We start from the raw sequence: 72,089 nt of genomic DNA on the forward strand, positions 1-72,089 counted from the left end.
GTTCTCTTCGAGGGTTCTCGCATGTGATAATGGAAGTTGATTGCATGGAACACTCGCCACAATTCTCGTTTAATTCTGGCTCAGATCCTTTTACAAATAGGAGCGCTCGGTAATATTTCCTCTTTTTTTGTTATTCAGCATGTAAACAGGTCAGCAAACCTTGCGGCGCATCTTTGTGCGACCCGTGCTTGCTGCACTTTGAATGTGGCCGAGAGCTGGCTTGATGAAACACCTCGCTTCCTTCTTCTTTTTTTGCGGGGTACCTCGCTTCCTAGTGACCAGTCTCTTGGCTGATCGTCCTAAGAATGCTTATATATGAATAAAGCTCTCTCATTTACCCACAAAAAATATTAAGCCATATTAACCGAAAAGGAGAGAGTATGGACTAGCACTACTTTTTGGAGTGTCCCGTCAACTCGCAGAATGAGGAGAAGCTTGCAGGAAAAGGTGAAGCTCGCTTACGCCTTTTGACTAATGCAACCTACCCTCGCCCAGGCGGTGGACATGCAGTAGTTCATTCGGTGTCAGATTGCCACAGGCATACACTGTAGTACCCAACATGCGGAGTACCATCATTGTTCGACTTCACGAAGAGGCGACGAGCCAAGCGCAAGGTTTATAGTTGTACGAGTAGTACTACTACTAGAACCGCATGGTGGAGCGTCTGTACTCTTATTTTATTTTAATCTCTGATAAAGTACACATTTATTCGGGAGAAGGGCGGAAAACGGCAGCCCAATGGTAGTGTTAAAAAAACATCAAACATGTAATGATAATATCGATCAACCATGCTCGACTATATCTTGGCCTCCGTGTGAGCCCGTCTGTGTGTTATCGCTCCTCGTCTCTCTCAAGGAACGGCGGGTTGGCAATTTTGCCGTCAATTGAGATCGGTTTGCTCACACTCCGGTCCCACATGTCAGTGATATGCCAAGAGGAAGTGCGTTGACCGACTGGCCATACGCGTACTTGGTTTTGCACCTTCAGACCATGCTTGGAATGGTTGTATTTCAATATGGAGGCGTATAACTTACACCTGTAAGTTACTGGCCGCTGTGCAAATTCCAGTCGGAACTGAAATGATGGGCGCATGTGTTTATTTTTTACAAGTGTATTCAAAAGAGAAACGGTGATCCAAACAGGGCCTCATACTACTCCTCCCTCCATCATAGTTTACAGGGCACGCTTCATTCTGATGCATTTCTCTCCATGCATTTCCACCAGCAGAGAGACTTTAGAGCGTATTGATGGTTGCTTATTCCGAGCAACTTACAGTGGGAAAGGTGGGGCTTATGATTTGACTGCTCATTACTACTCACTATTAGTGCGGTGCAACAACCGGGCTGAGTCTCCCATGCGGTTGTGCACTACTCCCTTCGTTCTTAAATATACTATGGAGTATTTGTCTTTCTTGAGATTTCAACGAGTGACTACATATGAAGCAAACTGAGTGAATCTACACTCTAAAATATGTCCATTTGAAATTTGTAAAAAGAAAAATATTTAGGAACGGAGGAAGTATAATTTTGGGCATGGCACATGGACCCGGATGCTGAAGAGGCTTCTGGCAATGCTATCAAGATTGCAGCATTTGTTTACATAATTAACATACTATACAAATATTTTTCCACCGACATGAAATTGTACAATGCCCTGAGCTTTCGGCTTTTGTTTCGTGTGTCTTGCCATCGATGCTCTTCCGAAAACAATAAAAAACTAACTTCCTTGCTAATGCATCTCAATGATTAGCATATCAGAGCTAATATTTACATCACAACTGAAGACAAAGTTGTGAGAAGGTGTTAAATTAAAATTGATCCATGCTTTCATTGGCAGGAATGTCCCCCTAGCTCTGTCTAAATCAACTAGGCATGTCGGAAAAAAAAGTAGCTGTCTGGAGCATGCAACATTCCGATCATTTTGTGCAGTTCCACTAAAATAGAGCTGAGCGTCCCTGTTCCAAAGATATTAAGTGTGATTACGATAATAGAGGACTGCTGATGAAACAATAAACACACAAATAGAAGCCGTTCACCTTTGCAGTCTCTCTTAAGACTAACTAGTTGGAGAAGATTAAGCAAATAGTTGGAGAAGATTAGGCTCGGAGATGGATGAGGAGGATAGAGCAAAACCAATCACCCTTTGTGCAGTCACACTGAAATGTAGACGTTGCCCGTGTGACATTTTAGTACAACTGCACAAAACACTCTTAAGAAAAAAGTGATTTGTGCAGTTCAGCAAAAGGTCGCAATAGCAACGAGGTGAAATGGATAGCCCTGTTTGCAAAAAAGAGGTAGAACGGAAACACTTACTGGCCAATAACAGTTGATGACACATGCGATGACAAAAAAGAACCATATTCCATGTCCTAAGAGAAGATAACAACCCGGTTGTGTTTGTCTAAAATGGTGTGAGGACGAGATTGCAATATGGAAAGTACGCCGGACGAGCTACGTTTGGGCAAAGAACTATGTTAGATCCACATGCAGCGACGTGGGAAGACGGGCAGTGGAGCAAGGCCGGAGGGGATACCTGGGGGTCGTCGGGATGTAACTAGGTGAGCGGCGGCGGGCGGGATCTGCCCATACTGCGGCAGCGAGCAGGTGGCGTAGGCCCTACCGCGCTGGAGCTTGGTCACAGAGAACGGCGGGTATCGCAGATCGGGACGTGCTGCCTCGGCGCCGTCGAACGGAGAAATGATGCACATCCTCCCTTTCCGTCGGCGGACGGGATGCGGCCGGAAATGTAACCAACGGTGAGAGAGAGAGAGGCCACCGCCGCCTTGTGTGAGATACTCTGAAGAGAGACAAACCCAGGAAGGCACGCTCCATTGTATATAGTGGAGCGGACTACCTTTTTCTCCATAAAAATCGTTTTATATTCTGTGTACGTGCCATTGAGCGATATAACTTTATTTAAAAATAACGCGCCAATGCATCAAGTCGAACTTTGTTTCGTGCACGCGTGGTACATGACCTCCGTAGGTAAACAACCGCTACACGTGTTCAAATTAGCACGTGGGCTGCCATTTCATACAGAAATGAGCTCCACCGTGTACCCGCGCGGGTGTGGCTGGGCACGAAGCGTGAGTACGTGCACCTATTCTCTTCGTGTACGTACACCACCTACGTGGGGTTGTGTGAGAGAGATACAAACGTAGAGAGATATAGTGTGTGGGTTCGTGAGTGTTTTTTTTGGGGGGTGTCAATCAAAAAATGTAACATATGCAATGTGTGTGAAAATAGAGACCTGGATATATCGTATATATAGAGGGGGCGACACGAGAAGAGAGTGGAGGTATCATCGGCTTGAGGTATCCATAGAATCGAAGAGAGGGATGATGTGTGTGCGCGCGCGCTATCGATAAAGAGTGCCGTCGAATTTGTGTGTGCCCACGTCAAACATATAGGGTGGCTGGCCTACTGGAACATGAGAGGGGACATGTGCAGTTTGTCTCTGTGGCATGGATACCTACCTACAGCGCTCGACTATCGGTGTGTGGTGGTGGGGGGAGGCCTTATTAACTATAGAGGTACAATGGCTGGTATATGTGTGGAGGAGGAGAGAGGCCTACCTTATCTATTAAGGGAGATCAATTGGCATCCATGCAAAATGTGTGGGAGAGGAATAAGGTTGGGAGAGAGATAGAGCTAGATTGTTGGAGGGGGTGGTAGTGGAGTTGCTTCTAACAAATGGTGGGAGAGGCTTGCTAGACAAACGTTGGGCATGCCGGCAATATCAATAAGAGAGGGGATGGCTGCCTGTCTGTGCGCGTGCGTGTGAGAGACGGGTCAGGAGGCATGCACGAATGATGAGGGGGACGATATGGCTGTGGTAAGTAGACATAACTACATAGGAAGATCAATCGTCCTCTGTCAGAGAAAGGAGAGACATAACTTGTGAGGTACGTCGATCGATGGGTGGGGGTAAAATAGTTAAAGTCGACCTAGGTATATGTAGGGAGATCGATCGGTATACATGCATGTATGTGTTAGAAGAAAATAAGACTAGGGGGAAGGATAGAGAGAGAGAGGGATGCATCTAAGAGGTGGTGCGAGAGGCATACTATATCAAGGGGGAAGGAGTGTGCGAGTACGAGATCGATGAAAAGAGTGGTGGGAGTGAGGCATGGACGGTGAGAAGAGAAGAGGGGAAGCTTGTGTTTGTGGTAGGCACACCTGGCTAGAGAGGCATATCGATCAATGTGTGTCGTAAAGAAGGAGCTGGGGGGCCTACACACACCGTGGGTGAACGACCTAAAGTGAAAAGAAGAATTTGCCCGATGAAGCTAGAGAATGCTGAGGGAGGGTGACAGGGATGCGGGCGTGTGCATGCACGAGAGAAAGTTAGCGCTATCTACAAAGATAAGAGGATTGTGTGGGTGTAAAAGACGAATAGAGATCATAATTCATTATAAAAAGCGAATTCGGATATTTGAAGAATTTATCATAGTGTTTTAAACCGACGCATGCGTGAATATTTATAACGGTGATACACATGGTGTGGTTATGAACATGTTATACTACATATAATATATTTTATCTCTACTCTTATAAAAAAATAGAGTTGTTGATGACGGTGTGCCTGCCATCCTGCAATATAGGCCGTCCGATTTATATCTGACGGATAGGAAGGAAACTATGGCAATTTTGAAAAAAGATACCCACACCCCTCTCCATATTTGCAAATAAGGCCTCCCCTTGATCATGTTGATGTTCCGTGGAACGCATGGGCATCTTGCTAGTATTACATATAATATATAGAACATTGATTATAATTTGGGCTAATGTGTGGCTTTTGCAGCTCAGGGCTAAATACTTGTCATAATGTAGGGGGCGGGGCATTATACTTTGTGTCATAAACACAGTGTACGTATGGAACATGGTTTAGATTATGAATATATAGTTAGTACATCAAATGTACTATTATTTGGAATCAACATCAAGTGTATTCAAAAGATTGAATTCGAGTTCATATAGTACACATAGTTCATATCTATCTCTATAGTAATCATGTGGTGTGTTGTTAAGGTAATACACGAATGATGGTTGAAGTTGGCAACAATCATGATTGTAGATTCTTATTGAAATAGAGAAACAAATTCAAATTCAGTTCGAATTGCAGCGGTAGTATAAAATTTGGAATGCACTAAAATGTTGGTATGAGTAGGTTACATGCATTATACAGCCAGCGAAAAAATTTAATTGGACATAACATGGATTCATACTCTCTCTTTGTGTAGCTTTGAATAGCATTTGTATAGTAAAAAGGGACAAGACTCTCTCTTTGTGTGGTGTGAATAGTTTTTTTCCTTTTTTGTTGAGGGAAGTGCGAATTGATTTGGTACGTACAAGTACAATGTTACACGTTAGGCTTGTCCCTAAAATTCAACCCGTGCCTTATTATATCCCGAAAATTCTGATATCGTGCTCCTGAAACTGGCACCTTCACAACCCACGCCTTGCTATCCCGAAATTACAATGCGCGCGAAAACTCCCTCCAGCTGCCAAATCCCGACACGCGAAATCCCCCTTCTAACCCTGAGCCGAAAGGGCCGCTAGTTCAAATCGGCGGGGGTACTTTTTTACACACCGTACATTTTGGACAAGTGCGTCCCTAAGTCATGGTTCCCCCCTCCCATCACCTCCTTTTCTCCATTCGAAATATGGCCACCATAACCTCTCCGCTCCAGCCGCGAAACCCCACCCTCCTCCGTCCGCCACCTCACCGCTGCCCAGCCGGAGCCTCTTCCCCGACGACGTCGTCCACTGCAACAGCTCGACGTCCCTCATCCGTGCTACCTCTTGAGCACTGCGTTGGTTTTCCCTTGAAGAGGAAAGTGTGATGCAGTAAAGCAGCATAAGTATTTCCCTCAGTTTTTGAGAACCAAGGTATCAATCCAGTAGGAGGCCACGCACGAGTCCATCACACCTACACAAACGAATAAATCCTCGCAAGCAACGCAATAAAGGGGTTGTCAATCCCTTCACGGTCACTTACGAGAGTGAGATCTGATAGATATGATAAGATAATATTTTTGGTATTTTTATAATAAAGATGCAAAGTAAAATAAAAGGCAATAAAAATAGCTAAGTGTTGGAAGATTAATATGATGGAAAATAGACCCGGGGGCCATAGGTTTCACTAGTGGCTTCTCTCGAGAGCATAAGTATTACAGTGGGTGAACAAATTACTGTTGAGCAATTGACAGAATTGAGCATAGTTATGAGAATATCTAGGTATGATCATGTATATAGGCATCACGTCCGAGACAAGTAGACCGACTCCTGCCTGAATCTACTACTATTACTCCACACATTGACCGCTATCCAGCATGCATCTAGAGTATTAAGTTCAAAAGAACAAAGCAACGCTTTAAGTAAGATGACATGATGTAGAGGGATAAACTCATGCAATATGATATAAACCCCATCTTGTTATCCTCGATGGCAACAATACAATACGTGCCTTGCTGCCCCTACTGTCACTGGGAAAGGACACCGAAAGATTGAACCCAAAGCTAAGCACTTCTCCCATTGCAAGAAAGATCAATCTAGTAGGCCAAACCAAACTGATAATTCGAAGAGACTTGCAAAGATACCCAATCATACATAAAAGAATTCAGAGAAGATTCAAATATTGTTCATAGATAAACTTGATCATAAACCCACAATTCATCGGTCTCAACAAACACACCGCAAAAGAAGATTACATCGAATAGATCTCCACAAGAGAGGGGGAGAACATTGTATTGAGATCCAAAAAGAGAGAAGAAGCCATCTAGCTAATAACTATGGACCCGAAGGTCTGAGGTAAACTACTCACACATCATCGGAGAGGCTATGGTGTTGATGTAGAAGCCCTCCGTGATCGATGCCCCCTCCGGCGGAGCTCTGGAAAAGGCCCCAAGATGGGATCTCACGGGTACAGAAGGTTGCAGCGGTGGAATTAGGTTTTTGGCTCCGTATCTGGTAGTTTGGGGGTACGTAGGTATATATAGGAGGAAGAAGTACGTCGGTGGAGCAACGTGGGTCCCATGAGGGTGGAGGGCGCGCCCAGGGGGGTAGGCGCCCCCCTACCTCATGCCTTCTTGGTTGATGTCTTGACGTAGGGTCCAAGTCCTCTGGATCACGTTCGTTCCGAAAATCACGTTCCCGAAGGTTTCATTCCGTTTGGACTCCGTTTGATAATCTTTTTCTGTGAAACTCTGAAATAGGCAAAAACAACAATTCTGGGCTGGGCCTCCGGTTAATAGGTTAATCCCAAAAATAATATAAAAGTGTACAATAAAGCCCAATAATGTCCAAAACAGAATATAATATAGCATGGAACAATAAAAAATTATAGATACGTTGGAGACGTATCAAGCATCCCCAAGCTTAATTCCTGCTCGTCCTCGAGTAGGTAAATGTTAACATAATTTTTGATGTGGAATGCTACTTAGCATAATTTCAATGTAATTCTTCTTATTGTGGCACGAATGTTCAGTTTTAATATGATTCAAGATAAAAGTTTAATGTTGACATAAAAACAATAATACTTCAAGCATGCTAACCAAGAAATTATGTCTTATCAAAATAACATAGCCAAATCAAGTTATCCCTACAAAATCATATAGTCTGGCTATGCTCCATCTTCCCCACACAAAATATTCATATCATGTACAACCCCGGTTTTAGCCAAGCAATTGGTTCATACTTTTTAACGCGCTTCAGCCTTTTCAATTCTTACGCAATACATGAGCGCAAACCATGTATATAGCACTATGGTGGAATAAGGTATAATGGTAGGGGTTATGTGGGAAGACAAAAAAGGAGAAAGTCTCACATTAAGGAGGCTAATCAACGGGCTATGGAGATGCCCATCAATTGATGTTAATGTAAGGAGTAGGGATTGCCATGCAACAGATGCACTAGAGCTATAAGTGTATGAAAGCTCAAACAAAAGAAACTAAGTGGGTGTGCATCCAACTTGCTTGCTCACGAAGACCTCGGGCATTTTGAGGAAGCCCATCATTGGATGTCACGCCCAAGATGCGACCCTATCCTAAAGGAACACGAAGGTCCCACCGAGGATAGAAGCGCATCTTGAAGACGCTTTTGCAAGGTGGATATCATTACATCAACATTACATAATGTATGGGGATACATACAAGGCATACAAATGCCACAAAAATACAACAATACATCATACATAAGATCAACATCCGGCTACGGATGAATCATAAACCGAAACTCAAACGACAACCACCCTGCTAGCCCAGGCTGCCGACCTGGAACCTATCCCCTGATCGAAGAAGCAGAAGAAGAACTCCAAATCAAGAAACATCGCTCTCGCGTCATGATCATCGCAAAACCTGTACCTGCATCTGGTGTTGTAGTAATCTGTGAGCCACGAGGACTCAGCAATCCCATTACCATGGGTATCAAGACTAGCAAAGCTTAAAGGGGTATGGAAAGGATAAGTTGTGAGGTTGCAGCAGCGACTAAGCATGTATGGTCGTGAAACTAACAATGATCAAGAAGTGATCCTGAACTCCTACTTACGTCAAACATAACCCAGAAACCGTGTTCACTTCCCGGACTCCGCCGAGAAGAGACCATCACGGCTACACACGCGGTTGATGCGTTTTAATTAAGGTCAAGTGTCAAGTTCTCTACAACCGGATATTAACAAATTCCCATCTGCCACATAACCGCGGGCACGGCTTTCGAAAGATAATACCCTGCAGGGGTGTCCCAACTTAGCCCATTATAAGCTCTCACGGTCAACGAAGGATATTCCTTCTCCCGGGAAGACCCGATCAGTCTCGGAATCCCGGTTACAAGACATTTCGACAATGGTAAAACAAAACCAGCAAAGCCGCCCGAATGTGCCGACAAATCCCGATAGGAGCTGCACATATCTCGTTCTCGGGGCACACCGGATGAGCAGTGTGTACAACTAAAACCAGACCTCAAGTTTCCCCGAGGTGGCGCTGCAAAGGGCTCTAGTTTGGACCAACACTCAGAGGAGGTAAATAAAGATGACCCTCGAGAGCGCGACTCCCAAGGGAAAAAGGCTAGGTGAGGCAAATGTAAAACCAAGGTTGGGCCTTGCTGGAAGAGTTTTATTCAAAGCGAACTGTCAAGGGGGTCCCATAAATCACCCAACCGTGTGAGGGACGCAAAATCAAGGAACATAACACCGGTATGACGGAAACTAGGGCGGCAAGAGTGGAACAAAACACCAGGCATAAGGCCGAGCCTTCCACCCTTTACCAAGTATATAGATGCATTAATAATATAAGAGATATTGTGATATCCCAACATAAACATAATCCAACATGGAGCAATCTTCATCTTCACCTGCAACTAGCAGCGCTATGAGAGGGGCTGAGCAAAGCGGTAACATAGCCAAACAACGGTTTGCTAGGAAGGGTGACAAAGGTTAGAGGTTCATGGCAATTTGGGAGGCTGGAGGAGCAAGTGATAGGTAACGCAGCATAGCGATAGAACGAAGCAACTAACATAGCAATGATAGTAATGAGATCCAAGGTGACGGTCATCTTGCCTGAAATCCCGCTAGGAAGTAGAACGAGTCCGTGAAGAAGATGAAGCCACGAAGACGAACGAATCCTCACGATCGCAACGACACGGGAACTATCGAGAAGAAGCACACAACATGGTAAACACACCACACATGAACAAGGCATGATGCTCAACCAAGAATGATGCATGACAAGGCTATATGAAGCCACTCATGGCAAGAGATGATGCATACAAGAACAACACTTCAAAGCAAGTTTAAATGAGGCCGGAAACAACGTATAACAATTTCGGTAAGTCCTCATATGCAAATTTCGAAATTGGTCCAGAACTGAATAAACCTTATATTCAAGTTGTTAAACAGCAAGTTAAAGAGCACCATGATGATCTACACGAAATCCTAGTCAAGTTACATATAAAGTTCATTAGATTCGGAGCTACGGCCTAGAAGATATGAGTAAAACAAGTTAAACATGGCATTGATGCAAAATGCATACAAACATCAAGAAAACACCTCAAAACAAGGATGCAACATGATAATATGAGACTACATGCAAAGCTAAGCAAGTTTCATATAGAGCACACTCCAAACAGAGCAACGGTGCAACACATACACTCCAAACAAGAAATAACAACAATCTGTCCAAAACAGCAACTAGGCATCTAGAAATCATCAAAACAATATGCTACAGCAACTCAACATGAAAAAAGGCATGTACGTGATGTACAGGTAAAGCACAACAAAACATGAACACTGAGCTATCTCCATAAATCACTAGAACATGCTCAAAAGGACATGAAAAGATTGCAAATAATAACAGGTCACAGACTTCGCAGAAATTACTGGACATGGAAGAAATAACATCAGGTTGCAATGTTCAGAGCAATCAATCAACATGCTACAGGAACTTAACATAGCAAAACAAGGCATGGAATGAATCTACTAAATGCATATGACATAAGCCAAAAAAGACCAGAAAATATGATAGCAACCATGTAAACATAGCAAGTTTCGTTAACAGGTTTCAGACTTAGCAGAAAACAGAGCATGGCAGGAACAATAATATGAAGGCATATTTGTGAGCTTGATGCACTCATCACAAAGCAATGCATGACAAAAAAAGTATACCTACAGCAATATGGCATGTTTATGAATCTATCCATGGCAAGAGCAAATACATAGCATGTAAGGATCAACCACAAAAAGCTTGGCAAAATTGAATAACATGTAAACAATCTGCCAGGAACATTTTATAGCAAAAGTAGAGCAAGATTGAGTCATGCTATGGCCCTCCATAATTGCAAACAAGGGCATGAATGGATCAATTACAACAATATCTACAAAACATCCTTACTGAACATCTCCAAAACGAGCATAGATCTCTCTGTAACCTCATGGATACATGGTAACAAAATAACAGCAGACAGAGACAGTAAATTTACCAAGTCCCTGAAATCAGAAACATCACGAAGCCTAGTTTGCATGCTTGTGCTAGTCACCACAGAGATCACAAAAATACATGGCATACACCTCTCTAAAGATGGCATGTCATACAACAAAACATATGTAGAGCTCATGCCCATAAGATGCACAGATTAAAAGCAACAAAAATAACAAATCACCAAGTTCTGATAAGTAAAAGCAGATAACAGCAACTAGCACTCTTGCAACGATGATTTGGGCATCAATATGGACTCAAATAAACATGGCACAATGGAACAAAATGAAGAGCATCTCGAGGCGAACATTTCGATATATCATGCACGCAAAACGGAGCAGTACACATGGAGATATGATGCAATGAACAAGGCAACATAATGATGAATTTTCAGGACTTGGAGAAAATTGGGCCTCCAGATCTAGGGTTTGCAGGCGAAACGAGGTTGGCCGGTGCGAGCTCTTGCCGGAGCTGGAGGAGGGAGGTGGCCGGCGGGGTCGAGGGCGCCGGATCCGGCGACTGGGCGCGGAGCCCGGGGCGGCGGCGGCGGGAGCCCACCGGATCGGGCGCGGGGCGCGCCGGGCGACGCCGGAGCGGTGGCGGATGGCGGCGGGTCGGTGGAGGCGGCGGCCGGCGGCCGGCGGAGGCGCGTGCGGTCGGCGGCGGGTCGCGCGGAGGGAGGCGCGGGGCGCTCGGGCCGGGAGGGCCTCCCGCGGGCTTGGGCGGGCCGGCGGCGGCTGGCGGCGGGGGAGAGGCTGGGAGCTGCGGCGCGGGGACAGGCGGACATGTCCGGACGGTGGGGAGAGGTGTCCGGCGGCGCGGAGGGAAGAAGGTTAGGGTTTGGACTGCGCGAAATTCGGGGGGAGGCACAAATATATAGGCAGAGGGAGCTAGGAGAGTCGAAACGGGGTGCGGTTTTCGCCCACACAATCGTGATCGAACGACCGAGAGCATGGCAGTGACTTAGAGGGGTTTTGCTGGGTTAGCGGGCTGTGGTGAAGGGGTATTGGGCTGCACAAAAGAAGGGGTTTCGGGCTACGCGGTTAACCGTTGGGGCATCAAACGACCTCCGAATGGAACGAAATTTGACGGGCGGTCTGTCGGTGCTATACCAAGGCCACTCGGCAAATACCGACCCATTCCGAGAACGTTTAACACCCGCACACGAAAAGAGGCAAAAGGGGGCGCCGGGGAACATAGGAGTACCGGATTGCAAAACGGACAACGGGGAAAATACTCGGATGCATGAGACGAACACGTATGCAAATGCGATGCACATGATGACATGGTATGAAATGCAGATGATGACATGGAAAAGTACGACACGCAAGCAAATGACATGGCAACAACGACGAATAACTGGCAGACACCTGGCGCATCGAATCCGGGGCGTTACATTGGAATATACAAGCCAAGTTCTATAATGAAATTTCCCACTAGTATATGAAAGTGACAAAATGAGAGACTCTCTATCATGAAAATCACAGTGCTACTTTGAAGCACAAGTGTGGTAAAAGGATAGTAACATTGTCCCTTCTCTCTTTTTCTCTCATTTTTTATTTGGGCCTTTTCTCTTTTTTATGGCCTCTTTTTTTAGTCCGGAGTCTCATCCTGACTTGTGGGGGAATCATAGTCTCCATCATCCTTTCCTCACTTGGGACAATGCTCTAATAATGATGATCATCACACTTTTATTTACTTACAACTCATGAATTACAACTCAATACTTAGAACAAAATATGACTCTATGTGAATGCCTCCGGTGGTGTACCGGGATATGCAATGATCAAGAGCGACATGTATGAAAGAATTATGAATGGTGGCTTTGCCACAAATACAATGTCAACTACATGATCATGCAAGGCAATATGACAATGATGGAGCGTGTCATGATGAACGGAACGATGGAAAGTTGCATGGCAATATATCTCGGAATGGCTATGGAAATACCATAATAGGTAGGTATGGTGGCTGTTTTGAGGAGGATATAAGGAGGTTTATGTGTGATAGAGCGTATCATATCACGGGGTTTGGATGCACCGGCGAAGTTTGCACCAACTCTCAAGGTGAGAAAGGGCAATGCACGGTACCGAAGAGGCTAGAAAATTGCGGAAAGGTAAGTGTGCGTATAATCCATGGACTCACATTAGTCATAAAGAACTCATATACTTATTGCAAAAATTTACTAGCCCTCGAAGCAAAGTACTACTACGCATGCTCCTAGGGGAAGGGTTGGTAGGAGTTAACCATCGCGCGATCCCGACCGCCACACAAAGGATGACAATCAATAAATACCTCATGCTCCGACTTTGTTACATAACGGTTCACCATACGTGCATGCTACGGGAATCACAAACTCCAACACAAGTATTTTTCAATTCCACAATTACTCAACTAGCACAACTATGATATTACCACCTTTATATCTCAAAACAATTATCAAGCATCAAATTTCTCATGATATTATAATTAAAGAAAATTGCCATGCTATTTTAAGACTCTCAAAATAATATAAGTTAAGCATTAGAGATCAATAGTTTCTGTAAAACAAATCTACCGCCGTGCTCTAAAAGATATAAGTGAAGCACTAGAGCAAAACTATATAGCTCAAAAGATATAAGTGAAGCGCATAGAGTATTCTAATAAATTCCGAATCATGTGTGTCTCTCTCAAAAGGTGTGTACAGAAAAGATGATTGTGGTAAACTAAAAAGCAAAGACTCAAATCATACAAGACGCTCCAAGCAAAACACATATCATGTGGTGAATAAAAATATAGCTCCAAGTAAAGTTACCGATGGAAGTAGACGAAACAGGGGATGCCTTCCGGGGCATCCCCAAGCTTTGGCTTTTAGGTGTCCTTAGATTATCTTGGGGTGCCATGGGCATCCACAAGATTAGGCTCTTGCCACTCCTTGTTCCATAATCCATCAAATCTTTTACCCAAAACTTGAAAACTTCACAACACAAAACTCAGCAGAAAATCTCGTGAGCTCCGTTAGCGAAAGAAAACAAAATACTACTTCAAGGTACTGTAATGAACTCATTATTTATTTATATTGGTGTTAAACCTACTGTATTCCAACTTCTCTATGGTTTATAAACTATTTTACTAGCCATAGATTCATCAAAATAAGCAAACAACACACGAAAAACAGAATCTGTCAAAAACAGAACAGTCTGTAGTAATCTGTAACTAACGCAAACTTCTGGAACTCCAAAAATTCGTCCAAAATAGGAAGATCTAGACAATTTGTTTATTGATCAGCAGCAATTGGAATAAATATTTTATCACGTTCTGGTGATGTTTAACAATTATTTTCGTGAACAGAAAGTTTCTGGAATTTTCAGCAAGATCAAATAACTATCATCCAAGAAGATCCTATAGGTTAAACTTGGCACAAACAATAATTAAAACATAAAAACACATCTAACCAGAGGCCAGATCAAATATTTATTCCTAAACAGAATCAAAAAGAAAAAAAACTAAAATAAAATTGGGTTGCCTCCCAACAAGCGCTATCGTTTAACGCCCCTAGCTAGGCATTGAGACTTCAATGATGCTCACATGAAAGACAAGAATTGAAGCACAAAGAGAGCATCATAAAACACGTGACAAACACGTCTAAGTCTAACATACCTCCTATGCATAGGCATCTTATAGGCAAACAAATTGTCAAGGCAAGCAGAAACTAGCATATGCAAGGAAGCGGAAAGAAACAATGACAATCTCAACATAACCAGATGTAATTTAGTAACATGAAAATTTCTATAACCATATTTTCCTCTCTCATAATAATTACATGTGGGATCATAAGCAAATTCAACAAAATAGCTATCACATAAAATATTTTCAACACGTTCCACATGCATGCAAAGTTGACACTCTTCAAAAATAGTGGGAGTAACATTAACTAAAGTCATGACCTCTCCAAACCCACTTTTATCAAAAATACCATAAGATTGAAAATTCTCCAAATATGTGGGATCTAAAGTTGACACTCTTCCAAACCCACTTTCAATGTTATAGCAAACACTATTATCAATCTCATATTCATCATGGGGCTTAAATAAATTTTCAAGATCATAAGAAGAATCACCCCAATCATGATCATTGCAACAAGTAGTAGACATAGCAAAACTAGCATCCCCAAGCTTAGGGTTTTGCATGTTATTAGCACAATTGACATCAAGAGAAATTATAGTAAAATCATTGCAATCATGCTTTTTATTGAAGGAACTACCAAGTATGGGTGCAATAGCAATGATCTCATGTTTAACGTAAGGAACTATAGCAAATTCATCTTCATAAATATTGGCATCATGGCCACAAGAATAGCAAGCATCATGTTCATCAAGGGATATTTCAATCAAATCATCGGAATCACAATTATTTATAGATTCATGCATATCATTATTTTCTTCCGAAGCAATGGTCATTCTTTCAATAAATTTTTTGACATAGACATTATGAGCAAAGTTTTCATTGCAATATTTAAGTATGACCGAATTTTCAGATTTGTTGAGAGTAAAATCATACTTTTCAATCAAAGAAGAAACTTCATGAGCACCCTTAAAAAGACAAATTCTTCAATTTGTTCGATATCATAGTAACTATAAACACCCTTTGCATAAGAAGATAAGATTTCATTATCATTGAACTCACATAGGTAGGGAAGGTGTTTTTAGGGTTCTTAGAGCAACAAGTAAAATCACAAATTTCAAAAAGGTTCCAAGCATAGCATAGCAAACTATTTATATGATACCATAAGAGCTTCCCTTTTTCAGACAAATGATGACGCACAAAATGAGCATGCTCATCTAAAGATTTCCCATCAACTAGGCTAGTTGGGGTTTCAGCACGAGCACATAAGGATCGAAGATGATCCAAGTAGAACACTTTAAGTAGATCCATATCAATAGATTTTCAGCAAGCGAAGATGCAAGCATATAGAAGGCACATGGCAACATGAGCAAACAAGAAGCAAGCGAAAAAGAGGCGAACGGAAAAGAGAAGGCGAATAAAACGGCAAGGGTGAAGTGGGGGAGAGGAAAACGAGAGGCAAATGGCAAATAATGTAATGCGGGAGATAAGGGTTTGTGATGGGTACTTGGTATGTTGACTTTTGTGTAAACTCCCCGGCAACGGCGCCAGAAATGGCTCGTTGACGGGAAATCAAATCTTGACTTGACTTGGCGCGAATCTCCCCGGCAACGGCACCAGAAATCCTTCTTGCTACCTCTTGAGCACTGCGTTGGTTTTCCCTTGAAGAGGAAAGGGTGATGCAGCAAAGCAGCGTAAGTATTTCCCTCAGTTTTTGAGAACCAAGGTATCAATCCAGTAGGAGGCCACGCACAAGTCCCTCGCACCTACACAAACAAATAAATCCTCGCAACCAACGCAATAAAGGGGTTGTCAATCCCTTCACGGTCACTTACGAGAGTGAGATCTGATAGATATCATAAGATAATATTTTTGGTATTTTTATAATAAAGATGCAAAGTAAAATAAAAAGGCAATAAAAATAGCTAAGTGTTGGAAGATTAATATGATGGAAAATAGACCCCGGGGCCATAGGTTTCACTAGTGGCTTCTCTCGAGAGCATAAGTATTACGGTGGGTGAACAAATTACTGTTGAGCAATTGACAGAATTGAGCATAGTTATGAGAATATCTAGGTATGATCATGTATATAGGCATCACGTCCGAGACAAGTAGACCGACTCCTGGCTACATCTATTACTATTACTCCACACATCGACCGCTATCCAGCATGCATCTAGAGTATTAAGTTCAAAAGAACAGAGTAACGCTTTAAGTAAGATGACATGATGTAGAGGGATAAACTCATGCAATATGATATAAACCCCATCTTGTTATCCTCGATGGCAACAATACAATACGTGCCTTGCTGCCCCTACTGTCACTGGAAAAGGACAACACAAGATTGAACCCAAAGCTAAGCACTTCTCCCATTGCAAAAAAGATCAATCTAGTAGGCCAAACCAAACTGATAATTCGAAGAGACTTGCAGAGATAACCAATCATACATAAAAGAATTCAGAGAAGATTCAAATATTGTTCATAGATAAACTTGATCATAAACCCACAATTCATCGGTCTCAACAAACACACCGCAAAAGAAGATTACATCGAATAGATCTCCACAAGAGAGGGGGAGAACATTGTATTGAGATCCAAAAAGAGAGAAGAAGCCATCTAGCTAATAACTATGGACCCGAAGGTCTGAGGTAAACTACTCACACATCATCGGAGAGGCTATGGTGTTGATGTAGAAGCCCTCCGTGATCGATGCCCCCTCCGGCGGAGCTCTGGAAAAGGCCCCAAGATGGGATCTCACGGGTACAGAAGGTTGCAGCGGTGGAATTAGGTTTTTGGCTCCGTATCTGGTAATTTGGGGGTACGTAGGTATATATAGGAGGAAGAAGTACGTCGGTGGAGCAACGTGGGTCCCATGAGGGTGGAGGGCGCGCCCAGGGGGGTAGGCGCGCCCCCTACCTCATGCCTTCTTGGTTGATGTCTTGACGTAGGGTCCAAGTCCTCTGGATCACGTTCGTTCCGAAAATCACGTTCCCGAAGGTTTCATTCCGTTTGGACTCCGTTTGATAATCTTTTTCTGTGAAACTCTGAAATAGGCAAAAACAACAATTCTGGGCTGGGCCTCCGGTTAATAGGTTAGTCCCAAAAATAATATAAAAATGTATAATAAAGCCCAATAATGTCCAAAATAGAATATAATATAGCATGGAACAATAAAAAATTATAGATACATTGGAGACGTATCAATCCGCCTCACCGGATGAGGATCCGTCGTCCATCCCGTCGTCCCGCCGGTTTAGCCGCCCCGTCCTCCACCTCCAAGGAGCTGCTCCGACGATCGCCTCGTCTATCGCGGCTGCTCCATCCCCACAACGCCGCCTTAACCTACTCCACCGAAACCGCAACATCCTCACCGACTCGTCGGACGAAGCCGAGGCCTACTCGGCGCCACCAAAGAGGTTGTACACTCATCGCATCACAGCTTCTCCTTAACTCGACCTCCCAACGCCGACGGTGCACCATCCCGCACCCCCATGGAGCGGCTACCTCGAAGCCGGCGCCGCGGGCGATATTTCCACGGCGGCTCTCCCCAGTGCGAGGCCCCTTCGGCAGCGGCGTCCATACCAGCCGGATCTGCTGCTGCTCCGGCTATCGCTTGGTCGCTCGCGCTGCTGCTGCTGCTCCGGCTCTCGCTCGCTCGCGCTGCTGCTGTTGTTGCCCGGGCTCTCGCTCGCTCGCGCTGCTGCTGCTGCTGCTTCGGCTCTCGCTTGCTCGCTTGCGCTGCTGCTCTCCCCCTCGCTCGTGCTGCTGCTTTGCTCCGATTTAGCTACACTTCAGTCGACTGAATCGACTTTTGGGTCAGTCGATTTTCAGGGGGTGGTGGGTCTCGCCGGAGTTAAGGAAGAACCACCCGCAGAGGGGAGGGGGCTCGCCGGAGAGGTACCCCACTATCTATCTTAGGGTTCTGGGTGGGGTGCTGCTCGCCGGCGGTGGGGGGGGGCGCGGTGGTGGGGTGGTGGCCTGGGGATCGCCGAAGAAAAAGCTTGGCGCTGAGGGGCTAGAGGGCTGGCCGGGGCGGCGGCGGACCGACGGTGGGGAGTTGTTTCGGTGCGGCTAGGCAATGGCGGACCGGTGGTGGGGAGTTGTTTCGGGGCGGCGAGGCGGCGGCGGATCGGCGGTGGGTAGTTGTTTCGGGGCGGCGCGGGGTTCGGCCGGTGGTGGCTGGCGGCTCAGGGGGTGTAGGTTTAAGATGAACTGCAGGCCCTCCCTAAACTATCCCATGTGAAGTGCCTCTCTGCTACCATTGTGTTCAGTTTCGACAGTAACATTCAGATTCCACAGTAAATTTTAGTTTCGACAGTTAAGTTCAGAGTCAGCAGTTTTTACCTCATCTGTTGTAGTCAGGTGGTTTTTGGTGATGTAAATTTTACATCTATCACTTTTTGGTAATGCATTTTACATCATCTATTGGAGATGCTATTAGAATCCCACTTAAGATTAACAATGTTTGTCTTGTGCTGCTTCAGCCTTGACGTCTTACGGCTCACCGGAGCTGCTCCAAGGACGGAACGATCCATCACAATAGAGCAGTGCCCTGGACGCCGTCTACAGATTCCTCAGATCTTCCTCCACACCACCGACAGCCACCTCTGCCTCAACTTCTTCAGCGACCAACCCAATGATGCTGAGGTCGACACGGCTACGGCAAAGAGGTTGTACACTTGTCGCATCACTTATTACTCCACATTCATGTCGATCCATTAGGGCTACTGTGGTTCAACGGAAAAACATAGATAGGAAATTTTCCTATGGCACTCTACTATTTAATTATTCATGCATTTTGTTGAAAGGAATGGAGCAAAACATCCACCTGGACCTACTTCTCAAAATCCTATGCATGAAAACAAGACCATGTGCATTAGTGGCAGAATAACATTCTAACTGTACACGCTTTCATATGGTTTCACTTTATTTTGGCCATGTTTCTTTGCATTCCTCTGCTCCTCCTTTTCCTGTGAACCAAACACCCAAGTTGACAGAAATCCTATATTCACAAATGCTCTGTTTCCCATGTGCATTCCTATCCTATTCCAGTGTTTTTCCTCCTATCCTTGCGTTTTTAGAATCATGCAAGCCAAATGAGCCCTTACAGAATTACGTCAGTTACAGGTAGGTGTCGAAGAAAACTTTGTGTGGTTTGTCCTGCTCCTGCCGCGACATCGTCCACCACACCTGAGCTGCTCCATCGAGAGAAGCATCCACCAAACCAGACATCACAACTCCTTACCGTCTTTCACCGCCTCAGATCTCCTTCCCTGCCGCCGGCACCCACCGCAACTGCATCACCATCATTGACTCAGCAGATGAACCCGAGGAGTACACGGGTCCGCAAGAGAGGTCGCGCTCTTTTGTTTCTGCTTATGTTATGCATTGCTTAATATTACCTGCTACTTTATTGTCATGTTCACCTCTTAGACTCCAAGTCAGGTCCAAATTGATGTTCAAACTTGAGTTCTAAATTAGTTGTGGGGCACATATCGAGGCAGCAATGAATAGTATCTCTGTCTAATATCTGGTTCATCTAGGTTATGCCTATGTTGTTCATCTTGGGTGGCAAACAAATAGTAAAGCAATCATCATCTGTTTTTATTAAATTAAAGCAATCATCATCCTGCTATCATTATTTTTGGATCCATCCACTGGTTGTTACCATTACTCTAGATTGTTACCATTACTCTAGATTGTTACCATTACTCTAGATTTCCGCATGCTCTCCTTACATAATCTCATAATATTTTTTTGTATGCATATCAGATATTGTACACAGTCATGCTGAACATGTAGAGAAAAAGAGAGGAGTTTTGCGCGGCAATACAATGTCATGCAGACATCGCTCCATGGTAGGTTCAATGGCAAACCCTCCCCCCTCTCCAGATTGTAATCCAGAGGAAGATATCTGTTCTGAGGCGGATTCAGACGCAGCTGACCACTCCTATTTACCCCCCATGGTGTTTGCTCTAACTTGGCATGATGATGTTAGTCATATCATGCATATGTTGCCTTGTAGTGCCTACTTTCGACATCATATATGTCATCTGCTTAGTTTAGACATGTTCTGTAATGCCACATGTTTAGTTTCAATATCATATATGGGAATTATGCAATGCCATCCTGTTTAACCATGCATCATATATTTGAATGATATCTAGCCCATCCTTTTCTTCATAAAATTTCCATTTGTCGACAATGTTTGTACATTAAACTACTCTTCCTGTGAATCAGCCATTTGAGTGGGTGATGGAAAAATCTGGAGTGAAAACAAGGCCTTCAGAGCAGACAGTGCTACCTGTCGAAGCAGATCTCTTGCTGGGTCCCGATAGCTCCTCAGAGATGGATTCAGAGACAGATGACCAGTCCTATTCCCCCACCGAGGTGTATGCTCTAACTTGGCACGGTTCTACTGCTCATATCATGCATATGGTGTCTTGCATTGCATAGTTTAGACATCATATACACAATATTCAATACCATGTTCTTAGTTCAGACATCATATATGCGAATGCCCTCCGCTTAGCATATAAATCACATATGTGAATTAAATCATGCGATCTTGGTTACTTAGATAACATGTATGTGAATTATGTCATGCGATCCTGTTTAGTTAGTCATCATATCTTTGAATTATGTTATGCTATGCTATCCAGTTTAGATAGACATCATATATGTGAAATTATGTCATGCTATCCATTTTAGTTAAACAATATACATGTTAATGATTTAATGCCCTCTTTTTTCCACACTATCTATTGCATCTGTCTCTCATACAATGTATGTACATTCAACTATGTTTCCTGTTTATCAGCCATTTGAATTGGAGCGGGTGATGGCAGTATCTAGCAGAGTAAAAACACGGTCTTCAAATAAAACAGTGCTACCTCTTGGTGGAGATAGCACCCCAGTTGTACATGCACGAGAACCAACCCTACCACACATAACCCAGACTCTCGCAGATTTTACCCCTACTGCGATGGATAGAGAACCAGCTTCACCCAATTTAACCCCAACCCCAGCAGATAGTAACCCAGTTCCTACTGACACAGTACCATCTCCACCACAGAGTTCCCAAACAAGAGCAGTTAGTAAGGCAGCTCCAGTGCCCAAAGCGCCAGTGCTACCACGGCGAACCCCAACTCCACCAGTTAGTACACCTATTCCTGTGGAGGAAGCACAACCAACCATTCATAGTTTAGCATCTATCGCATTTGATTTTGTTAAATCCTATGTGCGTATCTTCCCATCATGGAAATATTATACTGAAGATGAAGGAAAATGCCAGTTGCAGGTGTTTGTCCAGGAGTTATGTGTAAGTAATGTTATTCATGGCAATTACTTTGCTTTGTCCCATACATTCTACGTCCATGATGGTTATAATACATCAAATTTTCCCATTTTTCTATATAGAGAAGGACCCATTTGGAAACTCAGGATGAGGTAACCTATGCTAATACCTCTGCTATCTTCAAGAATGCTTGGTGGCAGTATCGGAATTACCTGAAGAAAACGTACTTCACTGGCAAAGAAACTCATCAAATTCCCTTACGTTCTCCTGAGACACATTTACTGGACGATGACTGGGAACGCCTTGTTCTTTACTGGTCACGAACCAAGAATGTGGTAAGGTCTATGAGATCATTTTATTTTAAGTACTATATGCTTGCGTCTTACTGTACTATGTTCATGTAGAATAAGTGCTTAAACCTGAAGAACAACTGTTCTCATTTAAGATTCCATTGCTATCGTGCATACTACTTTGCTCTTGTATCACTTTATTTACTCATACAAACTTATTTTTAAATTTAACTATCCAATGGAAACTCCAATGACACAACAAGTATGTTTACGCATGTTTCTTTAACAGGTTTGCTCTTATAAATAGCTTTGTTGATTTCAATTTCAATTGTGTATACAGTTGACTACTCATATCATGCACATTACTAGCATCATAACAGGGCCAATAGTGTTGTTGTACATGTAGACCCGTGGTACCCGTCTGAAATCTTGTTGTGTCATTTAGTTTCCCACGCTTTTTATTCTTTCAGTGCTGCTTTCTCTTGAACTGATATGATTTGAACCGTGTCTCTATTTTGATTTGGCAAGACAATGAAGTGACCATAGGACATAGATATATGCTTGTTTGATGCTCTTATAATGTACTACTTGGCAATAGAAGACTTGGTAGTTTAATATTGTCCCCCTTACTAATGAACTGGTTCACCGAAATGAGTTTCATGTACTAGTACATGCTAAACCTGTTATGTGTCTGCTTGTTTCTTCTTTTAGAATGCTGACAGAATATTGGGGAAGAGTGCCTTATTAAGCAATGATAAAGGAAGTAATGCAGATAAGGTCCAGGATAGTGAGATATGCTTGTTGGTCTCCAACAAAGCTGATAAAACAGCTAAGGAAAACTATCTTGAAGACAGTGAGGCAACCCCAAAGTCCTGTCTTGGTTTACTGTTCGAGTTACCGGCCACTACCGCTTGCACAAGCTATTCAAACTCACTGTCTGAATTAGTTCGGTTTCTTGAGTCTCAACTACAAGCTGAAAGACATCGATCAGCTATGCTGCAACAAGAAGCGGAAGGACTGCGGAAGTCCCTGGAGCATTCAGATGCATACTTTCTAGTGCAACAACAAGCGTTGGACGATTTTAGCGCCAAACAGGACAAAGCTAATAAGCTTGCTAAGCTTATTGCCAGCATGGTGGATACCCAAGATAACATTTCTTGAGCTCTTCTGAAGTTGTTTCAGTTATGGACTTGTTTTGCTGCTGTGTTTATTTGCACTGGTGGCCAATTTTGACGGCCAGTGTATGTAATATGCTGCTTTGTTCCCTATATTTGCACTGGTGGCGAACTTTGATGCCCAGTGGATGTAATATGTGCAATAGCTGTAATAGGCTAGCCTTAGTTGCTTGCTTATTTATTTCCTTATTGTCTTGTTTAGTTGTTTGCTTGTAGTCACTACAGTTCCTTTTCCGTGTTTTTTTAGTGGCCACAATAACCTAGTTTTGGTAACTAGGCCACAATAATCATGGCAATACACGGACTGTTGTAACCATGGGCCTCCTGTGGGCCATAGGATCCGTGGGCCTTCTACGGGCCGTAGGATCCATGGGCCTTTTACGGGCCGTAGGATCCATGGACTTGCTACGGGCCGTATGATCCATGGGCCTTCTACGGGCCATATGATCCATGGGCCTTCTACGGGCCGTAGGATCCATTGGCCTTCTACGGGCCGTATAATCATTTCGCCAAACATGGGCCGTACTATTCGTCGACCATAACGGGCCGTTAAAAGGCCGTATTTGATAACACTATGAAAACAGCCCAACGGGTTAACGGGCCACAAACGGGCCGAACGTAACCACAGGTTGTATTTGGCCCACAAATGGAACAGGCCAGTAACGGACCGTATCTAACCGAATTCTAGAAATGAGCCCAAGAATAAATGGGCCCTTAGAAGGCCGAAAGTTAACACGGGCTGGAAACGGCCGACGGAATAATGGGCCGTTAATGGGTATAAAGCTATACACCGTTCATTATGGGCCAGTTTCATCCCGGGCCTTTAATGGGCCGAGAGTTACAAAGGGCCTCATATGGGCCAAAAGACATCATGGGCCATACATGGGCTGGAAGTTACAACGGGCTGGAATCATATTGGACGGCCCAGATGAAGCTACTGGGCTTAATTCCGATAGGCCAGAATGGGCCGGTAGTAAGCGGGTCGTAAATGGGCTATATACGAACAGGCCGCTAACAGGCTTTCCGTGGGCCGTCCCGTTACCTTTTGACCAAGTCAAATGGGCCAGCCTTTTCACCGGAATGGGCCTCTGTTGGGACGTGCCACGTGTCGACGTATCATAGGCGCCTCCTGTCCAATGGGTGGATGACATCTATCCGAACGTTGAGCCGACACGTGTTTCCTTCGGCCAATGAGAATTTTACACGTGGAAAATTCCCACTAGTCCGGGCTGCTAACGGGTTATCGGATCCAAAACCGGACCCGATAGCTTAACGGCGTCCCGTTATGGTGGATGCCATGTGTCGGTCACCCTTGACGAAAGCACTTCTATGACGCGTGATTTATCGTCATGGAAGTGGACACTTCCGTGATGATAATTTTGGTAATGTCATGGAACACTTCTACAATAGCACATGTATGACTATCTTGATTCTGTCATAAATTTGTCATGGATGTACATGCATGACAGAAAACGTGACCTACTGTGACAAACACGTATTATCACGGAAGTGTCTTTTTTTTGTAGTGTCTCCAGACGGACTGCGCCAGGTGTGGAGAACCGTACTACCCGGTAAGGGCCTTCCCACTTCGGTGATAACTTGTGTGTACCCTTGGCGGACTGAATGCGCCTAAGGACAAGGTCACCTTCCTCAAAACACCGGGCACGAACCCTGTGGCTGTGATAGCGACGCAGGGCTTGCTGATAGCGTGCAGCACGCGTAGCCGCCCGGAGACGGTTCTCCTGGAGTAGCACATCATCGTCATGCCAGTGCTGATCTTGTGCTACTTCATCGTAGGAAAGCACCCAAGGAGACCCGTAAATGAGTTCTGTGGGGATAAATACTTCTCCCCGTAGACCAGGGAGAAGGGAGTCTGCCCGGTAGCTCGATTAGGTGTCGTTCTGAGGGACCAGAGAACTACCGGCAGCTCCTCGATCCACCGCCTACCATGCTTCTGTAGCGTATCAAAAGTCCTTGTCTTGAGTCCATGAAGCACTTCAGCGTTCGCCCTCTCAGCTTGTCCATTGCTCCGGGGGTGTGCCACAGAGGAAAATGAGATCTTGCATCCGAGGGTTTGAACATATTGCATGAAGGCGTGGCTCGTGAATTGGGTGCCTTTGTCAGTGATGATCCTTGCCGGAACTCCGAAACGACACACCAATTATTTCCAGAACTTGATAGTTGACTGAGCAGTCACCTTCCTCACGGCAGTCACTTCCGACCACTTTGTAAACTTGTCGATGGCGACGAACAAGAATTTAAAGGCCCCGATTGCTTGGGGGAAGGGGCCGAGGATATCGAGCCCCCAGACCGAAAATGGCCATGACAGAGGGATTGTCTAAAGAGCTTGGGCAGGCAGGTGTGTTTTCTTGGAATGGAACTGACAGGCTTCACATGTCGTGACGAGCTCAACTATGTCTTGGAGGGCTGTGGGCTAATAGAATCCTTGCCAGAATGCTTTCCCAACTAATGCCCTTGATCCAATGTGTGAGCCGCACATTCCTCTGTGAACCTCAGCCAGCAGTTCCTTTCCGTCCTCCCGGCAGACACACTTCAATTTCACACCGTTGGGTCTCCTCCTGTATAGAGTGTCATTGATAAACTGATACATACTGGCCCTCCGGGCTACTTTCTCAGCTTCATCTGGGTCGCCGGGGAGTTCTCCGGTTTGGAGAAAGTGGACGATGTGCCTTGCCCAAGTTGGAGCCTGAGGCTCGACAACGAAGACTAGTGGCACCTCCTCAGGTGCAGGAGCACCAGCATCGTTCACGGGGTCCATAGGCCCGGCTGGAGGGGGTGGTCCGGCAGGCTGTGAGGAGTTGTTTCCGGGAGGGTCTCTGCCGGGAGCGGATGGCTCGATCGGGAGAGGCTTACTGTAGTCCAACTTTCTCCTTTTCCGGGCCATTGTGGTTGGTGATACGAAGGGTTGAGTGAGGTGGAGAACAAAAGTTCCTGGTTCCACAAGAAGCTTCTGCGCAGCATTGACAGGTGATCAGCTATGCTGTTTTCCGCACGGGGTACGTGCTCTGTTTGCAACCCATCAAAGCGCTCCTCTAACCTCCTTACTTCCTCAATGTATGCTTTCATCAATGGCTTTGGTAATCTTTGTTGACTTGTCTCACCACTAACTGTGAATCTCCTCGAATGATCAACTTCTTGATTCCCAATTCTGCTGCAATCCTGAGCCCGGCAAGGAGCCCTTCATACTCAGCTATATTGTTGGTGGCTTCTTCCCGGGCAAAGTGCATTTGGTGACGTACTTCAGGTGCTCCCCGGAGGGGGCAACAAGAAGCACGCCAGCTCCTGCACCTTGTAGGGAAAAAACACCATCAAAATGCATAATCTGTTCTTGGGGTGATACCTTGCTGGGGAGAGCTGTTTCTGTTGCTTCCTCATTAGGGGTTGGCATCCATTCTGCGATAAACTCTGCCAGCGCCCTGCTTTGAATGGTTGAAGTGCTCTCAAACTTCAAACCACAGCTGGATAACTCCAAAGCCCACTCCACTATTCTGCCAGTAGCCTCAGGGTTTCGGAGTATCATCTGCAACGGAAAACGAGTAACAACCGTGATCTCATGGGCTTGGAAGTAGTGGCGCAGTTTCCTTGAGGCCATGATGAGGCCAAAGATCAACTTCTGCACACCAGAGTACCTCGACCTAGCTCCTTGTAACAAGGAGCTGACGAAGTAAACTAGGTGTTGCACCACTTTCTTCCTTGCCGCGTCCTTGGGGCTGCTCTCGTTGCCGTGCTTACTGCTGTCCTGTTCCTCTGCGGACTCTGTCGTGATCTGGCCACTTTCCACATCTTCTGCTTCCCACTGTGCTACCAAAGCTGCACTGACCACTTGGTTGGTTGCCACCAAGTAGAGCAACAATGGCTCTCGGGGTTTGGGCGCAACCAAGGTGCGCATAGATGACAGGTGAGCCTTCAACTCTTGCAAGGCTGTATCTGCTTTTGGGGTCCATTTCATTGGTCCTGCCCTCTTTAAAATTTTGAAGAACGGCAGGGCGCGCTCGGCGGATTTGGAGATGACTCTGCTCAGCGCGGCAACACATCCCGTCAAACGCCTTACATCCTTAACTGTCCTTGGCGCTTGGATCTGCTCAATGGCCTTGATCTTGTCTGGGTTGGCTTCGATCCCCCGGTGGGACACGAAGAACCCAAGTAGCTTGCCAGAGGGAACACCGAATATGCACTTCTCCGGGTTAAGCTTCAGGTTGATCTTGCGCAAATTAGCAAATGTCTCCTCCAAATCCTGGATAAGGGCGGCCTTATCCTTGGTCTTGACCATAATGTCATCCATAGAGGCTTCTATGTTTCTGTGTAGTTGCGGCTCAAAACCAATCTGGACTGCTCTTGCAAAAGTAGACCTCACACTCTTCAGTCCGAAAGGCATGCAGACCAAACAATATGTACCACATGGAGTGATGAATAATGTTTTCTCCTCATCTTCTTTGGACATGAAGATCTGTTGATATCCGGAGTAAGCATCCAAAAAGGAGAGCAGATCGCAACTTGAAGTAGAATCCACAATCTGATCGATGCTCGGCAAGGGGAATGGGTCCTTCGGACAAGCCTTATTGAGATCTATGAAATCAATGCAAAGCCTCCATTTCCCATTCGCCTTTCGAACTACCACTGGGTTTGCCAACCATGTAGGGTGCAGTACTCCTCTGACCAATCCAGCTGCCTCTAACTTCTTGATTTCCTCGGCAATGAACTGCTGCCGCTCCAAGGCTTGCTTCCCTAACTTTCTGCTTGACGGGTCGGGCATGTGGGCAGACAACAAGGTTTTGCTCGATTACCTCCCTGGGAACACAGGGGATACCAGATGGTTGCCAGGCAAACACATCAATATTCGCCCGCAGGAAGGCAACGAGCGCGCTTTCCTATTTGTCGTCAAGGGTGGCACTGATGGTGAAAGTACGATCAACACCAGCCAACCCTACCGGGACCTTCTTCACTTGGGGTGCTGCAACCTTGGATCTCTTGTTGTTGGAACACTCCGGCACGTCGTCAATGGGTGGCGTGCACTCAGAGGGGGCACGCTTCCCGGACTCCATGCAAGAGGTCCTACAATCCCTCTTCTTTCCTTTGCTTTCCTTGGCAGGGACCATTGCTGCCGCAGCCTCTGCTGTGACGGCATCCCGATACATCCTGTCCACATAGACAATCGCATCCGTCTCATCTGATGGGATGGTGATGACTCCCAACGGCCCAGGCATCTTCAAAGTGTTGTAATCATAGTGGGATGCGGCCATGAACTTGGCCAAGGCTGGTCGTCCCAGAATCCCATTATACGGCAGGGGGAGCTCAACCACATCAAACACAATTTTCTCAGTCCAATAGTTCAGCTCTCCCACAAACGTCACCGGCAACGTAATCTTTCCCTTGGGACGGCTCCTGCCGGGATTGACTCCTTGAAACGTGCCAGTAACCTCCAGCTCTTCCTGTCCTATCTGAAATTTGTTAATAACTGCTGGGGAAATCAGATTCAACCCAGTCCTGTCATCCACTAACATCTTTATGACGTTGAGGTTGCGAATTGTTGGGGAGACCAACAACGGAAAGCATCCTATCGTGGTCGTGCGGCAAGGGTGGTCCTCCTCATCAAAGTTGATGGGCATGCGGGGCCATTTGAGCGGCTTCCGGGCCTCTGGCGCCGGCTCCACAACATTGACCTCTCATGCCCATCGCTTGAGCTGGCGATGGGAGGAGTGCAAAGACGCACCCCCATCAATGGATAGGGTGTCAGTGGCCTTCTGAAATTACTACTCACTGGTTTCCTCTTCGATCCCTCCATCACTCAAATCATCACATGTTTCCTTCTCTTGGCCCCTGGCGGGTTTTCCTTGGTTCCGAAAGGGTTTGCCGGGGCGGTTTGTGTCGGCGTTCTGGGAACGGGGGTCCTCAGGCTTGCCTGCCTGTGGCCCATGGTGTTGGTGTTCTAGGAACGGGGGTCCCCAGACTTGCCTGCCTGCGGCCCACGGCGTGGCTCCACTCACGGCCCAGTACGGCCCGTCCTCACCAAAAAGCGCTCAAGACCCTCGCGAGGGGCCAAGCCTCGCGAGTGGACGACACAAGGCCTCCTCGGGAGTGGCCTCATTAGGCTGGCTCGTGAGGGGCGGAGAGATCAAGGCAAGGCGAACCTCGCGAGGTTCCAATGACGCAAGCCATGACGACCAAGACCAGGCGAGCGCCAGGCGGGCGCCAACGCGCACAGTGTCCCTGTTTCCTCTTTGGTGCTAAGGAGGCAAGCGCAGGCGAGGAGTAGCGAGGTATCAGGCAAAGCTTTCCATATCGGTGCAACGAGACCAAGACCAGCCGGACGGCAGGACGGAGGTCACCGTGGAGCCCAAGACGGTGTCACCACCAGAGCCTTTGGCAGGCGAAGACCACCTTTAGTCAGGATAGCTTGTACTAGCTGTCCCCTTTCAAATTGGCCGTTGTTGGCTCCCTTCCCGCTCAATATTTGGGGAGAGGACCAGGGCCTCTATAAATAGGACTAGCCACCACAGTAGGAGAAAAACTGATTGAGATCATCCTCACACCCACCAAGCACAAGAACACCTCTCCTCAGGAGGTTGTTCTTCCCCTTGTACTATTCATCCTCAGCCCGAGAGGCAATCCACCACACCACACTGGAGTAGGGTATTACAACACAACGGTGCCTCGAACCAGTAGAAATCTTGTGTCTCTTGTGTTGTGAGTTCATCGGGCTAGCCCTTGAGATCGCGGTGAGGCTGAGGGCGTGATTTGGTAGGGGGAGATCTTCGTGCGCACCCCAGTGTTCGAACCTCAAGGGTTTTGCCGGAACCCGAAATCCAACATTTGGCGCGCCGGGTAGGGGTGCGTCGAAGCTTTCCTTCCGTCGATCCGTGTCCCGTCGCTTCGTCGTCTCCATGGCGGACGCCCGCCGGGCTCGTGCTGAGCGCCGGGCCGCCCTCGCCGCCCGCGTTGCTCAGACGGCTCCCGTCGGCAGGCCTCCCTGTCGTTCTCTGTCACCTGCCGCCAACGCCGCCACCGGCCCGTCGGGGAATGAGCAGCAAGTGTCCTCACTGCACTCCTCTGTGCGGCGGGACGACCGTACCGCCACTCCGTCGCTAACCCCGGTCGGCTCATCGTCTCACGCCCGTCGTGCTCGCACGGACGCGCAGGCCGCGCTGTGCATGGCACGCGAAGTCCTGCGCTACCGCCCCATCAACGACCTCTAGAAGGACTGGCTGGACCGCATCGCCGAGCTCGTCAGCGCCGCAGGGGGCTCCCTCGCGCCGTCCCTCTCGCTGCCTCGCCCTCTGCCAACTGTGGGTGACGTGGCCCATGGAGCACCACCACCACCACCTCTACACAAAGACGGCGTCCTGGCGCCAAGGTGTGCGGCCCCTCAGTGCGACCCACCGCGTCGGGCGCCTGTGCGCCAAGAAGGGAGCTACCAAGAAGTTCCTCCTCCACAAGAAAACGCTCCCACGCTCCCTGTACCACTACGACAAGACCGTGCGCTGCCTGCGGTGGCAGTGTGCGGACATCAAGGGCAGGCTCCACATCAACAAAGGGTCCCGGTGGCCACCGCCGGCTGCCGTGCCTTCACTCCTGAGCTACGTAGCGTCGCGTGGCCGGGCAAGTTCAAGCCAGACCTGCCTCCTCGCTACGACGGCACCCCTGACCCCGCGGAGTTCCTGCAGCTCTACGAGCTGAGCATCGAGGCGGCCAACGGCGACGAAAAAGTCATGGCGAACTGGTTCCCCATGGATCTCAAGGATGGCGCCCACTCATGGCTCCTGAACCTGCCTCCAGGCTCCATCTCCTCCTGGAACGAGATGCGCGACCGCTTCGTCGCCAACTTCCAGGGCACTCGCAACCGCCCTTCGGCCGCGGGTGATCCGCGTCGTGTCAAGCAGTAGCCAGGGAAGACCCTCCAGAAGTACATCTAGCGCTTCAACAACGTTTGCCTCAAGATCCCCAAGGTGACGGACGAGGCCATCATCTCCGCGTTTTCTGATGGCGTCCGCGACGTCAAGATGAAGGAGGAGCTCGCCATCCATGAGAAGCTGTGCACGTCCTTGGAGCTGTTCAACCTGGCGACCAAGTGTGCAAGGGCTGAGGAAGGGCACCTTTCCCTTCTCGAGCTCCCAGCTGCCGACCTCGAGGAGAAGAAAGCTAAGGCCAAGGACGTGAAGCGTAAGCGGAGCCAGACACGAAGCGCAGCCGCGACCAGCCCGAGTCATCCAAGAGCAGCCGACTGTTCTACGCCTTCCACCATGTTCACAACCACAACACTAACGACTGTCAAGAGCTCAGGGCCATTCGAGATGGACGCCTCGGTCGACGCCTCGAGCGCAATGACTGGGGCTACGGCCGAGGAGGAGGAAGTGGCGAAGGACGCTGGGACGACCGTGGCCCTCACCAGGAGTGGCGTGACCGACCTCGTGAGGACCGCTGGCAGGACCAACCTCGCGAGGGCGCCTGGAGGGATCAGCCTCGTGAAGACCGTCCTCAGGGCAATCCTGGGCTTCCTCCGCTGCCGCCACCGCCAAGAAGGAAAGACGACCACCAACAGGATGAGGGGGCTGGGGACTTCCAGGAGCCGCGGGCTATCGCCTGCATCTTGGGCAGGGCTCAAGCCCCAACCTCTCAGTGGATCTTCAAGCAGTTTGCTCGCGAGGTGAATGCTGTCCTCCCTAGGCACGAGGCCACACGCCCGCTTAGGTGGTCCAAGTGTGCCATCACTTTTAGTTCGGCAGATCAGCTCAAGTGCGCGGCCACCGCTGGGCTCTCCCGATGCTTTGCTCGCCCATCATCAGCAACGTGCAAGTTACAAAGACCCTCATCAACGGCGGCGCAGGGCTCAACGTCCTGTCCGTCAAGACGTTCGACAGCCTCCAAGTGCCCTACGACCAGCTTCAACCTACCAAGCCTTTCTCAGGAGTGACCGACGATTCCACCACGCCGATAGGGCAGGTCCGCCTCCCTGTTACCTTCGAACAGCGTGACAACTACCGCACCGAGCTCACCGACTTCGACGTCGCCCACATCCGTCTCCCATACAATGCCATCCTCGGGTATCCGGCCCTGGCCAAGTTCATGGCAGTGATGCACCACGGCTACAACGTCCTCAAGATGCCAGGAAGCGGAGGGATCATTGCAGTCCCCTGCGAAGAAAGAGATGCGGTGTGCTCCCTCGAGCGCGCCTTCCAAGCAGCGTCAATCGAAGACCCCGACAGCAATGCAGCACAGTACCCTCCTGAGGTCGTCCCCAAGAAGAAGAAGCAGCTACTCCGCACTGGGCCTCAGGAGAACGGCGCCACAGGAGGAGCCACGTTAGGATCAGCGCCCGCGCCTGGGGCGCCTCCCTCCCTCGCATAGGAAGGCGCTCCCGGTGCCCTCCTCGGGCAGGGCTCGGGGGCTCTCTTCTGGAGGGCCTCAGACCTTGCCAACATCACAAGGGATGCACTCGGGCACCATGTGGAGGCGTGCTTCGCAGCACGTTTCCCTCAGGAGGACACCAGACGAGGAGCGCCCGGCGCTCAGGAATTCATTGCCAAGACCACTCAGGAACTGCAGGATGCAAGAGCCATGCGCGGCGACCGCCGCTCACCTGGCACGGCTCCCCATCCAAGCGAGGACGGTGGGCTGTGCGTCTGCATCGACATCCCAGGGCTTAACAGGGCCGCATCTCAGGAGCTTTTCTGGCGTTCACGCGTAGGACGTGCGAGGGCCCGCCTCACAGCTACGTTCGCATGCCCTTTGGCTTGCCGAGCATGGCGTCCGCCTTCCAGCGCAACCTGCAGAGCATCCTGGCGGCTCAGGAGGCCAGGCACCATGCGGTCCTGGCAGAGGTGGAGACGGTCCTCAAGGAACCGCCTGGACCCCCAGAGCCTCCTGAGGCTCAGGGCCCCGGTGGCTCGTGAGGAGCAACCCCTTCATCATGCGTCTTCAGCTGCCTCAAGATTCCTTCATCAACAAAACCAGGTGACATTTTCCAAGTTTATTTAGCTGGGAGCGCCCCTCAGGCTACATCATTCCCAGGCCGCGTGGGTCCGTCCCTGTGGCATGTATCCCTTTACATTTTAGCTTACTTTGCTGGGGGCGCCCCTCGGGCTGCATCATCCCCAAGCCGCTCGGGTCCAGCCCAGTGGCATGTATCGTACTTGCATTTTCCTGAGCTAGTTCGCCTCTCATGCATAATCTATCTATGGTTATCACCTGCTTGACTATCACCCACCACGAGAGCCGCGCGCCGATCATCTTTCTTTAGGACCCTTCACGTGAGAGGGTTAGGCATGGCGTCTGTGCTCGGGCCCGTCCCTGTAGCGTCGATAAATCCAACGGTTGAGCTCTGTCTGGCGGGCCGGCCCCGTACACGTCACCTCATGGGGTCGTTGGTGCTTGGCCTTCTCACGCGGTAACCTCAGGAGATTCGTTCAGCGCAGGTTGTCTAACCATCTCGCAGGACCACCACAGCTATCAACAATCAAGACCAGTCGCAACCAGCCTTGAGGTAGGGCCTCGTGAGTCCCGCGCTGGCTCACAAGTGCCCAGACACACCTCTTCTAGCCCTGCCGTGCAAGCCACGTGTCAGGGCGGGGCTGTACACGCCCCGGGGGCTCTCCGCAATAGGGAGTCCCCTCCCACGTACCAGTGGAAGCACCATGCTCCGCGCTGGCCGTCGACACTGCCGAGGAGCGGCTATGCCTGTGCAAGTGCGGAAGCGCTATGCTCCACGCTGGTGATAAACAACTGAGGGCGGCCCCCCGGCCGTATCAACCTCAGGGAGCCCATGAGCTCAGTGTCCGGCCTCATCACAACACCTCCCCTCGGGAGAGTCGCGCGAGAGGGTTGGGCACAGGGGCTGCGCTCGGGCCACGCCCAAGCGTACGCCATCTAGCCAAGTCCCCCAGACCTGGTCGTCGCACGCCCCTCCCGAGCCGAGCCTCAGCGAGGACCAAGGTATGGAGGTCGTTTGAGCGTCAAGGGGGATTCCCGAGCATCGCGACTCAGGAGCTTAACTGGTCACGTAGCCCCTCACTCCTTAGTCTCTTCCTGGTCTCCGGACGACCCAACGACGGCCGAGGTATGCGCGGGGCCGGGCCCTGCCGACGTAGAACACTAGACCTATTCCTGTGTCTCTTTCCTATAAGCTATTTGCGCGTCAAGGGGGACTCCTGAGCATCATGACTCAGGAGCCTAACTGGTCACGTAGCCCCTCACTCCTTGGTCTCGTCCTGGTCCCCGGACGACCCAACGGCGGCTGAGGTATGTGCGGGGCCAGGCCCTACCGACGTAGAACGAAAAGCAAATAGGAAGAAAATCGCAAAGTCTGAAGCAAATATTACAAGACATATTGTTCTCATAATATCAAACGCATGTCTAAACGCCTCCGCGAGGCATGATGCATGTTGTAGGAGTAAAACAGGAAAGAGCCGCGAGCAAGTCATCCCTGGTCGTCGCCGTCGCATGCAAGAGGTGCTCCCTCCTTGGTGGCGTCGCCTTCGCCTGTACCATTGGTCGGAGCTGCAGGATCAGCAGCATCGCCGGTCGAAGGCGCGGGAGTGCAGGCGCGGAACTTCTTCAGTAGAGCCTCCACCCGATCCTTCACGGCTGCGGCGGTGGCTGCGCAGTTCTCGTCCTCCACAGGCTCCAGCAGCTCGTCAAGGTGGGCGACAGGGTCGCGAAGATGGAGGTGGCTGAAGACACGCGTCAGCGTAGCTGAAGAAAGGACGCGAGCCTCTTCCTCTGCCATGGGCGCGATGCCGCTCACGACTTCCTCAAGCGCCTCGACCAAGAAGGGAAGTAGCTGGGCGGGGCCGTTCTTGTCGGTGGTCAGCGGTTTCTCCAGGCCCTTCTCATAGAGCGTCTTCAGTGCCACACGAGACCTCTCCTCGAGGAGCGCGAAGGCCGCGCGGTCCTCGGCCAGAACCTTCGCCTTGGCGTCATGTTCAGCTTTCTCCGCCTTCACCTTCTGCTCTAGCTCCTCCAGCCGGCCACGCTCAATGGCCTGCGCCTTCACCGACTGCTCCAGCTTGGCGTCGTGACCCTTGAAGGCGTCCTCCTGGGCCTTCATCTTCTCCTACTCCGCCTGACGGCTACGGTCTTCTTCTGCATGCTCGTTGCGCAGGGTCTTCAGCTCGGCCTCTAGCGCCCGGCAGTGACTCTTGGCGGCCTTGACGTCCTTCAGCGCCGCCTCACGAGCAGCCGCTGCCTAGGCGGCGGCCTGCTTCTCCTTCTCAGAGGTCGCCTTGGCCTGGCTCAGCGCCGCCCGAACAGACACGTCAGAATGGAGCCAACCAGAAACCAGCTCCAGACGCCCGGCCACCAGGAGGGGGTCGGCGCCCTGAAGATTTTCTCGCAGCCGGGTCATCTCAAGAAGAGCGTGTTCCAAGGCAGAAGGACCTGGGATCAGCGGTGCAGCAGCAGGAGGAGGAGAAGGTATCGTCACCATGGCCTGGGAGAATGGGGGCTCCTGAGCCTTGGAGGCTTCAGCAGCCAAGCCGGACACCAGTGCCTCCGGAGCCAGCGGGGCCGCGGGGGCTGTCTCCTCCCGAGGATTCTCCCCCATGCCTCGTGAGGACGACCAGGCCGGGGAGACATGAGCGCCAACGCTGCCCTCCTCCACGGAGGGAGATGCAGCCGGAGCAGGCGGCCCGGTCCCAAGCGGCACCACCGCCTCCTCCTTCCTCTTCTTCGCCGCAGGCGTCGGCCTAATCGCACAACGGAGAAGCGTCAAGAATCAGAAGCATAATCAAGAACAAGATGGAGCGCGAACACTTACTGGTCAACCGTGGTGTAGTCTACCCTCCGCTTGCTAAGCCTGAAGCCCGAGAGCCTCCCAGCCTGAGGCATGGGCGCATGGGCCCCAGGAGTAGAAGAAGGAGCAGCAGGTGGGCCGGAAGTGGCTCCAAGCAGCGTTGGAACAGAAGCAACATCTCGGGAAATCAACGCCAACCGGCCCCTCGCCGGGATCACAGGCAGCCCTCCCTTCTCCCGGGGAGCGTCGGCCTCGTCGTCGTCAGGAAGGGTGCGGAGGATGTCGGCCTTGCTCAAGGGGGAGGTCTCCCCCATCCCCTCGGGGGTCGCCTCTAAGTCGCGCTCCTCGTCCTCGACGTCCTCCTCCTCCTCCTGGCGAGAGTCGTCAGAAGACACCTCCACCGACAGCGTCGCAGCCGAGACCGCAGGAGGCGCTGGCGGCATCAGCCCGCGCCCATCAAAGGTTGGCATGGCAGCCACAACCTGCTCCCCATCCTTGCGGCGGAACAAGGGAACGAAGACGCTCGGCGGATATTCCTGGTCGTCCCCGACCAGGAGGCGGAGAGCCACGGCCAGCTCTTCGTCAGGCAAGGCTTCCGGGCTCAGGCGAACCTTGTCTTCCTCATCCCCAAGCCTCCACAAGGGGCGCGTACGCGCCTGAAGCAGGGCCACGTGCAGCATCAGGAATTCCCTCAGGAGCATGGCCCCTGTCACCTTCGCCGCCTTTGCGTTGCCCGACTTCAGGTCGGTGTTCATCTTCTCCAGCACCAACGTCGCTCGATCGTCAATGAGCTTCGCGCGAGACCACCCCTTATCAGACTGGGGCATCTCCGTTGGCAGCACCAAGCGTGGGTGGACGCACTTGGCGTCCATCATGACCCACTTGCTCCTGAAGCCGTCGGCTTTATTCCCAGCCTTCGAGATCGAGCTGGCCTTGCCAGCCGCGATGGAGTTGGCGCACCCAGAGGTACGACCCTCATTGATACGGAGGAAGAAGAAGTGGCGCAGCAGAGCCACGGACGGCATCACTCCGAGATATTCCTCGTAGTAGAAGGCGAAGATCGACAGAAGGAGAACGGAGTTGGGATGAAGATGCAGTGCCTGCAGCCCGTAATGGCCAAGGACCTCATAGAAGAAGTCAGAGAAGGGGGGAACCAGCCCCGCGATGATGCTGCTCATGAAGAAGGGGAAGAAGGTGCTTCCCTCGGGCTCCGGCACGGCAGAGCCGGCCCGGAGCTCGGTCTTCTCCCTCTTGTTGCTCTCCCCCGCCGTCAGCAGGCGCGTGGCGATGAGGCTCTTGTCCGAGACGTTGGGCGCATCTAGAGCCGGCTCGTACCAGGCGGGCAGCGAAGAAACCTTAACCTTCTGGGGCGCCATGGTCGCTGATGCGGAAGGGGATGGGAGCAGATCTGGAGATTTTGGAAGCAAGGAGCGAGGAAGGGGATCTAGATCAAGGCGAAAGGAGGCAATGAAGGCAAGCGTTGCCCGCGCCAGCCTTTTGTCAGACGGGCAGTTGCCGAGGCAGCATGGGGAAGCGGAGACGCCCACGTCCAATTAATCGCCACGCGTCGACCAAGGCTTCAGGCTATTGGGGCCTGCGGCGCTCCGCACTTGCCCTTTGGCTTCACCTCGAAGCCAAGTCCGAGCGCGCCTTGGGCCCGGGGGCTACTGTCGGCGTTCTAGGAACGGGGGTCCCCAGACTTGCCTGCCTGTGGCCCACGGTGTCGGCGTTCTAGGAACGGGGGTCTCCAGACTTGCCTGCCTGCGGCCCACGGTGTGCCTCCACTCGCGGCCCAGTACGGCCCGTCTTCACCAACAAGCGCTCAAGACCCTCGCGAGGGGCCAAGCCTCGCGAGGCGGACGACACAAGACCTCCTCGGGAGTGGCCTCATCAAGCTGGCTCGCGAGGGGTGGAGAGATCAAGGCAAGGCGAACCTCGCGAGGTTCCAATGACGCAAGCCATGACGACCAAGGCCAGGCGGGCGCCAGCGCGCACAGTGTCCTCGTTTCCTCTTTGGTGCTAAGGAGGCAAGCACAGGCGAGGAGTACCGAGGCATCAGGCAAAGGTTTCCATATCGGTGCAACGAGACCAAGACCAGCCGGACGGCAGGGCGGAGGTCACCGTGGAGCCCAAGACGGCATCACCACCAGAGCCTTTGGCAGGTGAAGACCACCTTTAGTCAGGATAGCTTGTACTAGCTGCCCCCTTTCAAATTGGCCATTGTTGGCTCCCTTCCCGCTCAATATTTGGGGAGAGGCCAGGGCTTCTACAAATAGGACTAGCCACCACAGTAGGAGAAAAACTGATTGAGATCATCCTCACACCCACCAAGCACAACAACACCTCTCCTCAGGAGGCTATTCTTCCCCTTGTACTGTTCATCCTCAGTCGGAGAGGCAATCCACCACACCACACTGGAGTAGGGTATTACACCACAACGGTGGCCCAAACCAGTATAAATCTTGTGTCTCTTGTGGTTCGAGTTCGTCGGGCTAGCCCTTGAGATTGCGGTGAGGCTGAGGGCGTGATTTGGTAGGGGGAGATATTCGTGCGCACCCCACTGTTCGAACCTCAAGGGTTTTGCCGGAACCTGAAATCCGGCAGTTTGTTTCACTGCCTCGGCCCTTTCCGCCAGCAGCATTCTAACCGTACTCCTTATCATGCTTATCATACTCTGCTCTCTGTCTCTTGAAAAGCTGCTCAACTTGATAACATTCATGGAGATCATGGCCCTTGGTCCGGTGGATCTTGCAGTACGGCCCATCACCTTTCACGGCTTTCTCCGCGGCAGCGGCTTCCCGGCAGGGAGTGCACGTGGCAACTTCCTTGCCGGGGGCCTCAGCCTTGGCCTTCTTGCCGGTACTAGGCATGCCAGAACCTTCCACACTCATCACTGCCTTATCTCTTGGCTTCTTGCTGCGCTTCTTGCCCTTTCTTTGACTGGTTGATTCATCTTCTTCCTCTGAATCAACATTGATGCAATCCTCCTCTCCAGGAAACTTCCTTCCTTCCTCTATCCGAGCACACTTATCCACTAATGTGTACAGATCCTTCACAGTCTTGGGCAACCACAGATTCATCTTAGAACGAATGCGACAGTTGCGCACATTGGACTGGAAGGCAGCTATAACAGCTGTCGGATGGATATTCGGAATTTCTATGGACTTTACTGAATCTTTGTAAATACTTACAGAGAGTTTCTCCTTCCTTCTGCTGGAGAAGCTGTAGGTCGCTGGGCCTGTCGGGCTCCTGGTGGCCACCGGTGAAGGCACCGATGAACTCGTGGCACAGATCTGCCCATGATGAAATGGAGTTCTCCAACAGGTGCATGAGCCAGGAACTCACGTTGGACTTGAGAGCCAACGGGAAGTAGTTGGCGAACACCTTCTCGTCTCTTCCCCCTGCAGCTTGAACAACGATGGTGTAGATGCTCAGGAACTCTGCCGGGTTCAGTCTCCCATCGCACTTCTCGGGTATCTCCGGCTTGAACGTGCGGACGGACGGCCAACGGACTTGCCGCAGCTCGCGTGTAAAGGCAGGGAAGCCGACCTCAAAAGGTAGGCACCCGCCAACACCAAACGCAGGCTTGTCAACGTTGAGGCCGCCGCACCCGTCGGTCTGGCGGGGGTCGTCGAGAGGCCGCCCCATGATGACACGCGCGTCTCTCGTCCGCCTATCCTCCGGGGTTCGCCGTTGGCCCGGACGTGCTCGAGGGTCGGAAGAGGCCATCGAGACGTCGTCGGGATCTTGATCTTGCTGCACCCGCGCCTGCTGCCATGGCGGGGACCGCACGGTGGGGACAACCCCCTCTGTTCCGCTAGTAGTACGAGCAGTCGTTGTCACTTGGGGAGGTCGTGGCGGGCCAGCACGCCGCGAGCTCCCAGCCTCAGCGAAACCGAGTAGACTCTGGATGGTGGCACACCATTCATCCATTTGCTCGGCTGCTGGCGGGAACCTTAGTAGCAGCTGGGCCCGCACCATAGCCTCCGTGGCTGTGCTTGGCATGGATGTTGATGACCTCGACCAAACCGTCGCCTGGCTCCTGACGGTGCTCTCTACGGTAGCGGCGGTGGTGCGCCCCTGCTGCAGTTGTGTGGCCACCTGGGCAGCGGGGCTGCGCAGTAATGGAGCTTGAGGGTCCGCGGCTCCGTCGGGTGCAATGGTTGGGTCGGCTCGCCCGGGAGGAGACACACATGCCGTGACCGCCCCCGTGGCTGGGACGACCGGAGGACGGTGGCACATCCCGGACCGATCGCCATTGCTGTGGCTTCGCCCGTCGGTGGGAGGAGGGGATGTGAGCGGAGTCACCCTCCCGTCCATACCTTGCGGAGCTTCACCGTCGACATGCTGCTGAAGCTGTTCTCCTCCGATGCCTTCAACCCTCGTGTCGGCCACATGGGGAGTGGCGATGGTGCCACCTGCTCCTACCACGCCCCCAGCAGCACTCACGTCCTCACTTGTCCCCGCATCCCCCGTGGCATCTGAGGCCGCGGGCGGCGGAGCCTTCGAGGTAGATGGCTGGGCCAAAGGGCCGAACTTCTTCTTCTTGGGCGCTGTCGTCGAAGATGAAGATGGCGATGAAGTTGATGTGTTGCGCACGCTTTTAGGTTCGCACAAGAGAGTCCCCCTACCTGGCGCGCCAAAGATGTCACGGGATATCCGCGGCCACCTATGGGACCGGGCGGCCCCTTGCTGGTTCGGCGGGGGGGGGGGGGGGGGATCACGTTGCATAAAGTGCAGACCAGCACGCGGCAACACGACACAGAGCACACAAGCAATTTACCCAGGTTCGGGCCGCCGCGAGGCGTAAGACCCTACTCCTGCTTTTGTGGATTGATGGTGGAAATGAGAGTGGTGGTGCGTGGTACACTTGCCCGGCAAGGCCTACCTCAGGGCTACGGTGACCACAAGCGTATGGTGGCTTGGGTTTGTCAAGTTTCCAACCCTCTACCCCCCTCCTACGATTGCCACGGGCCTCCTTTTATAGATTAAGGGGTCACCACAGTGGCAAAACAGTCATTACCCACTGATATGATAGCAAACAGTGCTATCATACCTAACTCTGCGGGATGACAGGGTGCATTAAATGCACCGCTCAGTGTCACATCACTAGCTGTACGGCAAGGCCTGGTGGGCTTACCTTGCCAGCTCCGGATCTGTTCTCTTGACACGTCGCTGGACGCGTGTCACCTGTGGGTTTCTTCTGTAGGAGATGGCTGCCATGTGGCAAATGCTGCCACTTAATCACCTTGCGGCTTGACACGGCATTGATTGATGACGTGGGTCGTACTTGTGCGGTCGGCGGGGTGGTTCAGGCCCCACAAGCCCCGGCAGGTGCTGCCGGCCGGGGAATCTTGGTTGCTTGCTTCTGGTGGTGGCCTGGCCCATTGCCGGGCTCGCTTGCCCGGCTAGGGAGGCCCTTCTCTTGCCGATATCCTGTTCCTTTGGCTCGATCACGATCTATCTGAGCTGCATGTTGGTTCCTCAAGTCTCTTGGCTCTTCAACCCTATCTTGAGGTGGTGTTTCAATCTTGATCTTGTGCCTGTGCACAGTTGGGTAACATACCCGGGGTCTGTTGCACCGACAGTATACCATGTGAGAAATAAATCAAATTTGGCTGTACTAAATACATAAGAAACAAATAGAATTGCTATATTCCCAAGTTGTTAAGCATGCTTGGTTTGGTTAACTGTTTGATCCTCTATTAGAAGTATGTTATATTGTTCAATGTGGTGCTCTGTTAACGTTCGGTTCATTTGTTGTGGTGTTTAGTTAACTGCACGTGCATGGTCCGTTGTCTAATAGCACATTATTGTGCAATTGCAGGAACCATTCTAATATTTAGGGTTTTAACAATTTGGTCTTGCACATGTAGGTCCTGCTGTCAGAGGGGTTGACCCACTGTTTGACCCTTCTTGCATATGGGGAAATGAGTTGTCCAAGAATATCAATCAAATCAAGAAACTTAGAAAGATTGTTAGGATAAAGAAATTAGCGACAAAAAACAACAAGATCTTTGTCTGCACAATCAAGAAGACATCAGTTCACTACAAGATGGTACTAACTATTATACCTTGCCTTTTTTTATTCCTTTGCCCCATTTCCAATATAGAGAAGATATTTATGCACATCCTTGTTTTCATGCCTTTCCAAAGCAGTTCACTGAGGATTACCTCTCAAACCACCTCTATGGTCAAGACGCGAGGAAGGTTTTCATATAACACCCACGGTTCAATATTGAAGTGTTCCTGAAGAGGACGAAGGACGGACGGTCAATCATCCACAGGCACTGGCCTAAAGTTGCCAAGACCTTCAACATGAATGAAGGCTCAATATTCGCCTTCCGCTTCAGAAGTTTTCCAGATGAGATGCATCTGTCTATATACCGTCTATGATGCTAATTTCGAAAGGTTCTACATGTTGCATGTGAAACTTGGTGCTGGTGCAGTTGTGTAATGGGGCAGCTGGGTGCTGAAGCTATATCATGTTGTACTCCGATGTATTTCAATTATGAAATTCTACTTCCTTAATATGGAAATGAAATATATTATGTGCTTAATATGAATGTCAATTAGATCAATAAATGGAATATTAATAATAGGGCAATTAGCCTGCTAATTGGGTTTTTGTATTGCAAACGGTTATTGAAAAAATACCGTGGGCGATGACCTCAGGCAATGCACACAGTTTCTAGGAATAAACCGTGTTGGATCAATGAACAATCACACACGACCTTCTCTTGAAAACTGTTTGCATTAGGCCACCTTGCGCAAACGTTTACCACATAAAAACTATGTGTGATGGGCAGCCTTTGCCACACAGTTTCTTCTACGCACCGTGTGTGATGCATTCAATAACGCAAATGATAAAATCGTTAATATCGTGTGCAATGGCAACGCTATCACAAACGATTTAACGGGAAAAATTGTGTGTGATGTACCTGTGAACGGAAACGTTTTCCTTGGAGCGACTGTGTGGGATGTACATAAGAACGGAAACGTTTAGCGGGGACTAACTGTGTGGGATATACTTGCAACCGGAAACAACTTTGCCTGTATAATTGTATTTTTAGCTCTACTGTACGTATTTCCATATTTGAGCGCTCGCCGGTCGCACATGACCTCATTTTGCCGAGCGTGTGTGCCACGAGGGGATATCCCCGATGGTTTCTGGGTCGTGTGGGAAGGACCCCCCTATCGCCGTCACTCACTAGGAGACGGTTCCAAATGCCATCGCAGAAAGGGGTTAAAAATCATTTGTATAACACCGACGCGTACTAGTGATCGGGAAGCCGGACTCACCTCTGGATGCTAACTCCGAACTATCGAGGTCTGCGTCCATTGAGCATGATCAGGTGGCATTTACCATGCCCTGCTTCGCAGGTCCTCGGTTTCCCGTCCAGCCTTTGCTCCTAAACAAGGCTCTGGACTTAATGTGATCTCTCACCATTACGGAAGTATCACCTCTGAACAACGCCCAACCCGAACTAGGGGCTGAGAGCGGGGAATTTTGCGTCCCACCCACCACCCACTTAATAGCCACTGTCGAGGACTTCACAGACATGCTAGACTATGCCTCCAAAGACATCGACGGTATGGACGACGATGCCGGAGCCGAATCAGGCCAAAACGCGCAATTCACTGGGCGTTGGACGACCACTTCCACTTACGACGTGTACATGGTGGATACCCCTGAAAAGAAGGACGACGACAGCGCTAAAAACCGAATTGAGGACAAGCCTGTCAAGGCACCATCAAAACGCCAACGTCAGCGACGCCGTTCGAAATCGCGTCGCGAAATGGAAAGCAATACCGGCACTGGAGATAACAACACTCCGGATGACGCTGAAGACCCTGTCGAGCCTGCGTCCGAGTAGGATGAATGTGAGGAAGGACAAGTTAACCCCGATGAACTAGTCGAGAATGAGGATTCAGAGGATAGTAACTATCTACCGGTCTCCGAGGAAGATGTCAGCCTCGGCAACAAAGATTTCATCATGCCAGAGGAACCCCTCGAGCAAGAGCGCTTCAAGCGACAGCTAATCGCCACTGCGAGGAGCCTAAAAAGAAACAATAACTGCTTCAAGCCGAACAGGATACGCTCAATGATAGATGGACCAAGGTCGTGGCTGCCAAAGAATACGGCCTCGAGCGCCCAACAAAGAGTTATCCGAAACGTAGGCTATTACCACAATTTGATGACGAGGCCCTTGAGCCAATACCGTCGAGATATAATCACGCTGACGAACTAGACCGACCACCACGTGGACGAGACAAAGCGGCTGCTCATGCCGAACACCAGCCCGTGCCACCTCGCCATCGAGGCAAAGAGGTAGAGGCTCTGGGCTACACCTACGACTTACGTCAGGACCTGGACAATAGAGCCGGTTAGACTAGATCAATCTACGGATCAAGGGGACATGCTCCAACGCCAGATGATGGCCATCAAGCTTGGCGCGATAAGCATAACCAAACTCGGGCAAAAAACCGAACATGGATGTAATCCGAACTCCATGGTGACGTTGCCCGATACAGAGGCGCCGCACACCTCTTGTGCTTCACCGATGAGGTAATGCAGCACCAGTTTCCAGAAGGATTTAAACCCGTAAACATTGAAGCATATGATGGAACGACAGATCCCGCTGTATGGATTGAAGATTTTCTTCTCCATATTCACATGGCTCGCTGTGACGATCTTCACGCCATTAAATACCTCCCCTAAAGCTAAAGGGACCAGCACAACACTGGTTGAATAGCCTCCCAGAGAACTCTATTGGCAGCTGGGAAGACTTGGAGGATGCTTTTCGAGACAACTTCCAAGGTACTTATGTCCGGCCACCGGACGCAGACGACCTTAGTCACATAGTCCAGCAACCCGGAGAGTCAGCCCGCAAACTCTGGACCTGGTTCTTAATAAACAAGAACTAAATCGTCCACTGTCCAGACGCCGAAGCCTTAGCGGCCTTTAAGCACAGCGTCCGTGACGAATGGCTCGCCCGACACCTCGGTCAGGAAAAGCCAAAGACTATGGCAGCTCTTACTACACTCATGACCCGCTTCTGCGCGGGCAAAGATAGCTGGTTGGCTCGTAGAAGCAACAGTACCAGTGGCCCGGGTACTTCGGAGGCCAGGGATGGCAACGGAAGGCCACGACGTAATAAAAGCAAGCATCAGAACAACAATGAAGAAACTGAAGACACGACGGTCAACGCCGGATTCAGTGGTTCTAAACCCGGTCAGCGGAAGAAGCCTTTCAAAGGAAATAGAGACGGTCCATCTAATTTGGAAAAAATACTCGATAGGCCATGCCAGATTCATGGCACCCCCGACAAGCCTGCCAACCATTCTAATAGAAACTCCTGGGTTTCCAAACAGGCCAATAAGTTAAATACCGAACACAAGGGGAAAGGGCCTCAAAGCGAGGACGATGATGAGCCCTGCCCACCGAACACAGGGGGTCAGAAGAAATTTCCCCCTGAGGTGAAGACAGTGAACATGATATATGTCACACATATCCTCAAGAGGGAGCGCAAGTGCGCACTAAGGGACGTCTACGCCGTAGAGCCTGTCGCCCCAAAATTCTACCCATGGTCGGCTTGTTTGATCACCTTCGATCGTAGGGACCACCCAACCAGTATCCATCACGGAGGTTCGGCGGCCCTGGTACTCGACCCAATCATTGATGGATACCATCTCACTCGAGTCCTTATGGACGGTGGCAGCAGTCTTAACTTGATTTATCAAGACACAGTCCGTAAAATGGGTATTGACCCCGGACAGCGGCCCTTACAGCCAAGGTGTAGAGCGGCCTCATCAAGCCGAACACTTCATCGGTCATCAAGACCCCGGACATTGCTAACCGAGTCCGGCCTACTCCACAGAACGACAACTTGTTGGATCCAGAGCTAGACTAGCAGTTCCGCTTCCGCTGATCGCCCCATAAAACCACGGCATATGTACCGCGTGTGCATAATTACACACTTAAAATACCCTGGGCAACGACGAAGGCACACTGCGGACAAGGTCTATAGTGCGGCTTGACCCTATTTGGACCTTAACCTTTTTTTTCTTTTCCCCCCTTTTCTCTCTCTCATATTACAGGTTCATTAAAACCTAGCTATCCTACAGTCGTGGAAGGGCTCTTTTCAAGGCCCCTTTTGTATAAAGAACCGTTGACTGCTCCTCTCAAGGGATTTTTTACCAAGGAGAAATGGCACAGACGTGCGGCAGGGCATCAGTGGGATCTTCAAGACTACCTTTTCTTTTTAGGCCCTGTATACAACTTCGCCTTGTGTACAAATTCTCGGCATGTAAAATAGCCTTGATGTTTATGGAATTATTTGTAATAACACGTCTTGATGTATTAATCAGAGTATAAAGGACACAGTTTATCACCAACCCCTGTTCGGTATTGGTTTATTTTACCATCTGTATTCCCTCCTTGCTTCAGATTGCCACATATACTTTGGTCCGGCCTATATGCCGGGGGCTTTATTCGGCCACGTATATTTTCAAAAGTCCGAACACCTTTAAGGTATACTTCAGTGTCCCGAATATTGCATTATATGCATCAGCTCTGAATCATGTCTTTGATTTATAGTTTGGTTGCCCCGGCTCCTGTGATTACAACCTTACGTTCCGCTAGTTCGGCTAAGGAAGTAAAGGGAGAACTACTGCGATTGTGTTTCTGGTTCATCCAGTCAAACACCTTAGTAGAGAAAGCCGAAAACTGACTGTCATGATATGGGGAGAGCTGGTCGGTGATTCGGCGACTTACTACAAATCTTTCACGATTTACTCCGTGTTACACGAAGGGCTGGTCTTCGCCCAGCCATGCGACAAAGGCATCCTAGTTCGGACGGCCACATACTCACCAGGGGCTAGTAGTTAGCCCCATCGTCAAACTCCTATGGCTAATTGAAAGTAATAAAGCCGCATAGTCTAATTGCCTGGTTCATTGAAACAGACCCCTGCTTTACAGACCAAGACGTTGGGTCAAGTGTGATCGCACGCTATACCGAACACCCTCGTAGCATCTACGTGGGGGCTGACGCCGATGACTGGCAAACTTTCAGAATTAAAACGGCCGCACAGGAGGAAGATAATTCCAGATAAAGGCATAAAATATATTACAAGCCTTGGTTCACAAAACAAAGTTTGGACAGCCCGGATACATTTACTCAAATATAACATCCTTTGAGCATTGGCCCTCTACTATTCAGGCACCTGCTAGGACATCTTCAAAGTACCTCTCTGGCTTGTGGTGGTCCTTGCCTTCAGGCGGGCCTGCGGTTGCCACGTCGGTGGCCTTCATCTTCGCCCAGTGCATCTTGACACGGGCAAAGGCCATCTGCGCAGCCTCTATGCATGCCGAGCGCTTCACATCTTCGACTCGAGGCAGCGCATCGACGAGTCGCCTCACCAAGCCGAAGTAGCTGCTAGGATAGGTTCGGCTGGCCAAAGCCGGACTATGATATCCTTCATGGCCAAGCCGGACATCCTATGCAGCTCCGACAGTTGCTTCATCTTGTTGTTCAACAGCGTCGGGTGCTGCGGCGCCAGGAACTGTGACCAGAACAGCTTCTCTGTCGAGTTCCCCTCCTGGGCTTGGAAGAACTATGCGGCGTCGGAGGCACTGCTCGGAAGATCTGCAAAGGTGTCTGGAGAACTCCACAGTCGAGTGAGCAAGCCAAATCTTTGACCCCCAAATATACTCTGCAAAAGAAAGGGCTTACCAGCCGCTATCTGTACAACCCGCCGGATCTCTTCCCGAGCTTCCCGGGACACGGTCCGTGCCTCTTTGGCCTCTTGGAGGGCTTTGGTGAGTTCGACTGCTTGGGCCGTAGTTTTCTCTTCCAGGGCCTCGCACTTGCCAATGGCGTCCTTCAGCTCTTGCTCCACTTCGTCCACCCTTTCTTCGTGCTGGAGACGGGTGACCTGTTCGATCTTTAATTCCATAGCCGCTTTGTCAGCGGCTGCTTTATTCGCCTTCGCCTTCTCCTTGGCTTGGGTAAGGGCGCTCTTGAGGGTCTCGACCTCGACCGCTCCAACTGCACTCAAAGTCACAACAGTATATGGGTTATACTTGGAATTTGCATATCACTTCAGATATATGATTAAACTCTTTAAAGGACACACATACCTTGCGTCTCATCAAACCGCTTGTTAAAGCGGTCGAGTTCGTCATCGGCCAACTTCAGTTTCCGATTAAGCTCGGAAACTTCGGCGGCCTGGGCGGTCGCCGCCAACAGGGAAGCCTGTTATAAAATAGATAAGTACGTCACCTCTTCTGAATACTATGTGATCCTCTATCCGGTTTTTTCAAAACCGGACAGAGTTTCACAGGCTACTATCTATATACAGGTATATTTCCTTCATATGAAAAAGCGTGTAGAGCATTATGTCGCATACCTCGAAGCCTGTTAGTAGGCTGGTGAAGGCTTCGTTCAGCCCGCTCTTGGCGAACTGAACCTTCTCTACCACCACACCCATCAGGGTGCGGTGCTCCTCCACGATGGAAGCACGTCATAATGCTTACACTACAGTATTCGACGCCTCCGGATTACTGGAGGCTGCCACTGGAGCAGATGCTCCCCCCTCCTTCAAAGGGGGTTGCTCACCTGATTCCGGAGCCACGTTGGTCTCCGGAATAATGTTCGGCTCGGGGCCGGACTGGTCAGGGCCCCCGCCGTCAGTCGCCATGGGGGTCGCACCCTCCATGTTTTCGGCAAGCGAGGTATCACCCTCAGGCACCGTCTCGGCAGCCTCCCTCACCCCTCCGTGGCCTGGAGAGGTCCTTCGGGATAACACCTCGGTGTCATCCGTGATGATTGGCGGAGAGGATCGCGGAGGCGTCTCGCTCTGTGCCATCTCGGGTGGCAGAGAACTCCCCTCGGATAGCGAAGGGTTGGGGAGGTCGCGAGCAGGGCTGAAAGATACACAGTATAATGTGTTATATTATAAAAACATAGTGGACCGAAGACATATAATAAATCCTTGGATACTTACGATTCGACCAGGGCTTCACCCTAGGAAGCCTCTTGGGGATGGGTTCGGCCTCTGAATCTGAACCATCCGAGAGGGCCATCTTCCCCCTCTTGGGCGCCTCCTCCTCCATGTCTGTGGAGGCTGCCCTCTTCTTCTTCCTCCCCTTAAGAGGGGAGTCACTTTCCGCCTCCTCCTCCTCCTCCTCTTCGTCTTCATCTCCCTCGTGGGAGGAGGGGATGTCGGTCTCTCCGGACACTGCGTCTGAAGTACCCTTGTGGCGGAGGCCGCCCCTCTGGCCTCCTTGCTCTTCTTCTTCTTGGCCTTCTTCCCGGGCGCATAATAGGGCTCCGAGACCAACATTTTTGTCAGCTAGGGTGTGGCCGGGTCCTCACGCAGCGGTGTCGGACACTTAATCCACTCCACCTTTGCTATCCAGCCCTGCGTGAGGAACAAAAAATTCATTATGTCTAGGAAACTTATGATCGAATATATATTCGGGAAAATCATACTTACCGGTGTGGCCAGATTCTCGCTGTCAAGACCGATGTCTTCGGTCTTCTTCCGCCACGTTTTTTGGGCCTTGAAGAGCAGCTTGCAGATGTCTTCGTGCGTTGTGCATGTCAGGAGCCCGATCCTAAGTCACACCGATTTAGCATGTAACACATCATATCACTTTGCGGCCTCACGCACGGTATTCCTACGGGTGCCACCTTAACTGGCCCGGGACCGTTTGCACCTTTTAGCTCATGTATATGATAGTGTCGCTAGCATCCATATGACAGAGAACCCGGGCCGACATGACTAGTCGTAAACCCAAAGTGGCACTAACTTACAGGGACAGGCATACATGACCCAGCAATGAACGTGTCGGTCATCAGTGAGTGAATCCGGGCTGTAGCAGCTGGGCTAACAAGACTCCGGAGAATCCAGGCTGTAGTAGGCTAACAGGACTCCGGTAGACACTGCGTGACATTTCCCCGAAGGGACAAACACAGGAACGAAGAAGGACACATGCCGGCCAGCCAAAGTGTTCCGGAGCAGTAGCAAGCTACCATGGCTCAGTGGAAGCACTAGGAGACATTTCCCGGTAAGAGAGGCTACCAAGGATAAACAACTAGGTTGTCGGATCCCACACATACCAAGCATTTCAATAACATACACACAATATGCTCGATATGTGCAAATACAACATGGCATCACAACAAAACTCTACGACTCAAAGTATTTATTCATTAGGCTCTGAGGAGCTAGATATTACAATCATGGGTCTGATGACCCAGCATTCAAGTCACACAAGCAATAAGCACATGCGGAAGCTTAACTTGTCTGAGTACAGACAACTACAAATGAAAAAGGCTGAGAAGCCTGACTATCTACAAGACCCTGCCGAGGGAACAGGATCGTAGCTGAGGTAATAAGCTAAACGTCGAAGTCCACGCGGAACTACTAGTGAGACTGAAGTCTCTCTGCAAAAACATAAATTAAGCAAACGTGAGTACAAATGTACCCAGCAAGACTTACATCAGAACTAGCTACATATGCATTAGTATCAACAAAGGGGGTGGTGGAGTTTAACTGCAGCAAGCCAGCTTTGACTCAGTGGCTATCCTGAACTACATATGCAAGTAACTCTTTTTGGGGTGGCGCACACGAGTCCACATATTCACCAATCAATACACAACTATGGATCTGCTCCCGTCTCCCTACGAGAACGCCATCCATAGCACTCACACTTATCTTGCGCATTTTAGAGTATCCACTTTCACTTGTCTATGAACTGTATAGGCAACCCAGAAGTCCTTTACCGCGGACGTGGCTATTCGAATAGATCATTTATAACCCTACAGGGGTGTACTTCTTCACACATGTTTCCACCACTTAGCGTCTACACACGACATGTGCTCGGCAGACTTCAAGCGAAAGACGACGTGGGTGTAGACCACGACCCTACTAACCACACAAGTCCCTAGTCCAGGTTTATCGCCTATTCAGGTTCCATCCATAGGGAGTCCGGCCGAGGTTTCCACATATGGCCGCGAACAATGTGTGCAGGGTTCCCGAGTCACCAAACGGGCCACTCGGTACACCGGGCCACGTGCCTACCGCATCACAGCCCACCCCTCGGGTCAGCGCTGGGCACGGCCTCCAGCATAGTACAAACACCAGAAACTACTTGCAAATCTTGTACAGAGGACAAGGGCGGTTAATAAGTCGAGCGGGGTCATATTTCAGGGCCCAACGTGTGGTAGTAGCTGTGCGTGGATCACAAACACAGAACTCAGTTCTCGAGGACGGTTTCAATGAGACAACCCACCATGTACTGCTACATGGCCTCTCACCGCTACCTTTACCAAATCGTGTTCACACACTTAGCTCACACATAGTAGGACATCTTCATCACCATTCCAATTCATCCCTGATGAATCAGACCTTACTCAACTCTAGGCAGTAGCAGGCATGACAAACAAGCATGAATGAGTAGGCACATCAGGGCTCAAACAACTCCTACTCATGCTGGTGGATTTCATCTATTTACTGTGGCAATGACAGGTCATGCAGAGGAAAAGGGTTTCAACTACCGCAGCATGTAACAAATGAATCGTTGTTGTCCTAATGCAATAGAAGAGAGCAGGAGCGAGAGAGTGGGATTGTATCGGAATGAACAAGGGGGTTTTTCTTGCCTGGCACTTCTGAAGATAGTATAGCTCTTCATCGGTGTCATCGAACTCATCGTCGGAACATGTCTATCGAGAGGGAACAACAACCGGCAACAGAGAAGGAACACAATCAATGCAATGCACAATATGATGCATGATCATGACATGTCAATATGTTGTGATTTGAGCTAATGCAACTAGCAACAGGTTAAATGGAGTTGGTTTGAATCCAAGATTCAAATTCGAACTCCATATGTGATTGTTCATATGCCATTTAATTGGTTTGACCTGATCAATAGGTATAAGTTGTTCAAACATGCATGAAAATGCCATAAACAGATTCTTTGGATGTTTCTAATAATTTGTCATATATAAATTATTTGAATTCGAGCTACGGTTGAATTTCTATAAATTTTTGAAGTTTAAATCATTTTATGGATTTTCCTGGTTATTTAGAAATAAAACAAATCCAGAAAATGACTTATTGCGTCAGCATGACATCGTGATATCAGTAGGTCAACGGGCTGGTCCAGGTCAAACCTGACCAGTGGGGCCCATATGTCAGTGTCTAACTAACTAACCTATTTTAATTAGTACTAATCTAGAAATTAGTTAGGGGCTGGCCCCACATGTCAGTGACTTGCGAGGGGGAGTCAAACTGGGTCAACCCGGGTCAAACTCGCGTGAGTTGACCCAGGGCTCGTCGCTGGCAAGGCCAGAGATGGTGGAGGGGCTCGGGACTCCTCCTCCGGCGACCAAATGGCCGGCGGAGGGCATCTACGTGACGCGGGCACACGCCCGCGTCGAGTAGTGGTGGTGGTTGGGCCTGGGGTGGCCGGAGAGCTCAGGTCGACGCTACGGCGACCGGGGCAGCTCGTGCGGGGCACCTACGTGCTCTACGCGACGCGGCGAGGAAGCTGAGCATGACGGCCAGACTATTAGATGGTCAGAGACATGTCGGCGGCGAGCACAGGCGGCGGCGCGTGCGGGCGAGCAAGGTGCGGTGGCTACGGCGCACGAGAGCGAGAACAGAGAGGGGGAGAAGGGTCAGTGGCTCAAGGCGAGTGCAGGGGAGCGAACGGCGAGCTCGGGGACGGGCTGGAGACATCGTAAGGTCGCCGGCGATCTCGGTGGCCGAGCAGAGAAGACGGGTTGATGGCGAGGCGACAGGGCATCCGACGATGCTCATGTTGAGGGGGAGCTTCAAGGCATCGAGGCGGACGCCGGGGACAGCACGGGGAGGCGCTGGGATGGCTGTGGCTATGACGCTGCTCGTTGGCGTGCAGCGGGGTATTCGGGCGCGCTGCAGAGAGGGAGCAGAGGCGGGGAAAGGACGAGGGAGTGGGAGAGAGGGACCGGGGTGGCACGTGGCATCGTCCAGACGCATCTGGGAGGCGGCAGGCAGGCAGGAATTGGAGGCCTCGGGCGCGCGCGCGTCGACATGCCTCTGCCAGTAGGCAAAGGTTGAAGACGGTTGTGCCCTGCTAGGCTGGGCCGCCAGGTGGCCTGGGCGGGTGGGCTGCTGCTATAGGTAAGAGGCCCAGGTGAGTTTCTCTCTGTCTCTTATTTTTGTTTTCTATTTTTTTACCCTTGTTTTGATTTAGTTTAACCACTAAATCATTTTGGCAAATTCTGAGAAAAGTAGTGGGTGCAAGATGGGCTTATTCGAGAGACCCTCTACAATTTTCAGAAATATTGGAGCTGTATAAATATTTATAGAATTTTATAGCCCCAACTCAAATACTTATTGATTTAATTCAAATCCCAAATATGTCCTACAGAAATGTAAACCATTTTTGGTAGATGCTTCCACCTTAATCCAGAAATGATGAAGATTTTTAAAGGGCATTTTGAGTTCATTGAAAATATTTTTAGGTCAAACCTATTTGAATTCCATTTGATGCTAGGGTTTGAACATCCCCAATTCAAATTCATTTGAACATAAACATGATGACATGATGACCATGCAAAGACAAACAAAGACTGATCTAGGGCTGTGACAACTCACCCCCACTAAACAAGAATCTCGTCCCCAGATTCAAGACGTGAGGTAAGAAGACAGAGGGGACACAAAACTAACACGATCTTCATGATACAGGTTGCACCTCGTAGAAACATTGATTCATTGCATCATATTGGTCTTGATGTCTTGCTTTGAGAACTTCATCCAACACGACAATGAGAAGAGAGGGAAACTCTAAAGAGCCGATCTTCTTGAAGATCGAGCAACTCACGATCAACTCATGGAATGAGGCATAGCAACATCTCTTGAGTTGAGCCACAGAACACACATTAGGAGCAAAGGAAACAAGTAGATGACAAGGGTTCAATTTGGTAGGCAACACTACAAAAAAAGACACATCCGTGACATTTTGGGTCGAACGAAAATCTTTTCTGTCATACTTATGACACTTCTATGACGATAATGTTGACAAAACCCCGTATCATCATAGATGTGGTGGGGTCCTACTTCTATGACAGAAAATCCTGACAGAAAATGGGATTTTCGTCCTCGGTGGGCCGGAGACGCAGCTGCATGACATTCTTTGGGCCGTCCACGACGGAAAAAAACATGGTAGAAGTGAGGGCGCGGAAAATATCGGGGAGTCCCCGGTTATGGTGGGTTGTCGGGGGCCAAGCGATGCGCGTTTCTCTCGTACGTACACGCGTGTGTGCGAGGCGTGGGCTCTAACTGAACCCGAGTGAGGCATTGGGCTCTAACTGAACCCGAGCGAGGCATTGGGCACTAACTGAACCCGAGCGGTTGCACTGTAGGCTACACGTTACTGAACCCGAGCGATCGATCGATGGCTGTTAACTGAACCCGATCGAGTGATTCCTTCGCTACTGCTGCTAACTGAAGCCGATCGATGCTGCCTCTGGATGAACAGTGAGCATTGCTTGGGGGGTTTGGAACAGTTCCCGGTGGGGGTGGCTGAACAGGACCCTGTGGCGTTGCCTCTGGATGAACAGTGAGCGTTGCTGGGTGGTTTGGATGAATAGTTCCCGGTGGGGGTGGATGAACAGGACCCCGATCGTTCGAGCCGGTGGGGCAGGATGAACAGGACCCCGTGGAGGGCAGGATGAACAGGACCACCCCGTGGAGGGCAGGATGAACAGTAGACGGTGGAGGGCAGGGTGAACAGTAGCCCGTGGAGGGGTGGTTGAACAGGAGCCCGTGGAGAGGGCTGGTTGAACAGTAGTCGGTGGAGTAGCGCGCGGTGGAGGCTGGATGAACAGGAGCCCGTGGATGAACAGTCGCAGGTGGAGGCTGGAGGAGGTCGATGGTGGATGAACAGTAGCCCGTGGAGGCTGCAGGGGGTCGACGGTGGAGATGAACAGTATCCCGTGGAGTCCCGTTTTGCGGTACGCCACACCCCTCCCGATGAACAGGACCCCCGTTTCGACCGTAGCGCTCCAACACAAGTCCGTTTCCTCCGTTTTGCGGTACGCCACACCCCTCCTGATCAACACGACCCCTGTTTCGACCGTAGGAGGTCCGTTTCCTCCGTTTTGTGGTACGCCAGACCCATCCCAATGAACAGGATCCCATTTCGAACGTGGTCGGTCGAACACAAGGCCGTTTCCTCCGTTCTACGATACGCCAGGCCTCGTTTCCATCGGCTGTTCCGTCCAAGCCGGTTGGCTCCCACGCGTTCCGTTTCCTCCCGATGAACACGACGCATTCCGTTGGCTCCCCATGAACACGACGACGACGCTGTTTCTCCGTTCCGACCCAGCCATGTACACGAGCCCTGGCCTTACGTACGCGCGAGTAGGCATTCGAGACCCCGCCCGTATGTACGTACGTGGCCGTTTTTACTTTCTTGCACCCTGGCCGCTATACGTACGTGTACATGCTACGTGCGCGCCTCTACTACGACACGTGCGCGCCTCTACATCGACCAGTATGTACGTACACGTTCGCGACCAGAATGACAACGCTACGTATGCTTAGACCAGGTGGGTCCCGACTGTCAGGCACTTCCTTGCGTGCAAAGATGTAGCTGGTGGGTCCCAGCAGTCAGGGGGCGAATCTTTTTTTTTGTTTTTGCCCGGACGCACTTCCTTACGTGCGAAGATGTAGCTGGTGGGTCCCGGCAGTCAGGGGGAAACATTTTTTTCACGAAATACGGTGGCCCGTCCGGTGGGTCCCCGTTGTCAGGTGGAGGAATAATTATTTTGCGCGTTATAAGGAGGCACTTCCTTGCTGCGGCCGTGGACCCAGCTGTCAGCCTCTCCACGTACAGTCCACATCCAATGGAAGCCGTTCCTTGACCACGTTGACCACGCCGCACCGAGAGCACCAGGGCGGTGGACGACGGCAAGGCCTAGGAAGGGGACGACGCGGAGCCGGGGAAGACGCGGCAGTGGAAGCCCGCGCGGAGAGGAGTGTGAGGGTTCACTGGTTTGGTTGCGGTATGAGGCTGCCGTTGCCGCAGGGCCTGGCCAGCAGTGGGAATAGTAGTGGGTGGTGAGGCCTCCGCGGCAGCACAGCCGGCCACTGGAGGCAGGAGCATGCGGCACGACCGGCACTGCTTTGGGCGGCTGGAGCAACAAGACCAGAGGTTGAAGAAGCACTACGGCCGTTGGATGGACATCGTACGGTCACTGGAGCTAGAATCGTGCATATTGACAAAGCCCTCCGTCCCCGTCAACTTAGTAGGCCCACAAGTCAGCCTGCCACTATACTGGGTCCCAGCTAGCAGGGGGAGTATTCATTTTTGTGTGCGTAATAAGGACGCACTTCCTTGCGTGCGAAGATATAGCTGGTGGGTCCGAGCTGTCAGCGGCAGTCACGTTTTTCACGAAATACTGAGGCCCTTTCAGTGGGTCCCAGATGTCAGGTGGAGGAATCATTATTTTGCGCGTAATAAGGAGGCATTTCCTTGCGTGCGGCTGTGGACCCAGCTGTCAGCCTCTCCACGTACAGTCCACTTCAGATGCATGTCGGTCATTGACCACATCGACCAGGCCGCGCCGAGAGCACCAGGGCGGTGGACGACGGCGAGGCCTAGGAAGGGAACGACACGGAGGCAGGGAAGACTCGGCAGTTGTTTCCCACGCATAGGGGAGTACGACTGTACGAGGGATGGCTAGGCCAGCGATGGGAGTACAGTGGGGCGGTGAGGCCTGTGCGGCAGCACAGCCGGCCGCGGGGACGAGGAGCAGGCAGTCCCGCCGGCGCTTGTTTGAGCGGCTGGAGCAGGAAGAGCAGAGATTGAAGAAGCACGACGGCCGTTGGATGGACATCCAACAGTCACTGCTTGTGCGTCAACCTTTTTTTTAGGAAAGCCTCAAATCTATGGAAAACAGCATACATCCCATCTGCCATTATTTCTAATAATTTACAGCCCATTTGCTAATTCTTAAGGTTTTTTCGGAGCCCATATTCTTTTTTGTAGCATTACAGCCCATATTATGGCCACGGTTAAAAAATTATACGGAATTTTGCATATTTCGGTGCGGTCCGAACTGTTTTTAATCCCGAAATTTCGAGTCACATTCAAACTGATTTTAAAAATAAATGTATATCAATATAAAATGCAACAAATTGTCCACGCATAAAAATTAATGCAATTTAAAATCTCAAAATGAAAAAAAGAAATTTGAAACTAATTGCTGGTTTGATGTGTTTTAAAAATGTACAGCCCATTTCTCATTACCGATAGGCCATTTTCTCGTCCAGCCGAATGAAGCTCTCCTCGTCTTGAAAGATTGGCAGCGCAACAGGCCTGACAAAGCGACTTACTTGGCAAATCACAAAAAAACTGGGCTAGCCATTTTCAGAAAGAAAAAAAACTACTGGGCTGGTCTGTGGTAAACATAAAAGAGAAGGCTGTCTAGATAGGCCAGAGTGCCCCGCACAGCCCAGTTGACACCCTGCTTCCATCTCAAAAACAAATTAGACAAATGCCACTCCAATTATGGCGATTCATAAAAATGCCACTACAATTTTTGCAAACTTTGGAAAATGTCACTTCAATTTGCAAACTTTGAAAAACGCCACTCCAGACTTCGAGAAATGCCACTGGAAATGGCATGAAATGGCATTTTTCAAAGTTTGGAAATTGTAGTGGCATTTCTCGGAAACACCAGATTTGGAGTGGCATTTATGAAATTAACCCAAAACAAAAATAACTGGGCGAGCTGCTGGGTCCCTGGTGTCAGCCGCTCGTTGTGCAATTCTCTCGTTTATTGACTACATTGACAATGGCATGGGACCCAGATGTCAGAAATCCATTAGGAGGAGCCATTTTTTTTATTGGCTTGAAATAAGGAGGCACTTGCTTGCGTACTGCCATGACCTTGGCGGGTCCCTGCTGTCATCCTCTCCGCATACAATCATCTCCTGATTGTGTACGCGTCAACTTGGTAGGCCCACAAGTCAGCCTCTAAACCCGTGGAGGATAAATACAACCCATTTTAAAAAATAACAGCCCATTCCATACGTTCAAATGGAAAGCTCAACATTCAGAGCAAAGTAACAGGTCTGATCCATAGATAGAGTACTGAACTTCCACGTTGACAACCATCATAGCCAAGTTAACTATCTACTCCCACTAATACTCTAGTAGCGTACAAGTACTAACTAGACGATGCCGGCCGCCATCTGCGGTACACGCTAAACGCCGGCACCGGCGTCCTCCGCCTTGCCTCGGACTTGCCAGAGGTGCGATAGGGCGCGTTGCTCGCGCGCGTTGGCCCTTTCCCTGCCGGCGTGGTCCACCGAAGCTTCGGCTTCTAATCGGGAAACCCACTTGACGAGCTGGTAGTAAGAATCGGCGTCACGAACGCGTGTGTGCCCGACAGCCTCCAGGGCTATTTGCCGGGCGCCGGCCTCCATGTAGTCGGCCCAGTTGTGGGCGCTCTGCTCGCGACTCAGAGAGTCGGTGCGTTGCTGCTCCATGTCCCGCTGGCGGCGCAAATCGGCGATGCGCTGCTCCTCTGCCAAGCGGTCGCGCTCCAACAACTCCTGTTCCTCCGCCAGGTGGTCGCGCTCAACCTACTCCTCAATCTCCGCATTGCCATCTAAAGACTGATACAATGCCTCCTCCCTCCGTCTGCCTTCCGGTGAAAAACCAAACACTAGTTCCGGCGGTGACTGCCTTCGGTGTCGCCTATCGCGGACGGGCGGGGGCATGGTGGACGTGGCGAGAGCGAGGATAAGTGGTGAGCGACGTCGGGCCGGTGGGGGCTTATGAGGATAGGGCTAGTTGGGTGATGGTGCCACCGAAGAAGCCCAGGAAACAGTAATTATAGGCGGAAGGTAAGCGAACTAGCGTGTCGCGGGAATCGTGACGGTCATCGCGATCATTGGAATTCAGTGCATAAGCAGGCATGGCTTAGCGCGCCAGCTTGCCGTGGAAAACTATAAAAACTGAAATTATGACTGTGCTGTCCCGAACCTTCAGTGGTGCATCCCGTCCGTGCTGGGTCGCACACCGGCATGACGGTCAAACGAGTGCACTCGAATCATCCAGATGAGGTACTCCCTCCTTGTCAAAAATGATTCCACCACTCATCATCTACCTTGGTTGGTTAGATTTTTGAATTAAGCCCCGCAAACCAGAAAGGAGGTAGTACATGCGTGATCCGCTATTTATTCGTGTAGGATCGAGTAGGTCATTTTTTGAATTGAGCCCTGCAAACCGGAAAGGAGGTAGTACGTGCGTGATCCGCTATTTATCCGTGTAGGATCGAGTAGGTCGCATAGTGTACGTGTAGGATCGAGTAGGTCGGATGGTGTACGTGTACGATCGCATTAGCTGATGAACGTTCCCTGGGAGATAAGGCATTTGCGAACATTTTTGCTGGCAGTTTCTTCAGATTTGCATGGCATTTTCTTCAGAGCAGCTTGTCAGTTTCTTCAGAGGTAGGCATTTTTATTCAAAATCTACCACTTCGGATCTTGCGTCGGAACTAAAACTGCCAGGAGCGCATTAGTAGGCTAGCTAGTGATCGATCAGTAACTTGTAAACACCGAGCGAACCGAAATAAGGAACTGTTAGTAACTTGTAAACACTGAGAACACAGAAATAAGGATCATGCTGTGCACAGCAGTAAGAGCCGATCCGTTCAAAATGTTCACACGAGACTCACATGCTTGGCATTGTAATATGTTCACATTAGTAGCCCAAATTCAAAACCAACTAGTACAATTCCCATACATAAGATCAACATGTTACTGCATCTCAATGATTCATAGATCATATATTAATATGTAGCTCCAAAAGCAAAGATCTAGAAAAAACATCTGTTCTTCCTACTAACATGGATGCTTCTCTTGGCCAACATTCAGTACAGACTGAAAGACAAATTTGTTTGTGAAGTCTACAATTCCTCTTGCAAACGTAAGTGGTTTCACCAATAGCTGGAACCATGAGAATGAACCACACATGATGGAGGAACATCCGCTGCAATATGATTTGGTCTTCTCTCGATCACACGGCGAGACTATTTTCGGAATACAAACATTAACTTAGGCAAAATGATGCCCATTGTATAATAACACCAAAGCAATGAAGCACCTAGTGTTGGCCAATAAATAGTACAGTACTACTTTTCTGCAGTCCATGAAGTGACTATCCAATCTTTCTGTGTCTATTTTCAAATGGCACTGCATGCAGTGACTATACTATTCTCTTGTGCAGTTCAACCAAAATTGCGGTCACTTTGTGTGTTTGCCAAATAGCAACGGGCATACATATTTGTCTGCACAAATATCAAGCAGCTAGTAAACATATACCCCACCTTGTATTTTCGGTTTAAACATGTCTCTTCCGCTTAGCATCTGTCATGTTTTGCACTGGACAATTTGATACAGTCATGTTTTTCCCTGGACAATTTCATACTGAATTGATTTGCTGGTTCAGAGCAGAAATATAGCACCTATTCTTCATCAGACCAAGGATATCCATGTTCCTAGTGATGGAAGAGGTGAAATCGATACAACCGAAATTGAGCATCCAATCATTGAATCCTGTCCTGCACCTCCAATGTAGGTCCACCCTGCCAATAAATTCACATGCAAACCATTAGTATTACTATCTAATGACAGTACAAAAAGAGTAGCAAGATAGTAGCAAACCATGTACCTTCGTAATGAACAGCTCATAGTGCCACCAATTGGATATGAAGGTTTGGAAGAAAACATGCTCCTAATGTTGAACCAGTTGGACTTTTTGTGCAGTTCCACTAAAATCGAGCATGCCTGTTTGCATAGATATTGAAAGTGTGATTACTATAAAAGTGGCACTAGTTGAAGCATAGACTCACAAATATAAGCATTCCAATTTCTTAATGGGAAAAGGTAGCAAGACTGTTTCTAACCACCTGTTTGAAGGAATAAATAAGGCAACAACGCCTGATGTTAGAAAGGCATATATAGTTCTTTCTGAAAGAATGATCGATTCCTGACCTTTCATCTTCTTCTAAGCATATTTTGTGCAGTTCAACTAAAATAAAATGCCATCACCGCCTTGACAATTCAGTGACACTGTACAAAAGGAAATGACTTAACATTACATCATGATGTCAGGTATGTAGTCGACAGGCATTAGAGACAAACATACAGACCTCCTCCGATAACATAATGACATTAATTTTAACAAAGGTGTGACTAGCTTTACTGGGATAATTTGAGTGAACTGTACACCCTATGTTCCTTAATATAAGACGTTTTCGCAGTTCAATTTAAAGTACCCAAACGTTCAGTATTTAGAAAAACAGGTAGTAGTTTTCTTGAGCACATATCTAGGAAGGCTTGCCACACTTTATATATGTCCATACGCTAATGCAACAACATTCGAATAGTACAAATATACACTAATCCAGTGGCTAGTGCAACCGTAGAGTAGTTATTTTATTACAGGGTACAGTACAATGGTTTTACTGAACAGATTTCTATAAGCTCTAGCACTGGAAGATTTCTATAAGAATTAACAATACAAAATGTAAAGGTAACAAGTTTCATCATTGGTATACTAGCTGTGCAAGAGCATTAAACCAAATACAAAAGTCTGAAGGTAACTAGCATTATTAACTAATGACAGTATTAAAAAATTGCAAACCATGTACCGTCAAGGTAAATATCATTTCGAACTCGAATGGACATGAAAAATTGCTATCCCAATCTTGATAATCGATCAAACATAAAAACTTGATCGAACGAATCAATACAATAGCCAAAGGAGGAGGTGCCCACTTTTGACCTTTCCTCTTGTCTTCATAATTTTGTGTGCAGATTAACCAAAATAAAATGACATCAGCGCCTTCGGATTTTGGTGACACTGTACAAAAAAATTGACTTATCTCATGAAAGTGAGGTATGTAATCTATAAGCATTAACAGTGCAAAAATCTGAAGGTAGTAACAAGTTTCATCGTTGGTATACTAGCTGTGCAACAACATTAGAATGCCTTAGCTGAAAAGTCTTTAATACGTCCACAATCAACAGCTAACCCTGAAATAATCCAGAGACATTAAATGGCATTGCTTAAATTTATCGGTGGCATTAGACTGAATGCGACATTAGTTAAATGTGGCATCACTTTAGCAGTATCATTGGTTGACATTACCGCTGGCGTTATACTAACAGCAAAAAAGTGGCAATAAGAGCATGGGAGACCCATTCGGACAGTGGACGCACCAGTACGATGTACCTCCATGGACGCATAGAGTGGTGAGGGAGGTATGGTTGCCCAGAGCAACAAATATCCAGGCAGCGTATGTGGATTACGTCCCATTTTTGTTCTCTTTAGCCACCTTTTTCCTATGTGAGGACAACAAACCGATCGACCTGGTCATTCTCTATTGCGTTGTCATGCCTTTCTACCCTTCTTCAAGCAAGAGACACGAGACTCATTCCTTAGCTACTGATTTTCCCCTTTTTAACCTAGATGCGGGTTCGATGTCTACTCTCTTGGACAGTACAGTCTCCCTTCCTTTCCTTATTCAACCCAGACATGGATTAGTCTGCATGAAGTAGGGTTTCCTTTAATAGTGCAAATTAAGGTTTTCGTCTGCATGACCAGCAGAGCAGAGGACAGGAAATTGGGAAGATGGTGGAGTGGAAAAAGATCCACATGCAGCGGAAGTGGCGGAGCCAGCTCAAGTTTAGAGCCTGGGCAAGATCTAATTGGTGCCAAATTAATTTGTTTTTGCCCAAACAAAATTCTGTGCTCGTGGCAGATGGGGCGATAGAACAAGGGTATGGTTCGAAAAGAGGTAGCATACCTGAGGGTCGGCGGGAAGTGGCTTCGCTCGTGGTCGTCGTCCTCCGCACGCACTACGGTAGCGAGCTTGGGGACGGAGGCCATCCCGCGCGGGCGCTAGGTCTGAGAGGACGGCCTTGTCGTCAGTGCGTGACCTCGCTCACCGATGATGAGTGCGTCAACGCTGCACGTCCTTTTCTTCCCCCGCGGATCTGTGACCACCGGTGAGGAGGGAGAGAGAGGCCGTCTTTTTTAGATCTGGAGAGAGGGTGATAGTGTGAGAAGCAAGTGGGCAGCCCTTAGCAAGAAAGCTCTGAAGCTCCAGCCTATATATCTTTTTATACTACTAGTACTAGAGGTGGAGTAGTGGTAGAGTAGTTTATATTTTCTCTGCAATCAGTACCAGTTAGTCGTGCTTCAAAACTGAACGGCACGCCATTAAAAAATAAAGTCGAGAAATAATGCGGCACCTCGGGCCAACGCGGCCAGTTCGCATTTTGCACGAGAAATTACACACCATGTTTCGTTGACATGTGGTCCCGTTCCAACATGTCAGTGAGACGACGGCGAGTCCTTTTGTGCAATTTCCGAAAGGACGTGTAGGCCGGGGTGCCTCTTCATGTACCATGGCAAACTGGCAACTGTCCACCGACTCTTCGCCTTTCGCCCTCGATTTGGAACTACTGTCGCATGCTCTTCCTCCCTCCTCCATTTTCCTTCACCCTTCCTTCTGCCATTGTTCGATCGTCTTCTCCATGGAGGGAACAAGCCGGAAACGACCCCGTTATTCTTGCCCTGATCTGAAAGATGACGTGGTGGGGGAACTCATTGATCGGTGCGACGTCATCACCTCAGCTAGCATGGCAGCTTCGTTCTAGCCCATTCTCGACTCAACTAATAACATCATTAAAAGGAACCCAAGGGTCCAGGAGCGGTTTGATCTCCCTTATCTTCTTCGCTATAAGCCTGTTCACATGGGCACGGATGACGGAGGCCTCGCCTTGTGCAAGTTGATATCGCTTGATAATGATACGTGTGATGTCAAGATGCCATCGCTTAAGGGTAAGTCCTGGGATGGTGCAAATGGTGATTGGGTTGTTTATATTGGGTACAATTGTGAGTGGGAACTTGTGAATGTGTACACTTGTCAGCGGATTCCACTTCCAAAAATCTCCGAGTGCCCTGAGGTTGAGCACACAGATGATCTACGTACGTTCAAATACGATCATGGTGACTGTCGTCTACTGAATATAGCAATTTGTCGAGTTCCCAACCGCTCTTGGAATTACAAGAACTATCAAGTTGTTGCCATCTTCGACAAGCTTGTTGCCGTCCTTCGTGGTTCGACTGGATGGATATTGCTCAAAAATCAGTTTCTATACACGGATGTGTACTATGATGCAATTGAATACGAGGATCTTGTGTTTGCTGCCACCACTCGTGGCACTGTTTTTGCATGGAATCCTTATGATTTCGGTACGTTTGTCTTCCACCGTAATTATAATTGTTTCATCCGCATGCATGCGGGTTAGCAAGTTTCCCTTTACTAATTAACCTTCTTCTTGTGTTTCCAAGGTCCTGTGAACATTCCACCACCTATACTTGAAAAATTTTATAAGAAAGGGGGAGATGACGATGGTGATGATCACAAGCATGAGGAGGAGCAGAACTTATATACTCAGTGGCGCCTGGCAACTAATTCCGATGGATCACCTCTTCTTGTCTGTATAGAGTGCACTCAGACTGTTACTACGGAGGAAGCAGGTGTTGTCTCCCATGGTCGCCCTCTCCTGACCTATTCCAACACCCGTTGCATGGTATTCAGGAAGGATACTAGTGTGCTAGCGCCAACACCTTCTCCCTAGTTCAGTATTGATAGTCTTGGAGCAAACTCGCTCTTCCTTGGACCAAACTATCCAATGATGGTGAAAGGCGATCCTGCTGCTGTTGACACAATGTTACTACCATTTATGAGAAGCAACTATATCTATGCCTCGGACATTTCGGTGGTTCCCTACCCTGGTCCTGATATATGCCGCTTCAGCCTGGATGATCAGTCCTGCGTTGCTCTCGATATTGACAATAGCTAGCCCTTCCCAGAGCACCTATGCTTCAAAGTAAACGTTTCCAACGCCGAGGATTGGTTGAGTTGAAGTTCATTTCATTGCTTGTTATTTTTTGTGTGATGAAAACTTTAGTATTTGCTAGAATGTTTTGTTGGAAATAATCTATAATCCAACATGTATGCTCGTTGTCGTTGTGTGTTGATGACTTGTTGTATTTAATGAATGGTACATTTCAGTTGCAAATGCATGTCATAGACTCAATTTATGAATGGTTTTCGAGTCACTTCTTGGAGTGTGAGTACCGTAGTAGTATAGCCAGCATCCGGTTAGTATATGAAGTTGCCACATCACATAGAGCCAACCTAATATTGGAGTATGCTAGCCCTCCATCGGCGCGCCGCTTCAAATGGCGGAGGAAGTGAGAGGTCGCGTCACCTTGTGTCCAGATCTGAGATGCCACGTGTACCAGATGAATGACTCCAAGTTCGACCACCGTGATGGTAGGTGCGAGCCCATGAACACTGTTGGAGAGACCCCCCTCATAATTTTCCTACATTGGTCGTTTGATTCATAGGATAGAATGCTATAGGATTTTTCCCTATGTAATCATGTTTTAATTGGCAATCTAGCATCCACTCCAACTTTTGTTTCACTTTCTTTGTTCCTACTAAGAGAGTACTTGCTCTAAATGATGTGCCGCTGCAAGAGCCGCCTATATTTATTAACCATGCTCTAAAAAGGTTGACCAGCTTTGGCTATAGTAGTACTGTACTAGGTTAGTAGGTGACCTTGCGCTTGGCTCTTCTCCTCTTCCGGAAGTCGAACAATAATGATGGTACTATAGTAGTACTTCTGGCAATTTGACACTAAATGAACTGCTACACGTCCACCGCTTGTAAGCAAAATTTTCTCCTCGTGCTGCAAGCCACCACGCATGCGTTGTCGAGGGAGAAGGCATAGTAAGCAAGCTTCTCGTCGTTCTGCGAGTTGACGGGACACATCAAAGTTATTTATTAGTACTCTCTTCAAAAAGGGCCGACCATGTCCATGGCTACCATCTCGTGCTCTGTCATTGAGTGCATGCACTATTCACGTGCCATCGAGGAGAAAAAAATATTGCGTAGTACTAGGTGCCATCGAAGTGCACGACTCACTTACGCACTGCATATCTCCATTTTTTTGCATGACACGCCCCTTGATGCTAGATTTCCCGCGTGTAATGGAGGCATATAGTATGATTTTGTAAAATGGCGGCATATAGATGTCCCGCATGTCGGCAAAAGGATGAACAAATCTCATGTCTTAAACGAAAGAGTGGAAGAACATAGATTCCCGACGACCGAGAAGGAGCAACAAACCATGGGGTGGAGCGTCTGCACTCATAATATTTTATATTATTCAGCGATATAAAATCAACCAAATCTCTCCACGTTCGTATACCATTCTTTAGTATGAGAATAACTTTGAACGTAAGCCATTGATTCACTCTATCCAATGTTCATAGTTGGAAAATCCAAACAAAACCAAGCATTGGATCAACTCTTTTTTTGAGATCAACTCTTTTAGCACTTACCGCCTGCCCACCAAGCCCACCTATATATCCGCTCACGTGTGATGACCACAGGAGCTATCCACTCAGATTGTATGTTAAAAAAATAAAGTCAAGAAATAATGCGGCACCTCGGGCCAACGCGGCCAGATCGCATTTTGCACGAGAAATTACACACCATGTTTCGTTGACATGTGGTCCCATTCCAACATGTCAGTGAGACGACGGCGAGTCCTTTTGTACAATTTCCGAAAGGACGTGTAGGCCGGGGCGCCTCTTCGTGTACCATGGCAAACTGGCAACCGTCCACCGACTCTTCGCCTTTCCCTCTCGATTTGGAACTGGTGTCGCACGCTCTTACTCCCTCCTCCATTTGCCGTCACCCTTCCTTCTGCCATTGTTCAATCGTCTTCTCCATGGAGGGAATAAGCCGGAAACGACCCCGTTATTCTTGCGCCGATCTGAAAGATGACGTGGTGGGGGAACTCATTGATCGGTGCGACGTCATCACCTCGGCTAGCATGGCAGGTTCGTTCAAGCCCATTCTCGACTCAACTATAACATCATTACAAGGAACCCAAGGGTCCAGGAGCGGTTTGATCTCCCCTATCTTCTTCGCCATGACCCTGCTCGCTGGCGAGCGGACGACGGAGACCTCGCCGTGTGCAAGTTGATGCCGCTTGATAATGATACGTGTGATGTCAAGATGCCATCGCTTAAGGGTATGTCCTGGGCTGGCGCAAATGGAGATTGGGTTGTTTATATTGGGTACAATTGCGAGTGGGAACTTGTGAATGTGTACACTCGTCAGCGGATTCCACTTCCAAAAATCTCCGAGTGCCCTGAGGTTGAGCACATAGATGATCTACGTACATTCAAATACGATCATGGTGACTGTCGTCTACTGAAGATAGCAATTTATCGAGTTCCCAACCGCTCTTGGCCTTCCAAGAACTATCAAGTTGTTGCTATCTTCGACAAGCTTGTTGTCGTCCTTCGTGGTTTGACTGGACGGATATTGCTCAAAAATCAGTTTCTATACATGGATGTGTACTGTGATGCAATTGAATACGAGGATCTTGTGTTTGCCGCCACCACTCGTGGCACTGTTTTTGCATGGAATCCTTATGATTTCGGTACGTTTGTCTTCCACCGTAATTATAATTGTTTCATCCACATGCATCCGGGTTAGCAAGTTTCCCTTCTCTACTAATTAACCTTCTTCTTGTGTTTCCAAGGTCCTGTGAACATTCCACCACCTATACTTGAAAATTTTTATAACCAAGGGGGAGATGACGATGGTGATGATCACGAGCATGAGGACGAGGAGGGCCCATATACTCAGTGGCGCCTGGCAACTTCCGATGGATCACCCCTTCTTGTCTGTGTACAACCCACTGCTGATGTTACTACTAAGGAAGCAGGTGTTGTCTCCCATGGTTGCACTCTCCGGACCTATTCCAACACCCGTTGCATGGTATTCGGGATGGATACTACTGTGCTAGCGCCAACACCTTCTCCCTGGTACAGTATTGATAGTCTTGGAGAAAACTCGCTCTTCCTTGGACAAAACTATCCAATGATGGTGAAAGCCGATCCAGCTGCTGTTGACACAACGTTACTACCTTTTACGAGAAGCAACTGTATCTATACGTCGGACATTTCGGTGGTTACCTATCCTGGTCCTGATATAGTAGGCCGCTTCAGCCTAGATGATCAGTCCTGCGTTGACCTCGAGATTTACAATAGCCGGCCTTCCCAGAGAATCACTTGTGGTTCAAAGCAAGCGTTTCCAACGCCGAGGATTGGTTGAGTTGAAGTTCATTTCATTGCTTGGTATTTGTTGTGTGATGAAAACTTTAGTATTTATAATGTATCCTCGTTGTCGTTGTGGGTTGATGACCTGTTGTATGTAATAAAATGATATGCCTATGATAAACTTACTAAATTTATGAATGGCTATCGAGTCGCTTCTCTGAGTGGGTGCTGCGACAAGGTAAAAATATATTTTCCGAATACATAATTGTACGTGCATTGCAACAGGTTATCGGATGAGGCCAATCAACAATAGTACACTATTGGTAATAGCTTCACATGCTGCACTATCTCTACGTCTATGTACGTAATACAACAAGTTTTAAACCTGAGACCAGCCACCCATCCTCACAAAGAACACTTTTTAACCTAGCATAGACTCCAGGAAATTTGGCCACAGTGTGAGGTGGGCCATATGTTAATGTGTTCGCTGTACGTAACCAGCACCTCGAATCCTCGATACTACTACTATAAGTAGTACTAGGAGTAGTAGGATGGCATGGTCCAGAACAAGCATTCACGTCCAGGAGTACGGCACACGCCACCAGCACGACTTCCATCAGACACCATATTTCTTGGAGTCCGTGCTACAGCAATCTCTTCAACCTAGTCATTTCTCTAACTCAGCCATCACGCGGCGGGCGAGGTGGGGGTTTGCCGATAGTCGGTTTCCTCAACTGCGGTCCCACTTGTAAGGCCAACTCCAACGCACGACCCCAAACGGACCTCCATTTTGCCCGGATTATGTCCGTTTGGGTAGGGCAATGGGGTCGTGTCCGGGCCATTTCTCGGATGCGCTGGTCATGCACCGAACGCGCGACCGCATCCCGGCCGCGTACATTTTTCTTTGCAAACACATATCTTTTTTTGATCATTGATTTTTTGGTACATGGAAATACATCACCAAAATTTTGACTAGAAAAGCAAGACCAAAGAAAACAAGAACCACAAGAATACGTTTTAGAAGATATCCAACTTCCATAACTGCTCCTGTAAGTTGGATTAGTGCCTTCTCGATGCATTCATTGTTGATCCGCGGAAGCTCGATCTTGCATGCTTCTTTCTTCTTCGAGTGTAAAGAAGTAGACGTGTCTAGCCTCTATTCTATCAACAAGTGCACTAGTCTCATCTCTAGCCTCTATGCTAGCTAAAAGTGCTAGAACATCTACTAAATTGTGCTCTATCAATATATCATTGTACTCTTCTTCCCAATACCAAAACTTGCATCCATTCTACACAAAAAATGTTAAGTTAGCACAACTAGTCTAATCTGAGAGCACAACCGAAGATTTGGTCGAGTTCTTCCTCCTTTTGCCGACACATGGGACATCCAGCATCCAGGTCGTGTCATGCAAGAAAATAGAGTGGTAGGTGAAGCCACGTGATGTGCATCTTGGGTTAAACTGTAAATAGAATCTTACTACTCTTGAGTAACTCCAAAAGTGGCCACCAAAGATCTTTATTAGATTTGTTTTTCATCACCAGCACGTCGAGGTGAAAGATGTGCAGGTTCAGTGGGTCCTCTTGCGTTTTCACTGACATGTGGGACCGCATATGAGCAAATAGACGATGGGCTCCGCGCGTCTGCTGGCTGGCTGAGAAGAGAGATAGAGGAGGGCTGAGCACAAACTCCAGGAAATTTGTTCTATGTACTCGATATAGTGGAGTAACCAGCACCTCGATATAGTGGGGTGGCATGGGCCATAACTAGCATTCATGTCTAGCAGTACGGCACACGCCGCCCACACGAGTCCCATCCGACACCAATTTTCTTGGAGTCCGTGCTAGCTACACCCATCTCTTCTCCCTCCTGTTTTCTCAGCCATCGCGCGGTGGGCGTGGTGGGGGTTTGCCGATAGTCGGTTTGCTCAACTACAGTCCCACTTGTAAGTGAAAATGCAACACAACACACATTCCCCCTTGAGCGGCGTGCCGGACAAACCGTGTGGGGGTGCGATGCGAACACGGCAGGCTTTTCCTTTTGAACTTGTAACTTGTAAAATTTGGTTCTGCTCCATGGGGCGACCGATAGATAGAAATAACGATTTCCCTAGAGTAATGAGAAGTTTGGTTCTGGCGCGGTTTATGCATGGAGTACGTAGGAAAATTATGAAGTTGATGCGAAAGGTAAGATAATTACTAGTAGTACCATATGCTACTACATGGATTTGAAGGAAAGATAAAGATACATACAGATCCATCAACGACATCCTCACGCCCTAGTGCACCGGGTCACCAACCGACGTGTGAGGAGCAGCGGCGTTGGCGGCAAGGTCAACGTGCTTCTAAACAATGCCGTCCAAGGTTGCCCTGTGGTCCAAGAAGGCCAGCGTCCTATCGTCCTCCTCTTGCATGTAGTAGTCCTTGTGGACGATTTGCACGTAGACATGGGTGATTATGTCGATGGTGTCTTGCTGCGCCAGGCGCTGTGCGGCGAGCGCGACCTCGAGGTGGACATTCTCCGGCGCGACGGCGGGCAGTCGCAAGGCCACCAGTGCGTCGAAGAGGTTGTCACCATAGAGGCCATTGAGGGTGGCAGGCATCGCAGAGCCTGGGCGCGTGGTTTGGAGGCGTACATCAAGGTCATTCGCGAGCTTCTTGACGACGGTGAACTTGTCGAGGAAGCCGACGAGGACCCCGTCGAACAAGAAGACGAAGCTGTCGTCCAAGCGGCCCATCGCCCTGGCGGCCTCAAGCACTACCTGGAGACGTTCCTCGGTGCCGGGCCGCAGGCCGGCGTCATGGACCATCTGGCACAGCCGGCTGATGCTCGCGCTCATTGCCTCCATGGGTCTAGCTTCTAGTCAACTGATCTTGCGATTGGAGAGATCACTCTTGCCCTTGGGTGCGTAGGTGCGTAGGATTTCGTAGATTGGATTGGAGGGAGCCTTTATATGAGAAGTGCAGACTGCGTTGAATTCACGTGCGTGTTGGCCATCTACTCCTCGCCCCTCTACTGCACCTGCCTTTGGCTGTATAACAGGTTGGCCAGCCACCCGTTGGGCCCACGTGTCATACACCCAAAGGCAGGTGCAATAAGTCAATGAAGCTGTGTCCCCCTCTGTGCCCGTGCATGCTTTCAATGATTTGAGACTACCAAACATCACATGCAGTGGTTAGTTCATTGCATGTAGTCCTATTAAGTAGCAAAAAGACATTAAGTTATCTCGCCGATAGGAATAAAACAATACACCATGTATTTATTTACAGAGGGAGTAGTACAATTTTTGTGACATGCATTACTAGATATTGCTAGTCAAATACTAAATCCAGATGGATGTGGTAGTACTACTATCCAGACGGTGGTGCTAGTACTAGTAGTAGTAGTACTACCAATGTAGTAGCACTATACTACCCATTGGTCAAGTTATTACATGCTGCTCCTCACCGTGAAGTGACAAGACCCTACGCCGGAGATGACACCTGAGTATAGGCGCCGTGTTCGGCATACCATAGTCAGCCTCACCGTCTGCAGTCACTATCATCATGGCTGTAGACCTAGCCTGCTTACAACTAGCCGTGTTCGACATGATTTCCCGTGCGTAGATGCCCGTGCATTGCACGGAACACCAAGATTGGGGGGTGGACGGCGCCGGCAGCGACCATCGCGCCAGATTTTTCCATGGCCTTCTAGATGTGGTGGGGAGGAGATATGGCTGATTGTGAGAGACAAGGAGTTGTTTGTAAATAGGGAACGAGTGCGGGCATCTTTCTGCAAAACTG

This window comes from Aegilops tauschii, chromosome 6 (genome assembly GCF_002575655.3).
Source record: "Aegilops tauschii subsp. strangulata cultivar AL8/78 chromosome 6, Aet v6.0, whole genome shotgun sequence".
Classification (NCBI taxonomy): Eukaryota; Viridiplantae; Streptophyta; class Magnoliopsida; order Poales; family Poaceae; genus Aegilops; species Aegilops tauschii.